General features: G+C 44.4%; 2 protein-coding genes across 2 annotated transcripts in view; both read right to left on the reverse strand.

The window, feature by feature from the left end:
• The window catches only part of pdik1l (PDLIM1 interacting kinase 1 like), a 28,835-nt gene extending 19,453 nt beyond the window's left edge, over positions 1–9,382 (reverse strand). The window contains exons 1-3 of the mRNA XM_083775059.1: positions 9,227–9,382; positions 5,381–5,439; positions 4,318–4,563 (exon numbers count right to left, since the gene is read on the reverse strand). Coding sequence (XP_083631185.1) covers positions 4,318–4,563; positions 5,381–5,428 — 294 coding nt within the window. The 5' untranslated portion in view covers positions 5,429–5,439; positions 9,227–9,382. The remainder of the gene's footprint in view (positions 1–4,317; positions 4,564–5,380; positions 5,440–9,226) is intronic.
• Positions 9,383–16,451: 7,069 nt separating this feature from the next.
• sf3a3 (splicing factor 3a, subunit 3) lies at positions 16,452–44,801 on the reverse strand. The gene is made up of 17 exons (XM_083775018.1): positions 44,552–44,801; positions 42,702–42,749; positions 42,084–42,136; positions 40,775–40,880; positions 40,147–40,219; positions 39,434–39,525; positions 37,283–37,365; positions 36,977–37,115; positions 35,720–35,788; positions 34,769–34,836; positions 34,320–34,427; positions 33,952–34,021; positions 33,433–33,597; positions 24,535–24,645; positions 23,763–23,853; positions 22,056–22,111; positions 16,452–17,162 (listed from the first exon to the last, which is right to left on the reverse strand). Exons 1-17 carry the CDS (start codon positions 44,645–44,647, stop codon positions 17,085–17,087), a joined length of 1,506 nt encoding a protein of 501 aa, XP_083631144.1. The 5' UTR covers positions 44,648–44,801; the 3' UTR covers positions 16,452–17,084.
• Between the last annotated feature and the right edge of the window lie 27,288 nt (positions 44,802–72,089).

The raw sequence follows: 72,089 nt of genomic DNA on the forward strand, positions 1-72,089 counted from the left end.
ATATACACCCCACACACTGTGCTATAATAAACTGTATCAGTGTTTTAATTAATGTCACATAATATACACCCCACACACTGTACTATAATATACTGTATCAGTGTTTTAATGTCACATAATATACGCCCCACACACTGTACTATAATAAACTGTATCAGTGTTTTAATGTCACATAATATACACCCCACACACTGTGCTATAATAAACTGTATCAGTGTTTTAATTAATGTCACATAATATACACCCCACACACTGTACTATAATATACTGTATCAGTGTGTTAATGTCACATAATATACGCCCCACACACTGTACTATAATATACTGTATCAGTGTTTTAATGTCACATAATATACACCCCACACACTGTGCTATAATAAACTGTATCAGTGTTTTAATTAATGTCACATAATATACACCCCACACACTGTACTATAATATACTGTATCAGTGTTTTAATGTCACATAATATACGCCCCACACACTGTACTATAATAAACTGTATCAGTGTTTTAATGTCACATAATATACACCCCACACACTGTGCTATAATAAACTGTATCAGTGTTTTAATTAATGTCACATAATATACACCCCACACACTGTACTATAATATACTGTATCAGTGTGTTAATGTCACATAATATACGCCCCACACACTGTACTATAATATACTGTATCAGTGTTTTAATGTCACATAATATACACCCCACACACTGTGCTATAATAAACTGTATCAGTGTTTTAATTAATGTCACATAATATACACCCCACACACTGTACTATAATATACTGTATCAGTGTTTTAATGTCACATAATATACGCCCCACACACTGTACTATAATAAACTGTATCAGTGTTTTAATGTCACATAATATACGCCCCACACACTGTACTATAATATACTGTATCAGTGTTTTAATGTCACATAATATACGCCCCACACACTGTACTATAATATACTGTATCAGTGTTTTAATGTCACATAATATACGCCCCACACACTGTACTATAATAAACTGTATCAGTGTTTTAATTAATGTCACATAATATACACCCCACACACTGTACTATAATATACTGTATCAGTGTTTTAATGTCACATAATATACGCCCCACACACTGTGCTATAATAAACTGTATCAGTGTTTTAATTAATGTCACATAATATACGCCCCACACACTGTACTATAATAAACTGTATCAGTGTGTTAATGTCACATAATATACACCCCACACACTGTACTATAATAAACTGTATCAGTGTTTTAATGTCACATAATATACGCCCCACACACTGTACTATAATATACTGTATCAGTGTTTTAATGTCACATAATATACGCCCCACACACTGTACTATAATATACTGTATCAGTGTTTTAATGTCACATAATATACACCCCACACACTGTGCTATAATAAACTGTATCAGTGTTTTAATGTCACATAATATGCACCCCACACACTGTACTATAATAAACTGTATCAGTGTTTTAATGTCACATAATATACGCCCCACACACTGTACTATAATAAACTGTATCAGTGTTTTAATGTCACATAATATACACCCCACACACTGTACTATAATATACTGTATCAGTGTATTAATGTCACATAATATACACCCCACACACTGTACTATAATATACTGTATCAGTGTTTTAATTAATGTCACATAATATACGCCCCACACACTGTACTATAATAAACTGTATCAGTGTTTTAATGTCACATAATATACGCCCCACACACTGTACTATAATAAACTGTATCAGTGTTTTAATTAATGTCACATAATATACACCCCACACACTGTACTATAATATACTGTATCAGTGTTTTAATTAATGTCACATAATATACGCCCCACACACTGTACTATAATAAACTGTATCAGTGTTTTAATTAATGTCACATAATATACACCCCACACACTGTACTATAATAAACTGTATCAGTGTGTTAATGTCACATAATATACGCCCCACACACTGTACTATAATATACTGTATCAGTGTTTTAATGTCACATAATATACGCCCCACACACTGTACTATAATAAACTGTATCAGTGTTTTAATTAATGTCACATAATATACACCCCACACACTGTACTATAATAAACTGTATCAGTGTGTTAATGTCACATAATATACGCCCCACACACTGTACTATAATATACTGTATCAGTGTTTTAATGTCACATAATATACGCCCCACACACTGTACTATAATATACTGTATCAGTGTTTTAATGTCACATAATATACGCCCCACACACTGTGCTATAATATACTGTATCAGTGTTTTAATGTCACATAATATACGCCCCACACACTGTACTATAATATACTGTATCAGTGTTTTAATGTCACATAATATACACCCCACACACTGTGCTATAATAAACTGTATCAGTGTTTTAATTAATGTCACATAATATACACCCCACACACTGTACTATAATATACTGTATCAGTGTTTTAATTAATGTCACATAATATACACCCCACACACTGTACTATAATATACTGTATCAGTGTTTTAATTAATGTCACATAATATACACCCCACACACTGTACTATAATATACTGTATCAGTGTTTTAATGTCACATAATATACGCCCCACACACTGTACTATAATATACTGTATCAGTGTTTTAATGTCACATAATATACGCCCCACACACTGTACTATAATATACTGTATCAGTGTTTTAATGTCACATAATATACGCCCCACACACTGTGCTATAATATACTGTATCAGTGTTTTAATGTCACATAATATACGCCCCACACACTGTACTATAATATACTGTATCAGTGTTTTAATTAATGTCACATAATATACACCCCACACACTGTACTATAATATACTGTATCAGTGTTTTAATTAATGTCACATAATATACACCCCACACACTGTACTATAATATACTGTATCAGTGTTGTATTGTCACATACCTGCTATAATATACTCCATCAGTTTGTGAAGTGCTAGCGTTGTACATCTCAAGTCAAAGTGGTCTCACGGTGTGTATATATATATATACGTCACGGTCCCATCCCTTGAGGTTTTCAACACCCAGATATATCTGTTGTTTCGATTTATGTATTTGTGGAAGATTGATACAAACAAAACAGCATCTTGCAAGACTAGTTATTAATACTAACCTGGAGAATTCACTATGTCAGGATATGTGATAATGTCACTCCTCCATTTAGCTGGGTTAGAATCTCCCCAGATAATGGGTTAGGGGTCTTACCTCTCCAGGACTGACCCTAACCCGGGTGGTTAGGGTCTCTTTCTAGGGTTAGAGGTCATGGTTAATTGACTAGGGGGTAGGGTTAGGGGGGGGGGTGTCTTACCTCTACGTAAAGGGTGTTAGACCACTTCTGGGCCAGACCAGTGGCAGCGGTGGCCGAACGGTTTGCGGAGAGGTCTTGATACCGGAAGGTCGCCAGTTCGAATCAGCGGTCCGACACGTTAAAAATGACCACCGCTGAAGTGCCCTTGAACAAGGCATTCATCTACCATGAAATGTTCTATGAAATAAGCAGGGCCTGGCTGTAAACAAGTATCTGATGCTTAGTCCAGTTACCCTGGGTAAACATATAGTACCTTTCCTTTCCTTAGTCCAGTTACCCTGCAGGGTAAACATAGTACCTTTCCTTTCCTTAGTCCAGTTACCCTGCAGGGTAAACATAGTACCTTTCCTTTCCTTAGTCCAGTTACCCTGGGTAAACATAGTACCTTTCCTTTCCTTAGTCCAGTTACCCTGGGTAAACATAGTACCTTTCCTTTCCTTAGTCCAGTTACCCTGGGTAAACATAGTACCTTTCCTTTCCTTAGTCCAGTTACCCTGGGTAAACATAGTACCTTTCCTTTCCTTAGTCCAGTTACCCTGGGTAAACATAGTACCTTTCCTTTCCTTAGTCCAGTTACCCTGGGTAAACATAGTATCTTTCCTTTCCTTAGTCCAGTTACCCTGGGTAAACATAGTACCTTTCCTTTCCTTAGTCCAGTTACCCTGGGTAAACATAGTACCTTTCCTTTCCTTAGTCCAGTTACCCTGGGTAAACATAGTATCTTTCCTTTCCTTAGTCCAGTTACCCTGGGTAAACATAGTACCTTTCCTTTCCTTAGTCCAGTTACCCTGGGTAAACATAGTACCTTTCCTTAGTCCAGTTACCCTGGGTAAACATAGTACCTTTCCTTTTTTTTTACCGTCGCTCTGTAGAACACACTCCTCCAGGGTTAGGGGATAGGGGGTAGGTTTAGGGGTTAGGGTTTAGGCGTCTTACCTCCAGGTAAAGCGTGGAGGTGTTAGACCACCTCTGAGCCAGCCCGTCCCTCTGCAGGACACACTCCTCCAGGCGGATGACGTTGGGGTGGTTGTTGACCCTTTGGATGCTGCTCAGAGCCCAGAACTCTCTCAGCGCCAGCTCCACGTTCTCGGGGGAGTGGCAGCGGATCTTCTTGACGGCCACGCGCGCGCCGGTCCGCTTCACCAGAGCCTCGTAGACCACGCCGTAGCTGCCCCGCCCCACCTGGTCAACGTTAACATAAAACAATCACACCCATGCTTCACCAGAGCCTCGTAGACCACGCCGTAGCTGCCCCGCCCCACCTGGTCACACCCATGTGAAGTGAGGGGCGCTCTTATCGTCATACATCACATTATTACCAGTAAGAAGCCTTAACCGATTTTAGACGGGAACCCCTTTTCGTGTTAGCATTATTACGTAATGCTTTAGCTATTGAAAAATAGCAGATCTACAAGCTCATAGCGCGCCACCGAGTGGCACGCTATGAGCTTGTAGGTCTGCTATTTTTTGACGACTGACATAGAAACATAGCTTTATCAGAAAACTGTCAGGATGTGGAAGACATTTTTAGAATCTGATCTCAGGTCAGAATGGGTTAATATAGGATATAGGGCTCATGATGTCAGGTGGTTCCTCATTGGCTGTTGACGGTGACGTAACTAAGGTACGTTTCGAGGTAGGTATAATAAGGTCAATAACTATTATTATTATTATTATTATTATTATAATAAGGTCAATAACGGGTCTAAAGGATTTAGAACGGCAGTTGTAATAGACATTAGTTAGTAGCAGTACTAGTTGTTGTAATAGACATTAGTTAGTAGCATTACTAGTTGTTGTAATAGACATTAGTTAGTAGCAGTACTCGGGCGCTCTGCTTGCACACAAGTAGGCCATGAATGGCCTAGTTGTGTGCAAGACGCAAGTCTGCATTTCTAGTTATTATTATTATTATTATTATTATTATTATTATATATTATTATTACCTCCTGGAGCAGTTCATACTTAGGGTTAGGGTTATATAATATATTATTATTACCTCCTGGAGCAGTTCATACTTGGGCTGGCTGCTCAGCCGCTGGCTCATCCTCTTCCTCTCTGTGGGGAACAAAGACATTAACATTAGCAATTTCAAAAATCTAAAATCACTCTCATGCATGAAGGAAGCATGAGTTCAAGTCCGTTGCTCTCCCCAGGTTGGCGGAGGGTGTGTAGAGCCCAATTGACACAGGGGTGAAAAATGGGTTACAAAATCGTGGGATAAAAAAAAATATTAAGAGAAAAATCTCAAATCACACTTGCGTGAAGTGAGGGGCGCTCTTATCATCATACATCATTAGCATATCTTATCTTATCGTCATACATCCTTAGCCGCAATTTGCAACACTAGATGTTTTTATAATGGATGAATCTAGAGTGGCAATACCCTCCATTGACTGCATTTCCGATCTGCTTAAACGTTAAACTCACCAACATTTCAGCTGTAGGGAAAGCTTTAATTATCCTCTTTCAATCTGTAGAGCTTTTGTTTCATAAAAATCCACCGTAGAGTGTAGACATGTTATGAGCTACTTCCTGTCAAAATATTCTGTGCAGTCATTATTTTTAAGTGTTGGAGTTCGGAAGCGCTCGTCGAAGTCACTGAACGGCCCTGCGTACCACCTGTTTAGAACTTGCACATAATGCAGGAGGCAGCAGCGCGACCCCTTAATAAAAACGAGTGCTTCCAAACTCCAACACTTAGGAAAAAAAATCACGGCACGGAATTACTTTACAGAAAATTGCTCATAACTTGAACAGGGTGGATTTTGGAGCCCCTCCTATATACAGCTTTTTGTCATAACTCGTATCACATTTGCCATAACTTCCATTGACAATGAAAGGAACGCATGCAACGTCATGATGATGTACGATGATAAGAGCACCGCTCACTTCACACGGGTGTGATTTTTATGAAACAAACGCTTGGCAGATTGAAAGAGGATAATTAAAGCTTTCCTACAGCTGTGATGTTGGTGAGTTTAATGTCGTTTAATACGAGCAGATCAAGCATTATAAAAGTAAAGAACTAGAGTTGCAAATTGCGGCTACATCATGACATCATCACATTCCGGCCCATCCCTTTTGGCGTCCTCACTTCTTAAGCCCTCAGCCAATCAAATCATCGCTATGGGGAGCCCTCAGCCAATCAAATCATCGCTATGGGGAGCCCTCAGCCAATCAAATCATCGCTATGGGGAGCCCTCCGCCAATCAAATCATCGCTATGGGGAGCCCTCCGCCAATCAAATCATCGCTATGGGGGAGTCATGTAAAGGCCTTTTCCAACGAACTGCAGCGAACTGGGCAATGAGGCGCTAGCCCCTCCCCTCCCCTAGCCCCACCCCTCCCCCAGTCCCTAGCCCCAGCCCCACCCCCGGCCCCTAGCCCCTCCCCTCCCCTAGCCCCACCCCTCCCCCAGTCCCTAGCCCCAGCCCCACCCCCGGCCCCTAGCCCCTCCCCTCCCCTAGCCCCACCCCTCCCCCAGCCCCTAGCCCCTCCCCTCCCCCAGCCCCTCCCCTCCCCTAGCCCCACCCCTCCCCCAGCCCCTAGCCCCTCCCCCAGCCCCTAGCCCCACCCCTCCCCTCCCCTAGCCCCTCCCCTCCCCCAGCCCCTCCCCTCCCCTAGCCCCACCCCTCCCCCAGCCCCTAGCCCCACCCCTCCCCTCCCCCAGCCCCTCCCCTCCCCTAGCCCCACCCCTCCCCCAGCCCCTAGCCCCTCCCCCAGCCCCTAGCCCCACCCCTCCCCTCCCCTAGCCCCACCCCTCCCCCAGCCCCTAGCCCCACCCAGCCCCTACCCCCAGCCCCTAGCCCCTCCCCCAGCCCCTAGCCCCACCCCTCCCCTCCCCTAGCCCCACCCCACCCCTCCCCCAGCCCCTAGCCCCTCCCCCAGCCCCTAGCCCCACCCCTCCCCTCCCCTAGCCCCTCCCCTCCCCCAGCCCCTCCCCTCCCCTAGCCCCACCCCTCCCCCAGCCCCTAGCCCCACCCCTCCCCTCCCCCAGCCCCTCCCCTCCCCTAGCCCCACCCCTCCCCCAGCCCCTAGCCCCTCCCCCAGCCCCTAGCCCCACCCCTCCCCCAGCCCCTAGCCCCACCCAGCCCCTACCCCCAGCCCCTAGCCCCTCCCCCAGCCCCTAGCCCCACCCCTCCCCTCCCCTAGCCCCTCCCCTCCCCCAGCCCCTCCCCTCCCCTAGCCCCACCCCTCCCCCAGCCCCTAGCCCCACCCCTCCCCTCCCCCAGCCCCTCCCCTCCCCTAGCCCCACCCCTCCCCCAGCCCCTAGCCCCTCCCCCAGCCCCTAGCCCCACCCCTCCCCTCCCCTAGCCCCACCCCTCCCCCAGCCCCTAGCCCCACCCAGCCCCTACCCCCAGCCCCTAGCCCCTCCCCCAGCCCCTAGCCCCACCCCTCCCCTCCCCTAGCCCCACCCCTCCCCCAGCCCCTAGCCCCTCCCCCAGCCCCTAGCCCCACCCCTCCCCTCCCCTAGCCCCACCCCTCCCCCAGCCCCTAGCCCCACCCAGCCCCTACCCCCAGCCCCTAGCCCCTCCCCCAGCCCCTAGCCCCACCCCTCCCCTCCCCTAGCCCCACCCCTCCCCTCCCCTAGCCCCTCCCCTCCCCCAGCCCCTCCCCTCCCCTAGCCCCACCCCTCCCCCAGCCCCTAGCCCCACCCCTCCCCTCCCCCAGCCCCTCCCCTCCCCTAGCCCCACCCCTCCCCCAGCCCCTAGCCCCTCCCCCAGCCCCTAGCCCCACCCCTCCCCTCCCCTAGCCCCACCCCTCCCCCAGCCCCTAGCCCCACCCAGCCCCTACCCCCAGCCCCACCCCCTACCCCCAGCCCCCAGCCCCTAGCCCCTCCTATACACAGGTTTAATGTTTGTTTTTAGTTCAATGTTTGGTTAGTAAAACGCTGTTGAACAATGAAGGGAACATTTAGGTCATATTGTCTCTTTATTAAGTTTAATGTTTGTGTTTGTTTTACATCACACAATCTGCTAATCAACATGAGTTACTATATTAGCGCCCCTCACTTCACATGGGTGTGATTTTTTAAATATCTATGGTACAAACACACACACACACACACACACACACACACACACACAGCTGGGCATAGGAGGGAACAGTGCCTATCATCACTTTGTAAACAAAGAGTTTGTAAACCAATAGTTTGTAAACAGTCTGTCAGCAGAGTGGTCACGTGGACAGTTCCATGGCAGAGTGGTCACATGGTCAGCTTGAGCGTCAACAAACACTACAAGCTGAAACATTGTAACTAGACAGCGTGTGTGGACGACATTATAACAGCACACACACACACACACACACACACACACACACACACACACACACACACACACACACACACACACACACACACACACACACACACACACACACACACACACACACAAACGACTGACTGACAGGCCTTTTTAAACGTGACGTCACAGGCAGTATTGTGTTATTGGTTAGCATGTTAGCCAATGAGCTAACAAAGAACACACTGTAATTAACACTAATTAATGTCCAATTAACAAACCATGTGTACGTGTGTGTCTGTCAGTCTGTGTGTGTGTGTGTGTGTGTGTGTGTGTGTGTGTGTGTGTGTGTGTGTGTGTGTGTGTGTGTGTGTGTGTGTGTGTGTGTGTGTGTGTGACTGTGTGTGTCCATATGGAGACACTGTTATTGTGCTCCCTGTCATGCACGCACACTGCACGTGTGTGTGTGTGCGTGCGTGCACGTGCCATACCAGTCCATTCCCCACACACACACACACACAGTCACATACTAGTGTTGTTAGCATCAGGCTAGGCTAACATCAGGACAATAGCAGCAGATGTTATTGTTTTATGTCTCACCTGTCTGTCTGTCCGTCTGTCTCACCCTCCTCCCAGCATGGCGGCCATTAGCCCCGCACGGCACCACGCACGCAGCCACACACACATGCACTGTGTGAGACAGTGTGACTCACGCACACACACACACATACACAATGAGGTGACAGACTGCCTGCCTCCTCCTGGTGCGCGTGCACAGGACACGGCCGCGGGTAACCGACCGGCCGTGCGTGGGCGAGCCCGCTGCATAGCGCGTACGCACGCTTTGCGTTTCTTATAAAGTCAAGTCAAGTTTCTCTTTAATCTGTGGTGAAATGCTGCCCCCTACTGTCCACCGTCTGTCATTACAGCTCTGCTGTCAACAATGTCCAGTTCATTGATTGATTGATTGATTGATTGATTGAGCCCAGGCATATTAGTAATACTACAGACTACAATACTGTACATTACTACAGTAATACTGTACATTACTGCAGTAATACTGGGTACATTACTAACTACTAACCCATTCTATAAATGGAAGGGAATATGGGCTGGAAGCTCTGAATAATTAACATTTAGGCATGTATCAGACGCTCTTAATCCAGAGCGATTTACATATATAATATATTTAGGCAATAACAAAAAGAAGGGCATACATCACATACATAAAAAGTAGTTATCATGAAACATGCGTAAGCTAAGAACGTAACAGTGTAATATCTATATAATGAAACTATATACAACTATACATACTAAACATATTTACTATAAAGTGGTATGACTACACAAAATCATGCAATTCTAGTGCTGTCTACGTAACATGCTATAAGTCTGTATGAAATGCAATCTTAAGGGCAGTCCATACTTTCTCCGACCACCGAACTTTTCGTCGGAAAGATCAGACTTTAATTTTTTCACCCTGATGTTGTGACTCTACTTCAGAGAGTCACAACATCTGGGAGTTCAGCTTTCAGAACTAAAATTCGGAAGAATGCGCTTCAGAAGTTGCGAGTGACGTCATGTTGTAGTTGTACCGGAGCTTTCCGACGAAAGGTTCGGTGGTCGGAGAGAGTATATGGACTGCCCTTAAGTCTAAAGTGCTATCTAAGGGGGTGGGGTAAGTGCTACGGGCCATGATGGAGTCTGAAGAGGTGGGTTTTCAGACTACGGTGGATGATTGGGAGTGAGGCTGCAGTTCTGACTGCAACGGGAAGTTCATTCCATAGTTTAGATTGGGAGTGAGTCTGTAGTTCTGACTGCAACGGGAAGTTCATTCCATAGTTTAGATTGGGAGTGAGTCTGTAGTTCTGACTGCAATGGGAAGTTCATTCCATAGTTTAGATTGGGAGTGAGTCTGTAGTTCTGACTGCAATGGGAAGTTCATTCCATAGTTTAGATTGGGAGTGAGTCTGTAGTTCTGACTGCAATGGGAAGTTCATTCCATAGTTTAGATTGGGAGTGAGTCTGTAGTTCTGACTGCAATGGGAAGTTCATCCCATAGTTTAGATTGGGAGTGAGTCTGTAGTTCTGACTGCAATGGGAAGTTCATTCCATAGTTTAGATTGGGAGTGAGTCTGTAGTTCTGACTGCAATGGGAAGTTCATTCCATAGTTTAGATTGGGAGTGAGTCTGTAGTTCTGACTGCAATGGGAAGTTCATCCCATAGTTTAGATTGGGAGTGAGTCTGTAGTTCTGACTGCAATGGGAAGTTCATCCCATAGTTTAGATTGGGAGTGAGTCTGTAGTTCTGACTGCAATGGGAAGTTCATTCCATAGTTTAGATTGGGAGTGAGTCTGTAGTTCTGACTGCAATGGGAAGTTTGGAGCCAGTTTCAGTTTCCTTTTCTCTCAAATGAATCGGCACTGGTTGCCAGTTCGGACACGCCCCCGTCCCTGTAGGTCTTCTTCTACCTGGGGACCACCACCCTGACTAAAGAATCAACCTGGGGACCACCACCCTGACTATAGAATCAACCTGGGGACCACCACCCTGACTATAGAATCAACCTGGGGACCACCACCCTGACTATAGAATCAACCTGGGGACCACCACCCTGACTATAGAATCAACCTGGGGACCACCACCCTGACTATAGAATCAACCTGGGGACCACCACCCTGACTATAGAATCAACCTGGGGACCACCACCCTGACTATAGAATCAACCTGGGGACCACCACCCTGACTATAGAATCAACCTGGGGACCACCCCCCTGACTATATAATCAACCTGGGGACCACCACCCTGACTATAGAATCAACCTGGGGACCACCACCCTGACTAAAGAATCAACCTGGGGACCACCCCCCTGACTATAGAATCAACCTGGGGACCACCACCCTGACTATAGAATCAACCTGGGGACCACTGTACATATGTTTCTCAATACCCACATGATTTTGGAGGGAGGGGCCCCTAGATCACTGATTACCAAACCTTTTCATGTCAAGGACCCCCAAACCGACACTAATTAGCCCCACAGACCCCCATAAGAGAGGATTTTCAGTGATTCTCAACCCAGTACATTTTGTAGGATCCCCAGTTTGACGTGCATTAGGCTACAGAGTACAGACCCCCATTTAATGGCATTTCTATCTATGATGCCCCAATTTATATCGTAAAATCAATGTTATTTTAACTCTGATAGGGCACAATTGGAACCAAATGGACCCACTATGGTCAGAGTTAGGGTTACAGACTATGCATGTACCTCCTGGTACCACAGCACCTCAAAGGCCCTTAAAACAAGGCTCCAGACTTCCCAAAACAAATTGGTCAGGCTACTACGTGGCGTCACTCCCCAAACCCACCTCACCCCTGCCCACTTTGACAGGCTGGAATGGCTTAGGGTTGACAACAGAGGCCTGTAGATCTATAGAACCATATAGATCTGTAAAACATATGGATGGACCAATAGATCTGTAAAACATATGGATGGACCTTTAGATCTGTAAAACATATGGATGGACCTTTAGAATATGGATGGACCTTTAGATCTGTAAAATATGTTGACTGACCAATTAGATCTGTAAAACATGTGGATGGACCAATTAGATCTGTAAAACATGTGGATGGACCAATTAGATCTGTAAAACAGGTGGATGGACCAATTAGATCTGTAAAACATGTGGATGGACCAATTAGATCTGTAAAACATGTGGATTGACCAATTAGATCTGTAAAACATGTGGACGGACCAATTAGATCTGTAAAACATGTGGATGGACCAATTAGATCTGTAAAACATGTGGATTGACCAATTAGATCTGTAAAACATGTGGATGGACCAATTAGATCTGTAAAACATGTGGATGGACCAATTAGATCTGTAAAACATGTGGATTGACCAATTAGATCTGTAAAACATGTGGATGGACCAATTAGATCTGTAAAACATGTGGATGGACCAATTAGATCTGTAAAACATGTGTATGGACCAATTAGATCTGTAAAACACGTGGATTGACCAATTAGATCTGTAAAACATGTGGACGGACCTATTAGATCTGTAAAAGATGTGGATAGAACAATTAGATCTGTAAAACATGTGGATTGACCAATTAGATCTGTAAAACATGTGGATGGACCAATTAGATCTGTAAAACACGTGGATGGACCAATTAGATCTGTAAAACATGTGGACTGACCAATTAGATCTGTAAAACATGTGGATGGACCAATTAGATCTGTAAAACATGTGGATTGACCTATTAGATCTGTAAAACATGTGGATGGACCAATTAGATCTGTAAAACATGTGGATGGACCAATTAGATCTGTAAAACACGTGGATTGACCAATTAGATCTGTAAAACATGTGGACGGACCTATTAGATCTGTAAAAGATGTGGATAGAACAATTAGATCTGTAAAACATGTGGATTGACCAATTAGATCTGTAAAACACGTGGATTGACCAATTAGATCTGTAAAACATGTGGATTGACCAATTAGATCTGTAAAACATGTGGATGGACCAATTAGATCTGTAAAACATGTGGATGGACCAATTAGATCTGTAAAACACGTGGATGGACGAATTAGATCTGTAAAACACTTGGATTGACCAATTAGATCTGTAAAACATGTGGACGGACCTATTAGATCTGTAAATGATGTGGATAGAACAATTAGATCTGTAAAACATGTGGATGGACCAATTACATCTGTAAAACATGTGGATTGACCAATTAGATCTGTAAAACATGTGGATGGACCAATTAGATCTGTAAAACATGTGGATTGACCAATTGGATCTGTAAAACATGTGGATGGACCAATTAGATCTGTAAAACATGTGGATGGACCAATTAGATCTGTAAAACACGTGGACCTATGGGACGGCATCCTGCACCCCTCCGCCAATGGGATGGCGTCCTGCACCCCTCCGGCAATGGGATGGCATCCTGCACCCCTCCGGCAATGGGATGGCATCCTGCACCCCTCCGGCAATGGGATGGCATCCTGCACCCCTCCGGCAATGGGATGGCATCCTGCACCCCTCCGGCAATGGGATGGCATCCTGCACCCCTCCGGCAATGGGATGGCGTCCGGCACCCCTCCCGCCAATGGGATGGCGTCCGGCACCCCTCCCGCCAATGGGATGGCGTCCGGCACCCCTCCCCCCAATGGGATGGCATCCTGCACCCCTCCGGCAATGGGATGGCATCCTGTACCCCTCCCGCCAATGGGATGGCGTCCGGCACCCCTCCCGCCAATGGGATGGCGTCCGGCACCCCTCCCCCCAATGGGATGGCATCCTGCACCCCTGCCGCCAATGGGATGGCATCCGGCACCCCTCCCGCCAATGGGATGGCATCCTGCAGCCCTGCCGCCAATGGGATGGCGTCCGGCACCCCTCCCGCCAATGGGATGGCGTCCGGCACCCCTCCCCCCAATGGGATGGCATCCTGCACCCCTGCCGCCAATGGGATGGCATCCGGCACCCCTCCCGCCAATGGGATGGCATCCTGCAGCCCTGCCGCCAATGGGATGGCGTCCGGCACCCCTCCCGCCAATGGGATGGCATCCTGCACCCCTCCGGCAATGGGATGGCATCCTGCACCCCTCCGGCAATGGGATGGCGTCCGGCACCCCTCCCGCCAATGGGATGGCGTCCGGCACCCCTCCCCCCAATGGGATGGCATCCTGCACCCCTGCCGCCAATGGGATGGCATCCGGCACCCCTCCCGCCAATGGGATGGCGTCCGGCACCCCTCCCGCCAATGGGATGGCGTCCGGCAGCCCTCCCGCCAATGGGATGGCGTCCTGCACCCCTCCCGCCACACCATATGTGGGTGGATGGAAGAACTACATTTCCCATATGAATACCAATAGATCTGTAAAACATGTGGATTGACCAATTAGATCTGTAAAACATGTGGATGGACCATAGAACTACATTCAAACACTACATTTCCCATACACCATATGTGGGTGGATGGAAGAACTACATTTCAGGACTACATTTCCCATATGAATACCAATAGATCTGTAAAACATGTGGATTGACCAATTAGATCTGTAAAACATGTGGATGGACCATAGAACTACATTCAAACACTACATTTCCCATACACCATATGTGGGTGGATGGAAGAACTACATTTCAGGACTACATTTCCCATATGAAACATGTGGATGGACCATAGAACTACATTCAAACACTACATTTCCCATACACCATATGTGGGTGGATGGAAGAACTACATTTCAGGACTACATTTCCCATATGAATACCAATAGATCTGTAAAACATGTGGATTGACCAATTAGATCTGTAAAACATGTGGATGGACCATAGAACTACATTCAAACACTACATTTCCCATACACCATATGTGGGTGGATGGAAGAACTACATTTCAGGACTACATTTCCCATATGAATACCAATAGATCTGTACGCTGCATTGTTGTAAAACACTGTTGGACGGAAGAAGTATAACTGTAGCTCTGTCAGTATAATTCAACCACCAGATGGCGTTAATACCCACTTTTCAATGCTTTTGGCATCACAGAGCAGCTCAGCAGGTTCTCTACGCAAGCTACGCTAGGGAGCTATGCTCTATAGCTAGCTACGCTACGCTGCATTGTTGTAAAACACTGTTGGACGGAAGAAGTATAACTGTAGCTCTGTCAGTATAATTCAACCACTAGATGGCGTTAATACCCACTTTTCAATGCTTTTGGCATCACAGAGCAGCTCAGCAGGTTCTCTACGCAAGCTACTCTAGCTACAATAGCTACGCAAGCTACGTTAGACTAAATTAAATCCAGCCCTGATAACAGGACTAAATTAAATCCAACCCTGATAACAGCAGGACTAAATTAAATCCAACCCTGATAACAGGACTAAATGACTAAATTAAATCCAACCCTGATAACAGTAGGACTAAATTAAATCCAACCCTGATAACAGGACTAAATTAAATCCAACCCTGATAACAGCAGGACAAAATGACTAAATTAAATCCAACCCTGATAACAGGACTAAATGACTAAATGAAACCCAGCCCTGATAACAGGACTAAATTAAATCCAACCCTGATAACAGCAGGACTAAATTAAATCCAACCCTGATAACAGCAGGACTAAATTAAATCCAACCCTGATAACAGGACTAAATGACTAAATTAAATCCAACCCTGGTAACAGGACTAAATTAAATCCAACCCTGGTAACAACAGGACTAAATTAAATCCAACTCTGATAACAGGACTAAATGAAATCCAACCCCGATAACAGGACTAAATTAAATCCAACCCTGATAACAGGACTAAATTAAATCCAACCCTGATAACAGCAGGACTAAATTAAATCCAACCCTGATAACAGGACTAAATTAAATCCAACCCTGATAACAGGACTAAATTAAATCCAACCCCGATAACAGCAGGACTAAATTAAATCCAACCCTGATAACAGCAGGACTAAATTAAATCCAACCCTGATAACAGGACTAAATGACTAAATTAAATCCAACCCTGATAACAGCAGGAGTAAATTAAATCCAACCCTGATAACAGGACTAAATTAAATCCAACCCTGATAACAGGACTAAATTAAATCCAACCCTGATAACAGCAGGACTAAATTAAATCCAACCCTGATAACAGGACTAAATTAAATCCAACCCTGATAACAGCAAGACTAAATTAAATCCAACCCTGATAACAGCAGGACTAAATTAAATCCAACCCTGATAACAGCAGGACTAAATTAAATCCAACCCTGATAACAGCAGGACTAAATGACAAAATGAAAGCTTGACAAAAAGTATTCCTGGTTTTATTATAATCATAAATCAATGAAAGACACATTTTACCAAATATATCAAAAACAAGCAGGTTGAGATGCCATCATTCACTGACAAATAAAAAGGGAAATAAAAACTAAACATGAATGAATGAATAAACGTTTTAAGTGACATCTTTACAGAACAAACAGCTTGTCTAATATTTACATCAGTGGAACATCTTCTGTTGTTTTAATCATCACTGTCACCAGACTCACCAGAACTCATCATTAGAGATCTGTTGTTTTAATCATCGATGCCACCAGACTCACCATTAGAGATCTCTCTGTCGAGTAAAGACAATGGGAGAGAAAGGCCTTTTTGGTCCTCACTACGCTCATTATAATATTACATTATATCTTATCTTCAGATAATTGGTCTTCACTAATTAATGAAATGGTACTGTATTATCATGAGCATTAGTGAGGATCAATTATATGAAGATTGGTTGAAGTCGACCTTTATGTTTTAGCCAATTAGTTGACCCAGATCAACAGGTTGAGACCCAGTGATCTACACAAGGCCTTGTCTGTTCAGATCATCATAAATCACAGATCTACACAAGGCCTTGTCTGTTCAGATCATCATAAAGCACAGATCTACAAAAGGCCTTGTCTCTTCAGATCTTCATAGGTCTTCTTGTTCACAACGTTTCCAATGGAGTCTTCATACTCCTCCTAGTGGAGACACAGCACATTACATACATTAGTATTATTCTTGGCTTGTTCACTTTTTGAGGCCCTTCAGAAGTACATTTCCATTCACTTGTCCAGAGCACGAGCACACAAATGCATTTTAAATTAAATAAAATTCAGGTGAATACATCAGATGCAGTTCAAGCCATTTTGGGCGGGAAACCCTTTTGGTGTTAGCATTATGTTATGCTTTAGCTATTGAAAAATAGCAGATCATCTACAAGTTCATAGCGCGCCACCGAATGTGCGAAAATGCGACAGTTTTCGCTCTTTATTTGTTCACTCTGGTGTCGAATTTTGCAGACATTCGCAGGCGAACTGCAACACCTCTGACCAATCAGAATGCAGCCCAAACTGTGTGTGTGTGTGTGTGTGTGTTCATGGCACATGGGTGTGCCAACAGCAGTGAGCAACGGGCTCCGCCAAACTCTGGTCTGTATGTAGGCTGTAGGGTTTCATTCAGATCAAACTTTGGTCTGTATGTAGGCTGTGGGGTTTAATTCAGATCAAACTTTGGTCTGTATGTAGGCTGTGGGGTTTAATTCAGATCAAACTTTGGTCTGTATGTAGGCTGTAGGGTTTCATTCAGATCAAACTTTGGTCTGTATGTAGGCTGTAGGGTTTAATTCAGATCAAACTTTGGTCTGTATGTAGGCTGTAGGGTTTAATTCAGATCAAACTTTGGTCTGTATGTAGGCTGTAGGGTTTAATTCAGATCAAACTTTGGTCTGTATGTAGGCTGTAGGGTTTAATTCAGATCAAACTTTGGTCTGTATGTAGGCTGTGGGGTTTAATTCAGATCAAACTTTGGTCTGTATGTAGGCTGTAGGGTTTAATTCAGATCAAACTTTGGTCTGTATGTAGGCTGTAGGGTTTAATTCAGATCAAACTTTGGTCTGTATGTAGGCTGTAGGGTTTAATTCAGATCAAACTTTGGTCTGTATGTAGGCTGTGGGGTTTAATTCAGATCAAACCTTGGTCTGTATGTAGGCTGTAGGGTTTAATTCAGATCAAACTTTGGTCTGTATGTAGGCTGTAGGGTTTAATTCAGATCAAACTTTGGTCTGTATGTAGGCTGTAGGGTTTAATTCAGATCAAACTTTGGTCTGTATGTAGGCTGTAGGGTTTAATTCAGATCAAACTTTGGTCTGTATGTAGGCTGTAGGGTTTAATTCAGATCAAACTTTGGTCTGTATGTAGGCTGTAGGGTTTCATTCAGATCAAACTTTGGTCTGTATGTAGGCTGTAGGGTTTAATTCAGATCAAACTTTGGTCTGTATGTAGGCTGTAGGGTTTCATTCTAATCAAACTTTGGTCTGTATGTAGGCTGTAGGGTTTAATTCAGATCAAACTTTGGTCTGTATGTAGGCTGTGGGGTTTCATTCAGATCAAACTTTGGTCTGTATGTAGGCTGTAGGGTTTAATTCAGATCAAACTTTGGTCTGTATGTAGGCTGTAGGGTTTCATTCTAATCAAACTTTGGTCTGTATGTAGGCTGTAGGGTTTAATTCAGATCAAACTTTGGTCTGTATGTAGGCTGTGGGGTTTCATTCAGATCAAACTTTGGTCTGTATGTAGGCTGTGGGGTTTAATTCAGATCAAACTTTGGTCTGTATGTAGGCTGTAGGGTTTAATTCAGATCAAACTTTGGTCTGTATGTAGGCTGTAGGGTTTAATTCAGATCAAACTTTGGTCTGTATGTAGGCTGTGGGGTTTAATTCAGATCAAACTTTGGTCTGTATGTAGGCTGTAGGGTTTAATTCAGATCAAACTTTGGTCTGTATGTAGGCTGTAGGGTTTCATTCAGATCAAACTTTGGTCTGTATGTAGGCTGTAGGGTTTAATTCAGATCAAACTTTGGTCTGTATGTAGGCTGTAGGGTTTAATTCAGATCAAACTTTGGTCTGTATGTAGGCTGTGGGGTTTAATTCAGATCAAACTTTGGTCTGTATGTAGGCTGTAGGGTTTAATTCAGATCAAACTTTGGTCTGTATGTAGGCTGTGGGGTTTAATTCAGATCAAACTTTGGTCTGTATGTAGGCTGTGGGGTTTAATTCAGATCAAACTTTGGTCTGTATGTAGGCTGTGGGGTTTAATTCAGATCAAACTTTGGTCTGTATGTAGGCTGTAGGGTTTAATTCAAATCAAACTTTGGTCTGTATGTAGGCTGTAGGGTTTAATTCAGATCAAACTTTGGTCTGTATGTAGGCTGTAGGGTTTAATTCAGATCAAACTTTGGTCTGTATGTAGGCTGTAGGGTTTAATTCAGATCAAACTTTGGTCTGTATGTAGGCTGTGGGGTTTAATTCAGATCAAACTTTGGTCTGTATGTAGGCTGTAGGGTTTAATTCAGATCAAACTTTGGTCTGTATGTAGGCTGTAGGGTTTAATTCAGATCAAACTTTGGTCTGTATGTAGGCTGTGGGGTTTAATTCAGATCAAACTTTGGTCTGTATGTAGGCTGTGGGGTTTAATTCAGATCAAACTTTGGTCTGTATGTAGGCTGTGGGGTTTAATTCAGATCAAACTTTGGTCTGTATGTAGGCTGTGGGGTTTAATTCAGATCAAACTTTGGTCTGTATGTAGGCTGTAGGGTTTAATTCAGATCAAACTTTGGTCTGTATGTAGGCTGTGGGGTTTAATTCAGATCAAACTTTGGTCTGTATGTAGGCTGTAGGGTTTCATTCAGATCAAACTTTGGTCTGTATGTAGGCTGTAGGGTTTAATTCAGATCAAACTTTGGTCTGTATGTAGGCTGTAGGGTTTAATTCAGATCAAACTTTGGTCTGTATGTAGGCTGTAGGGTTTAATTCTAATCGGCTGACATCACCCTATTTATCATTTTATTTTATCGACTGCACGTGTGAGCAGCCGACCGGCCGTCGATCCCAAAGGACTCTGGATACCAATACAAACAAAAGAGGTATTAACCCATGACCTGAGATCAGATTAAAAAAAATGTCTTCTACATCCTGACAGTTTTCATTCTGACCTGAGATCAGATTCTAAAAAATGTCTTCTACATCCTGACAGTTTTCCATTCTGACCTGAGATCAGATTCTAAAAAATGTCTTCTACATCCTGACAGTTTTCCATTCTGACCTGAGATCAGATTCTAAAAATGTCTTCTATGTCAGTCGCTCTTCGATTTAAAAAAAATAGCAGACCTACAAGCTCATAGCGCGCCAAGCATGACGTAATGCTAACACCAAAAGGGGTTCCCGTCTAAAATGGGTTAATTCAAATCGGCCCATTTATAATTTTATTTTATCGACTCTGGACTCCACATCACGGCAGTGAAGAAGACAAGAAGTGGTGGAAAGGATAGTAGGATATACCAATACAAACAAAAGAGGTATTAATTAGCGCACGCTCTCGATTCAAGATACTATTTAAGCATATCCTTTTGGCTAAATACAGTGCATCGTAGAATGATTTGTATATGTGATATATATTATAGAATATAATATGTGGTATGTAATATATAGTATATATGATGTAACATATTTGACCTATGAAAATGATTGGTATTTAATTTATAGGGATCCACTTATAAATAATGATAGTGATCCACCATAGAGATCCTGGTGGATCTCTATGGTGACACGGGGGTGGGGTGGAGTATGAAGAAGAAGAAGAAGAAGAAGAAATGCGTTCTGGTAAATCAAGTTTACCAAGGGTAACTGGACTAAGCATCAGATACTTGTTTACAGCCAGGCCCACATGGAGCATTTCATGGTAGTGGTTCAATGCCTTGTCCAAGGGCACTTCAACGGTGGTAATTTTTAACGTGTCGGACCGCTGATTCGAACTGGCGACCTTCCGGTATCTAGCCCGCTCCGCAATCCACTCGGCCACCGCTGCCACTATATCGGGTTGGCTCTCGCCATTTGGTGTGAACCACCTTGATGGTGGTATTAAATTGTTTGGATTGTTTATTGTAAATTGAATTTTGATGTTTGTAGGATAGGCATTTAACCCATTCTGACCTGAGATCAGATTCTAAAAATGTCTATTACATCCTGACAGTTTTTGTTTTCAAAAATAGCAGACCTACAAGCTCGTATCGCGCCACTCGGTGGCGCGATACGAGCTTGTAGATCTGCTATTTTTCAATAGCTAAAGCATAACATGATGCCAACACCAAAATGGGTGCCCGGTCAGAATGGGTTAACAGCTTTCAGTTTCAGCCTATTCCTTTTGATCACCTCCAGTTCCTTTTTGTTATGTAACCGTGTGTTAAGAACTAAGCTGTTTTGTAACTGAAGATGATCAAATAAACTAAACTAAACTAAAAAAAGAAGACTAACCTAAACTAAACCGATATGGAGGATGTGCTGACCACGGGACGGGAGACAAACTTGTAAAGGAAGGAGAGGTTGCACAGCTCGTAGTCACGAATCACGATACAAAAAAAAGACCAACGTTTCGGCACCTGAGTGCCTTCTCTTCAGGGTATGAAAGAAAGGATACCAATTATGACATAACGCAGGAGAAGAGGAGTGGAGAGGAGGAGAGGAGGAGGAGACCGCAGGAGAAGAGGAGTGGAGTGGAGGAGGAGAGGAGGAGGAGACTGGAGTGGAAGGGTGGCGAATATAATCGCACAATAAGCGTCGCATTTATGTGTGTACAGACGCGACTAAATTCGCCGGGCAAATATTTCGCATTTTTTCGGATCGCTTATTCGCATCGCGTCGCTAATTCGCCAGAGACGTTTTGGGGACTATATCGATTGTATTCATTTTAAAGTTCTGGCAGAAAACTTCAACGAGTACGTGGTCAGTCTGCTAACGTTAATAATTAATATTACCTCTGTGTCAGGCTGCCATCTCTCTGATTAATAATCTATTTTAATCTATAATCTATTAATATTACCTCGGTGTCAGGCTGCCATCTCTCTGATGCCTTCTGAGACTTCAGTTTAGCCCAAACTGAAACAAAACAGTAAAATCAACAGAATTATTACAAACACAAAAAACTAGAGAATGTAGAAGAATTGTTATTTTGATCAACGTTTGCCTGTTATCTCCTAATGGTACCAACATCATGTTATCTCTCCTAATGGTACCAACATCATGTTATCTCTCCTAATGGTACCAACATCATGTTATCTCTCCTAATGGTACCAACACCATGTTATCTCTCCTAATGGTACCAACACCATGTTATCTCTCCTAATGGTACCAACATCATGTTATCTCTCCTATAATGGTACCAACATCATGTTATCTCTCCTAATGGTACCAACATCATGTTATCTCTCCTAATGGTACCAACATCATGTTATCTCTCCTAATGGTACCAACACCATGTTATCTCTCCTAATGGTACCAACATCATGTTATCTCTCCTAATGGTACCAACATCATGTTATCTCTCCTAATGGTACCAACACCATGTTATCTCTCCTAATGGTACCAACATCATGTTATCTCTCCTAATGGTACCAACATCATGTTATCTCTCCTAATGGTACCAACATCATGTTATCTCTCATAATGGTACCAACAACATTTTATCTCTCCTAATGGTACCAACACCATGTTATCTCTATCTTATCCAACGATAACAAAATATTCTAAGTCAGGGGTGGGCCACTTTGGCGATGGAGAGGGCCACAAAATGTCCACACTCACTCCAGAGGGCCACATTGCATATTACTGTCGTAGCAAAAATAGAGGATCTACAAGCTCGAAACGCATCGCAGTGAGACACATTTTGAGCTTGTAGATCAGCTATTTTGGCTAATATTTGAATTGAAATCACATGGTGGTCCGTGGCTCAGATGGGTCTGAGAGGCTAAATGTCATCAGATGGTGGTTCTGTGGCTCAGATGGGTCTGAGAGGCTAAATGTCATCAGATGGTGGTCCGTGGCTCAGATGGGTCTGAGAGGCTAAATGTCATCAGATGGTGGTCCGTGGCTCAGATGGGTCTGAGAGGCTAAATGTCATCAGATGGTGGTCCGTGGCTCAGATGGGTCTGAGAGGCTAAATGTCATCAGATGGTGGTCCGTGGCTCAGATGGGTCTGAGAGGCTAAATGTCATCAAATGGTGGTTCCGTGGCTCAGATGGGTCTGAGAGGCTAAATGTCATCAGATGGTGGTTCCGTGGCTCAGATGGGTCTGAGAGGCTAAATGTCATCAGATGGTGGTCCGTGGCTCAGATGGGTCTGAGAGGCTAAATGTCATCAGATGGTGGTCCGTGGCTCAGATGAGTCTGAGAGGCTAAATGTCATCAGATGGTGGTCCGTGGCTCAGATGGGTCTGAGAGGCTAAATGTCATCAGATGGTGGTCCGTGGCTCAGATGGGTCTGAGAGGCTAAATGTCATCAGATGGTGGTCCGTGGCTCAGATGGGTCTGAGAGGCTAAATGTCTGATGTACTGATGTTTTATAAGTGATGTCTTATAAGTGATGTTTTATAAGTGATGTTTTATAAGTGATGTTTTATAAGTGATGTTTTATAAGTGATGTTTTATAAGTGATGTTTTATAAGTGATGTTTTATAAGTGATGTTTTATAAGTGATGTTTTATAAGACGGATGTACTGATTTTATGTGTTTTATGTGATTAAAATACTTACGAGAAACGGCGTCCTCGATCTGCGTGACGTTGGCGAAGTGGGCGGTGTTGGGAATGCCCAGGCAGCGCATGCCGTGGGCATGGCGCCACTCCTGGTGACACGGAGAATTACATCATTATTATCATTACACAGAACACCACAGAAACATATGGCAGTGTAACAGTCACACAGAACTATAGAGAAACATATGGCAGTGTAACAGTCACACACAACTATAGAGAAACATATGGCAGTGTAACAGTCACACAGAACTATAGAGAAACATATGGCAGTGTAACAGTCACACACAACTATAGAGAAACATATGGCAGTGTAACAGTCACACAGAACTATAGAGAAACATATTTCAGTGTAACAGTCACACAGAACTATAGAGAAACATATTTCAGTGTAACAGTCACACAGAACTATAGAGAAACATATTTCAGTGTGACAGTCACACAGAACTATAGAGAAACATATTTCAGTGTAACAGTCACACAGAACTATAGAGAAACATATTTCAGTGTGACAGTCACACAGAACTATAGAGAAACATATTTCAGTGTAACAGTCACACAGAACTATAGAGAAACATATGTCAGTGTAACAGTCACACAGAACTATAGAGAAACATATTTCAGTGTAACAGTCACACAGAACTATAGAGAAACATATGGCAGTGTGACACCCTCCAAAGTCACACAACCACACGGAAACCAATGTCAGTGTAACACCATCAGTAATTATTATTATATGATTATGATTATAAACGGGCATAATAAAGACGTACTGCAAAGTGTCTCTGGAAGGCCTTGGGTCCTCGGTACGTGTAGTTTCCACAGATCTCACAGTTGTAGTTGATGTTCAGACCATGTAGTTTATACAGCCAGTACGGAATGGGCTGGAAACAGACAGGAAAGAGTTAACAGTTAATGAACCTGGCCCAGACAGCGTGCTTTCTGGTCTAGAGGGGCAGGTAGCCTGGCCCAGACAGCGTGCTTTCTGGTCTAGAGGGGCGGGTAGCCTGGCCCAGCCAGCGTGCTTTCTGGTCTAGAGGGGCGGGTAGCCTGGCCCAGACAGCATGCTTTCTGGTCTAGAGGGGCGGGTAGCCTGGCCCAGACAGCGTGCTTTCTGGTCTAGAGGGGCGGGTAGCCTGGCCCAGCCAGCGTGCTTTCTGGTCTAGAGGGGCGGGTAGCCTGGCCCAGACAGCGTGCTTTCTGGTCTAGAGGGGCGGGTAGCCTGGCCCAGACAGCGTGCTTTCTGGTCTAGAGGGGCGGGTAGCCTGGCCCAGACAGCGTGCTTTCTGGTCTAGAGGGGCGGGTAGCCTGGCCCAGACAGCGTGCTTTCTGGTCTAGAGGGGCGGGTAGCCAGTGATGTAACTAGTAGGGGTGCAACAGTTTTCGGTTTAAAACCGAACCGTTCGGTACAGCATACACGGTTCGATGCGCTCTAATGAACCGCGCTATTTCGGTTTGCATTAATTCATTTCTTACAGCTGCGAAGAATGTATTTCTCGGTCACACACCGTCCTACTTAGAAGTCTAGCACTCTTTCGGTCACAGAAGTGTAGCACTCTGTCCCCCCCCCCCCCACACACACACACACACACACACACACAGAGAGACGGCATGATGAGGAGAATCAATCCAGCCCTCGTCTTTTAACGTCGTTCTTGGAATAATTATTGATCGTCATACACAGAGACACACACAGCGGAGTAACCTCGCGCCAACAGGCTTCTAAGCGCGGTCTGAGTTTGTTCAGATCTGATTCTGCATCTGCACTCTGTTTGAGTGCTAATTAAGAGGGAGAGTGAGAGCAAAAACAACCCGCAGCAGGACATTAATTCAGTCAGAAAAATCCCAACAAAATACTCCATGTCCAATCCATGACTGTAGATAGAAGCCCTTCTTCTAATAATATAAGCATAATATCCTTAAATCCTCATGTAGACTTATTGTAAACTTTTGTATTTGTCTGTGCGACACGACGCATTCACTGTGTGAATCACTCCCCTCCCCGGAGGCACTCTCCTCTCCTCTTCCCTGCATGTGCTCACTGCTTACTGCCTCGTGTGAGCGCATAGGTGCAGTGATGTAAATAGGTTTTCAATGTAATGGGTCCCGGGATGCACAGGTGGTCATTCAAATGAGTCCCAAAAACATCTTATGAGTCCCAAGAAGAATCAGTGGTGCAACTCCGTGTGGGGGTTTGCGGGGTGGGGGGGAGCCACTTGGTCTTTAGTGTGGTCAGCTTTTTGAGGGCTTACAAGGCCAAGTGCCAGGGCATGAAGGCCATCGATTAAAGGTTAAGGATGATTACATTTTTTTTTATTTAAAGGCGAACATTGGTTCAGAATAGTGCTTCTTAAATAAATAATCACAGCTTTAAATAACAAAATATAAGTAGCTACTGTTGTAAAATATTGTAAACATGTCTGTAACATGGGGTCCCAGTGCAGAGATGAAAATCACAATGAAAAGGCCTATAGGACCCTGTCACCCATAGGCCAATTCATATACATTTAATTTGGGGGTCCTTGAAATTAATAGGGGATTCACACTGAGACGGACTGAATCCGTTTCATTGGAACCATTTCCGAATACGGTTGCCTGGTCCCCGATGGCCATGATTCACATTGCCCGAGATTCAACAGCGCACCCGGGTACACTTGCATAACACACTTTAATCCTCCAGACGGCGGTTTGTTTGATGGCTGGCGCGCACGGACACTGACCATCAACTGTGCGACATTGTCTCAAATAAATCCAGACACACTGAATTGCATTGCCTCTTTGGCTTTTTGCCGTTATACTACTTCACTGTCAGCCTGCCTGCTGTTCACTGTGTCAGTCAGTTCTGTGCTCCAGTGTATTATAGTTTGCTATGGATTCTACTTTAGCATTATTATTATTTTGTTTTACTTTGGAAACTGTGCCAAGCAAAGCCCAAGAGCCACGTGTAGTCCGCAGAATAAGATCAGCGCGGTGCTGCGCGTATAAGCAGATTCAACAGGAGAAGGGCAGCGTTGAGAAATGCGCTGGTGTTACGCATCGTGCAGCGGCTGTGTTTTTTTTTTGTTGACGCTTTGGCTCGTCGACTAGAGATAATGTCACGTTCTTTAAAAAAAACAGTCCACTTCCTTCTTTAGGTACACATGCATTCACATTGGAACGATCCGTATCTGAATACACTTCAACGGTCCAGAGACCCACCCCCCATGCGGTCCCGGGGACGGTTGGGCGATCCGCTCCCGGGAACGGTACGCATCATTCACATTCTGCCAAGTGGTCCCGAGTGCGCACCCGGGACCATAGTGTGAATCCCCTATCAAATGGCTGAGGATCACTGGATTAAACTGTGAGTTAATTCACAGAAAATACAATGACAGACAGCCTACATTCATTTGTATAGCCCTATGTTTCTGTTCTGCCTTGTTTGTTTTTGTTCCGATATTGTCACAACTGTGATATGTTCCTTGTTTTAAAATTTCTTCTATTGTTTATACTGTGCAAATTGTTCAGCACCTTCTAACTTTGTTTTGAAAGGTGCTTTATAAATAACATTTATTTTTACTCACTTACATAACTTTTGAATGAGGGCTTGGTTTAGAAAAGCCTATATTTTGTGCTAAAGTAATATATTGAATAACATAAATGTAGATGTTAAGGCTAGACTGGCATAGCCTATGGCATGGTGGGGCTGCAGGACTGAGGACTCTGGAGATAAGTCAAGTGTAAAAAGCATTTTGTACAATTGTGTGTCAACATTTACCACGTTATGTCCGCATTGATACAGAAATGAATGATTATTAAGCGAGCGACGCGTGGTGTAGAGTGAGCGCGCTCTGAATGCTTGGCTACTAGCATTTGGCTAGCAATATTGGCCACGGCTAATACGGACAATTTACTCTGTCAACTAACGTAGCAGACGATAGCGTGGTAAATGGTGGAGGAGTCCTGCAGTCTATGCTGTTGCGTGGTGTTGTTTCGTGGGTTTATATCCATGAAGACAAGTCACGTTGGTCTTAACACACGGGCTCTGTGTGATAATAATCCTGAATCACCGCGCCAGCCGGGCCGAGTGTCAGTGAGTGAGGGCTGTCAGTGCGTGCATGCGTGCATGGAGCGGAGGAGGAGGGAGGAGGCAAAATAATCAAACCATGGCAAATGGCAACACAACTACAATACAGACAATACAAGTCTGAGCGAGACGTTTGGGGAAGGTTACCGTAATGACTGGAAAATTGTGCAGAGGAAAAACGGTAAAATGAACTGCTGTGGGCCGCGCTGGTCAGAGTACAGTAGTGCATCCCATGGACGCCGAGGTTGATGGTGTAATGCATCCCAAAACTATAAAGTGCGTTTTGGGACGCAAAACGCACCCTAGTTACATCACTGTAGGTGCATTTTATTCCCCTTGAAAATAATGATGAGGCACATTAAAATAGCAATATAAGGGTTTTTTTCCCCTTTAAAATAATGAAAAGGCAGAAATGCCTAATAAAATAATATATGCTAAAAAAAGAAAGAAGAAAAGAAAATGCTATAAATAAACTTTTTTGAGTGGTGCAAGCCACTGCCTGACTGGCTGGCTGGCTATGAGCATGAAAACAGCATGGTTGTTTTTCACCACCTAACGACACACACAAACACACACGCACATTATTAACTGTATATGATGATGATTTTGTGTGTGCCAGTACAGTGACAGTACAGTACAGTACAGTACAGTAGAGGGTACAGTAGAGGGACCGGCACACGGTAACTCTGTCATTTCTCAACCGTTTTGGACACGGGGCGTCTCGCCGGAACCGGCCCGGCCCCCTGGGCGCGTTCCTGGGGGTCACTTCACACGGGTGTAATTTTTTTTACTGTACCGAAACCGAACCGAAACCGTGGCCCCCATACAGAGGTTCGAACCGAACCGTGGTCTAACTGAACCGTTGCACCCCTAGTAACTAGGGTGCGTTTTGCGTCCCAAAGCGCACTTTAAAGTTTTGGGACCCATTACCACAACAACCTGTGCGTCCATGGGATGCACTACTGTACTCAGCATACACAGTAATAATAATACACGTGAAAAAGAAATTTGCGGGAAAAAGAATGCGGTAAAACAATAATCTACGGACACGATCATTTTGCATGCCCGCATCCGACCTCATCCTACGTTATAAAAAATAAAATCCACGTAGGAATCGTTGTTGAACAACACTGTCAACACAGCGTGCTGTGCGCCGCCATGTTGCTCAGCTCTGACCGCGGAGCGCAGCGTCTAGACTAGAGCTGTTTAGAGACAGAGTGAGGACAGCCTCTAGACTAGAGCTGTTTAGAGACAGAGTGAGGACAGCCTCTAGACTAGAGCTGTTTAGAGACAGAGAGGACAGCCTCTAGACTAGAGCTGTTTAGAGACAGAGTGAGGACAGCCTCTAGACTAGAGCTGTTTAGAGACAGAGTGAGGACAGCCTCTAGACTAGAGCTGTTTAGAGACAGAGTGAGGACAGCCTCTAGACTAGAGCTGTTTAGAGACAGAGTGAGGACAGCCTCTAGACTAGAGCTGTTTAGAGACAGTGAGGACAGCCTCTAGACTAGAGCTGTTTAGAGACAGAGTGAGGACAGCCTCTAGACTAGAGCTGTTTAGAGACAGAGTGAGGACAGCCTCTAGACTAGAGCTGTTTAGAGACAGAGTGAGGACAGCCTCTAGACTAGAGCTGTTTAGAGACAGAGTGAGGACAGCCTCTAGACTAGAGCTGTTTAGAGACAGAGTGAGGACAATGGAGTGATCAGTGACGCACGCAGCCCCACGGATAAGCAGTGAACGGAGATGTCGCAACTCTCTCAACTAAACCGCGCTGCCTCCGACAGAAATATTTAGGGGAACATGTTTTAGCGTGACAAGCAGACCCGGTTCAATGGGAAACACACATTGAATAACACACGCCGATATTGTTGCGTTTCTGTTGCGCGTGTGTTGTGGTGCCACTGCCACCACACATTAAAATGCCACCAAATAAATTGCCAAAGCCAACTGCAGGACAGCAGAAAATATCAGCAACCCTATTTTCTAAACCTGCTGCCTCTACTCCGGGTATGTCACTGTGTAATGAAAACAATGTAAAGTTGTATTAACCATTAAAACTGCCAGTTATTTCACATATAGCCAAAATATGAAATATGTAGAGCATTTGTTTTCTAGTTTATTTTGCTATCTTTATTTATAATAATTTCTTTCTTCATACAGTATCTTCTGCTCCTACATCTACCTTTGCTGCTGCCCACAGCCTGTGCACAGCCTAACTCCATAACCTGTGCTACTTCATCTCAAGGTTATTATAATGGAAGGATACAGAATGAAGTATAACACCTAGAACAAGTGCTACAGAGACTTTTTCTTCTTCCAACAATGGAGTCCCAAATGCACTGTCAACAAACCATTTATTTTGGACTAATGAGTCACTTTAACCCATTCTGACCTGAGATCAGATTAAAAAAATGTCTATTACATCCATTCCTGACAGTTTCATTATTAACACATTCTGACCTGAGATCAGATTCATACGAGGTTTCCGCCTGACACACACTGGTCTGATGAACCCATTCTGACCTGAGATCAGATTCTAAAAATGTCAGTCGCTCTTCGATTTTTCAAAAATAGCAGACCTACAAGCTCGATATGAGCTTGTAGATCTGCTATTTTTAAATAGCTAAAGCATAACATGATGCTGACACCAAAATGGGTGCCCGGTCAGAATGGGTTAATTGAGCTGTGCTGCAGTGCATTATAAATGCACCATACTTTAGCTCACTGATTGCACCACAAAGTAATTAACTTATTTTACATTATTTTGGTGCCATTATATTTACTGTTCTACATACTTTGCACTGTTGTTCTGTTTGCATACTTTGCACTGTTGTTGCAAAAAATCTTTGCAAATATTAAAGTTTTCAGATTTGGAATTGTGTTGACTTCTTTCATACATTTCTACATGAATATAACCACATTATAACCATCAAAAATGAAATGAGCGTTTAATGCTGCAATTTGTAAAATACAAAATGTGACTCTTAACGTCGCTGAAGTGGGACTCACCAAATGTCCCTGAGACTCATTTCTAAAAGACCATCCCTGCATCCTGGGACTCATTTCTAAAAGACCATCCCTGCATCCTGGGACTCATTTCTAAAAGACCATCCCTGCATCCTGGGACTCATTTCTAAAAGACCATCCCTGCATCCTGGGACTCATTTCTAAAAGACCATCCCTGCATCCTGGGACTCATTTCTAAAAGACCATCCCTGCATCCTGGGACTCATTTCTAAAAGACCATCCCTGCATCCTGGGACTCATTTCTAAAAGACCATCCCTGCATCCTGGGACTCATTTCTAAAAGACCATCCCTGCATCCTGGGACTCATTTCTAAAAGACCATCCCTGCATCCTGGGACTCATTTCTAAAAGACCATCCCTGCATCCTGGGACTCATTTCTAAAAGACCATCCATGTTCTGTTTGCATACTTTGCACTGTTGTTGCAAAAAGTTTTCAGATTTGGAATTGTGTTGACTTCTTTCATACATTTCTACATGAATATAACCACATTATAACCATCAAAAATGAAATGAGCGTTTAATGCTGCAATTTGTAAAATACAAAATGTGACTCTTAACGTTGCTGAAGTGGGACTCACCAAATGTCCCTGAGACTCATTTCTAAAAGACCATCCCTGCATCCTGGGACTCATTTCTAAAAGACCATCCCTGCATCCTGGGACTCATTTCTAAAAGACCATCCCTGCATCCTGGGACTCATTTCTAAAAGACCATCCCTGCATCCTGGGACTCATTTCTAAAAGACCATCCCTGCATCCTGGGACTCATTTCTAAAAGACCATCCCTGCATCCTGGGACTCATTTCTAAAAGACCATCCCTGCATCCTGGGACTCATTTCTAAAAGACCATCCCTGCATCCTGGGACTCATTTCTAAAAGACCATCCCTGCATCCTGGGACTCATTTCTAAAAGACCATCCCTGCATCCTGGGACTCATTTCTAAAAGACCATCCCTGCATCCTGGGACTCATTTCTAAAAGACCATCCCTGCATCCTGGGACTCATTTCTAAAAGACCATCCCTGCATCCTGGGACTCATTTCTAAAAGACCATCCCTGCATCCTGGGACTCATTTCTAAAAGACCATCCCTGCATCCTGGGACTCATTTCTAAAAGACCATCCCTGCATCCTGGGACTCATTTCTAAAAGACCATCCCTGCATCCTGGGACTCATTTCTAAAAGACCATCCCTGCATCCTGGGACTCATTAGATTGAAAACCTATTTACATCACTGGGTAGCTCAACCCTGTTTTTTTGAGGGGGGGGGGGGGGGGGGGGGGTTATTAACTCTTACCCATAGACTGTAAAAACAATATGGACAAAGCGTTTGCCGGGTCTGATATGGACGTAAAATGAAGCCATTGTAAATCGCCATCTTTCTAGATCCGTTTTGGCCCAGCTGGCCCATTGGCTGGCCCAGACAACGAGGCGGGACTTCCCCCCTTCTTCTCCGTTGGTTTGTGAGTGGGAGGGGACTCCCGATCATAGACTGTAACGGTAGCCACGCCCCTCAGGACATACGCAACTTTATGGTAGTTTTTTTAATAAATGGGACCATAATTTTCCAAAAATAATATTATGACATTAGAAATGAGACTTTAAACTAGTGACTGGAAGCAGAAAGTATTCATGACCATGTTTATTAAGGTAATACAGTCTAGGTGAAGTTGGGCCCAAATACATGGACCTCTATGGAGCTATGGGTTTTTTTGGGCCCAATGACAGACAGCGCCACAACAGGCCATTATATGAACTTTCAGGATGTCCCGATTTCCTTGGTGGCTTCACAAAATATCTGTCTGACTGCCCCCCTGGTTAGATATCTGTCTGACTGCCCCCCTGGTTAAATATCTGTCTGACTGCCCCCCTGGTTAAACATCTGTCTGACTGCCCCCCTGGTTAGATATCTGTCTGACTGCCCCCCTGGTTAAATATCTGTCTGACTGCCCCCCTGGTTAAATATCTGTCTGACTGCCCCCCTGGTTAAACATCTGTCTGACTGCCCCCCTGGTTAGATATCTGTCTGACTGCCCCCCTGGTTAAATATCTGTCTGACTGCCCCCCTGGTTAAACATCTGTCTGACTGCCCCCCTGGTTAAATATCTGTCTGACTGCCCCCCTGGTTAAATATCTGTCTGACTGCCCCCCTGGTTAAACATCTGTCTGACTGCCCCCCTGGTTAAATATCTGTCTGACTGCCCCCCTGGTTAAATATCTGTCTGACTGCCCCCCTGGTTAAATATCTGTCTGACTGCCCCCCTGGTTAAATATCTGTCTGACTGCCCCCCTGGTTAAATATCTGTCTGACTGCCCCCCTGGTTAAATATCTGTCTGACTGCCCCCCTGGTTAAATATCTGTCTGACTGCCCCCCTGGTTAAACATCTGTCTGACTGCCCCCCTGGTTAAATATCTGTCTGACTGCCCCCCTGGTTAAATATCTGTCTGACTGCCCCCCTGGTTAAATATCTGTCTGACTGCCCCCCTGGTTAAACATCTGTCTGACTGCCCCCCTGGTTAAATATCTGTCTGACTGCCCCCCTGGTTAAATATCTGTCTGACTGCCCCCCTGCTCTTACCTTGCCGTCCCAGCCCAGAGGGAGGTTCTTGGGGTTGTAAATGATCTCGTTATCTTCGTCTTCACTCTCACTCTCACTGATCTGCTCCTCCTCTTCCTCCTCTCTCTCCTCGCCCGTCCGCGCCTGTTTCCTCTGGACGTTCTCATGGGTCAGCTGTCTCTGCTCCTATAGGTCAAAGTTCAGAGGTCATAAAGGTTGTACTCGGTGGTGAGTGACCATGTGAATGTGTCTGTGATGTGATGTGTATGTCCAGGAATTTTAAGTTATCAACTATGTCGACGGATGACACCTGGATGGAAATGGGGGTGGGGATACCTTTGGACTTCCTAAAGTCTTCAATGATTTATTTGGTCTTATTGGTGTTTTATTTGGTCTTATTGGTGTTAAGTGTGAGGTTGTTGTTGTAATGCTGAATAAATAAATAATGGACCTTGACATGAAAAGGCTTGAAAACCTCTGTCATAGAGAAGGGTGTGTGCGTGCGTGCGTGTGTTGTGTGTGTGTGCGTGCGTAACTCACCCCCAGTATCTCCACATACTCGTAAACCTGAGCTTCCAGGAAAGCCACTTCCTTGTTGCGCTCAGTGTCCCTAAAGAATGATGTCATGACAGGAAACAGTTAACAGTGTCCCTAAAGAATGATGTCATGACAGGAAACGGTTTACTGTTGCGCTGCAGAAATGTAATTAAAGATAAATAGTCTTAGGGTTCATGTAATTAAAGATAAGTACATACTTCTTAGGGCCTTTAGATTTAGGGTTCATGTCATTAAAGATAAGTACATACTTCTTAGGGCCTTTAGATTTAGGGTTCATGTCATTAAAGATGAGTACATACTTCTTAGGGTCTTTAGATTTAGGGTTCATGTCATTAAAGATGAGTACATACTTCTTAGGGCCTTTAGATTTAGGGTTCTTGGCGAACAGAGAAGGATCCAGAGATTCTAGAGATTTTCCTTTAGTGCTGAACAGCCTCTGAGCTCTCTCCTCTAGAGTTCTGAAACACAAGGATGTACACATTAGTACAGGTACACAATATAGTACACATTAGTACAGGTACACAATATAGTACACATTAGTACAGGTACACAATATAGTACACATTGGTACAGGTACACAATATAGTACACATTAGTACAGGTACACAATATAGTACACATTAGTACAGGTACACAATATAGTACACATTGGTACAGTAGTACAGGTACACAATATAGTACACATTAGTACATGTATAATACACAATATAGTACACATTAGTACATGTATAATACACAATATAGTACACATTAGTACAGGTACAAACACACAGTATAAGTGAAGTTAAGTAATAGTTACCCTCCACATTTCAGACCCAGAGCCATCAGGGCAGACTTCAGTCTGTCAAGACCTAAAGACGCCAGTTCCTTTAAGAGAGAAAACATAGGAGGTATTAAACTCTAGCGCCACCTAGAGGCCACTTCCTTTAACCCATTCTGACCGGGCACCCATTTTGGTGTTGGCATCATGTTATGCTTTAGCTATTGAAAAATAGCAGATCTACAAGCTCATATCGCGCCACCGAGTGGCGCGATACGAGCTTGTAGGTCTGCTATTTTTGAAAAATCGAAGACACTTTTAGAATCTGATCTCAGGTCAGAATGGGTTAATAATGAAACTGTCAGGATGTAATAGACATTTTTAGAATCTGATCTCAGGTCAGAATGGGTTAAGAGAGAAAACATAGGAGGTATTAAACTCCATACTGTTGTTTTAATGAGTCCGAGTTAGGAGGTTAGGAGTTTAGGAGTTAGGAGGTTAGGAGGGTCTTAGATTCATAGTGTTGTTTTAATGAGTCCGAGTTAGGAGGTTACTGTAGGAGTTAGGAGGTTAGGAGGGTCTTAGATTCATAGTGTTGTTTTACAGGCAGAACGAAGTCGGTTCTGGAAAGATGCTATAGAGCACCAAAGTCCGACGTCAATATCGGTAGAGGGCGCAAATCTACAGGTTGGTGTACTTTTTATTTGCATTATAATCCCCATATAAGGAACTGTGTTTGAAAAATAAACATGTCACCCCGGCCGCTTCACTCATATGGATATTAAGAATCAACTGACTGAGATAAAACGCTAATGTTACTGCTTCTGAATGAGTTACATGTTGGCTAGAAGCAGACTGTATCCTAATATGATACAGTCTGCTTCTGTTGCAGACGATACAGAGACACCTCCGAGACAGCTTGTTTATTTTTGGACCACAACACTTATATGAAACGATTTTAACCCCTTACCTCCCAGAGTTAACCCTTACCTCCCAGGATGAGAAGGCGGACAGGTCCAGATGGGCTCCGGCGTGCGTCAGCGCGCTGCTCGTCTCTTTCTAGAATACGGAGATAAAAAGAAGATAATTCAACGAGACACCAAAACCCTAAACCCTAACCTAACCCACCAAAACCCTAAACCCTAACCTAACCCACCAAAACCCTAAACCCTAACCTAACCCACCAAAACCCTAAACCCTAACCTAACCCACCAAAACCCTAAACCCTAACCTAACCCACCAAAACCCTAAACCCTAACCTAACCCACCAAAACCCTAAACCCTAACCTAACCCACCAAAACCCTAAACCCTAACCTAACCCACCAAAACCCTAAACCCTAACCTAACCCACCAAAACCCTAAACCCTAACCTAACCCACCAAAACCCTAAACCCTAACCTAACCCACCAAAACCCTAACCTAACCCACCAAAACCCTAACCTAACCCACCAAAACCCTAAACCCTAACCTAACCCACCGAGTTTCCGTCGACTAAAACTATCAAGGATAGAAATGACTAAGACTGACTAAGACTAATTAAGCATTTTTCCAAATGACTAAGAGTGACTAAAACTAATAAGCATTAGACTCAGCAAGACTGACTAAGTCTAAAAAATGCCTGCCAAAAACAACACTGACTGGGAGGTTGGGGTTCAATCCCCGGCCGGGTCATACCAAAGACCCAGTGCTCGACACTCAGCATCAAGGGTTGGATTGGGGTTAATCCCAGAAACCTAAACCCCAACCCTGATGAAACCACACTGATGAAACCCTGATGAAACCCTGATGAAACCCTGATGAAACCCTGATGAAACCCTGATGAAACCCTGATGAAACCACACTGAAACCCTGATGAAACCCTGATGAAACCACACTGAAACACTGATGAAACCCTGATGAAACCACACTGAAACACAGAGGTGACTCACAGGAAGGTCCTGTTAAACCCCAACCCTGATGAAACCACACTGAAGCACAGAGGTGACTCACAGGAAGGTCCTGTTAAACCCCAACCCTGATGAAACCACACTGAAGCACAGAGGTGACTCACAGGAAGGTCCTGTTAAACCCCAACCCTGATGAAACCACACTGGAGCACAGAGGTGACTCACAGGAAGGTCCTGTTAAACCCCAACCCTGATGAAACCACACTGGAGCACAGAGGTGACTCACAGGAAGGTCCTGTTGGATAGATAATAACTTACGGGCCAGCCAGGAAAGGTCCTGTTGGATAGATAATAACTTACGGGCCAGCCAGGAAAGGTCCCGTTGTCCCACTTCTTCTCAAAGTCCAGCAGAACTTTCCCGTAGAGCTCGTTCTGGTCCAGCAGAGGCTTCACCCGGTCCGTGTAGTCCTGGAGATACTCCAACAGCATCTCCAAGTACCTGAACGCACACACACACACAGTCACACACACACACAGTCACACACACACACACACACACACACACAGTCACACACACACACACCACAGTGAGCCATGCATCGAAACTCTGGCGACTTGGATGGTGTGTTAGGGTGGATGAGGCTGCTGAGTAAACCTGATACTTACTTCTTGTATTCTGCGTTCTTCCTGTCCTTAGAGATGTCAAACAACTGGTCGAACGACGACAGGTACGAGATGTACTCCAGTTTCTGTCAGGAATACATTTAAAAAAACGCCTGCAGTCAGTTTACAACAATTAAAACATTACAAAAGGTACACAAATGCATTAAAATACTGTATAAAATGCATTCCCATAACACAGTGATTAAACATTTTCTGAGCCGCGTTGGTAAGAGACTCACCGCTCAGCGCTCACCCAATCACATCTGTTTTTACTAAAACTACAACATGACATCACTGAGCCGCGGTGGTAAGAGACTCACCCAATCACATCTCTGTTTTTACTAAAACTACAACATGACATCACTGAGCCGCGGTGGTAAGAGACTCACCCAATCACATCTCTCTGTTTTTACTAAAACTACAACATGACATCACTGAGCCGCGGTGGTAAGAGACTCACCCAATCACATCTCTCTGTTTTTACTAAAACTACAACATGACATCACTGAGCCGCGGTGGTAAGAGACTCTTACTAAGCACCGTTTCGGTGGTCACCTCTTCACCAAAAAGTGGACTATGAACAGGGCTGCACATAAGTGGTGCGCCAGTGCACATGCGTTGTCAAAATTAAAAATGCGCTGTCAATCAAGCGCCGGGAAGCGCTTCTGCGTACCAACAGCTGGGGCCGCACAGAATTATTATCATGGCCAGAATACTAGCACATTCTGTGGCGAGAGCATTTCCCACAACCTGCCACTCAAAGTGGATACTGGCCAATCACAGCACGTCTTGCGAGAGTGCACTGGCCATTGTGGCCAATCACAGCGCGTCCTTACTCAAACGAGGGAGGATTCCAAATCCATGCATGCTGTTCTTGCTACTGGGAGGAGGACAGGAGTTTACTACGGACTCGGAGAAAAAGTTACCCGACACATTATTCTTACAGTATTACAGCCAAACTCTCAAAGTCAAAATGTCCAAGAAGCAAGCGCCATTAAGTAACTATTTTGGTGTTCCAGCACCACCACCTCCGAAGAGACACCAAACGGAACCACCACCTGAACCGCACAGAAAACGTGTGTTTGCGGAAAAGTGGTTGGATGATGTCGGCTGGCTCCAAACTAATGCTGAGCGCAGCGAGATGTGGTGCAAAATATGTCGTGAGCATCCCAATCTGGCCGATAAAAACTGCACCTTTTATACAGGGACAAATAATTTCAGTCACCCAGCTTTTATCGTAAAGTCGGGTATTGTACATTATTTATTTTGCACCGAGGAGCCATGCGTGTCTGTCTGTCTGACTGTGTACATCGCCTCGGCTAAAAGGGAAGCCTGACGTATGCTTCGCCGTACGACGTGTCGTATGTTAAACAAATAGTTGATCAGCAAGCTCACAACGTGTCGCGGCTCCGCAACACGTTGTGAGCTAGTAGATCGGCTTTAAATAAAAAATAAAAAAAGTATCTAAATATTGCTTTGATGCTCATATTATCCTTAGGATAATATGAGTTTGTGCTTGAAATGTACTGTAATTCTGCAAACTGTTAATAAATATTTCAATCAATCAAAGGAAGAAGTTTGTATTAGAATATGCATATAGAGCTGGAATACACATGGACCTATAGCTGCAATTTGCAACTCTGGATTTTTTTTAAATAATGGGATGAATCTAGAGTTGCAATACCCTCCATTGACTCCCCACTTATCCAATAAATATCGTTTTGCTATAAGTTATTCATCCCTCTTTTATCCATCCGGCGAGACGGGTCGCCGCATTTTAGGAGCACCAAGAAACTCCTCCAGGTGCTCCTCTGAGTACTAGACCAAAAACGTTGTGTGCAGCCCTGACTATGAATAGGCCTTAACCCATTTTGGGCGGGAACTGCTTTTGGTGTTAGCATTATGTCATGCTTTAGCTATTCAAAAATAGCAGATCTACAAGCTCATAGCGCGCCACTCGGTGGCGCGCTATGAGCTTGTAGATCTTTTTGAAAAATCTAAGAACGACGTACATAGAAACATAGCTTTTTCAGAAAACTCTCAGGATGTAGAAGACATTTTTAGAATCTGATCTCAGGTCAGAATGAAAACGGTCAGGATGTAGACGACATTTTTAGAATCTGATCTCAGGTCAGAATGGGTTAAATGACTCACCTCTGCCCCCTTCAGGTTGGTGAACTTCAGGTAACAGTCATGGAGGTCCAGGTATCGACCGTAGCCTTCCTCATCACTGAACTCTACCAGATCTGCACACACAGACACACACACACACACACACACACACACACACACACACACACACTTAAGTACAAGCTAATCCTAGCAAGCTTCTCCAGTGGTTTCCAACTTTGTCTCAATCGACGCCAAACTAAAATCCACGGTTTTAGTGTGGCACCTCCATAAATACATCTATACAGTAACATATCCCCCAGTACAGTTATCATAACATTACCATATCATTATCATATCATTATCATATCATTATCATACTAGATCAGACTATGGTTTTAGTGTCGCTCGCTCCGATCGATCGTGCTTGGAGATCAGACTAGAGGTGATCTCTCTATGGAGGCTTTCTACACTAATGTGCATTTTCCCAGCAGCTATCACTGCGTGAAAAGAGGAGTTAACAGGCAATTATGAGCACTAGATTTGTCCGTAAACCTCAAGTTTAGCAGCATATACAGTTAATATACAGGCGTGATGGTACAATTCGGGAGTTTACTGGAGTTTGTTGGAAAGTTTAACGGGAGGTTACTGTAATATACACATTCGTATTCCATGCTTTTTGCACAGTGTATGTAGCATCAGCAGGTCTTCATTGATAATCAGTAACTAGTAATCAGTAACTAGTAATCAGTACTTACTCTGAGCCTCTTCACTAGGGTTGTCTCTAGCCTTCACCAGCTCTTCAAACTCCACCGACATCGGAACACAGATCTACAAAAAACATGTGAAAACACGATCAACGTAGGACTAAGGGCCGATTCATACTCCTATTTTAGAGCCGAATAAAAGTCGGTTCGGCGCTGTAGAGCCTACAATTTGACGTCATTTGAGGTTCGGGGGGGGGGGGGGGGGGGGGGTACCGTCCTAAAGTCGGCTCTTCGGTGCTACTGAAAATTTCTGACGAGCCGAAATCATTTCGGCACTACAGCGCCGAAACAGTTTATTTGGTATTCACACAGCCAGCAATGGGTTCAACGCTCCCAAAAAGAAAGTAGTCTCTCTGACACCTCTAGGGGGCGCAATCTGCTTTAAAAAATGAGGAATAATGCTTTTTTTTTTTTTAAGGACAGTGAAAAACCACTGTAGCAAATATAATACACCTTCAGTTGAATATAACATGGAGACAATATATACCTCGTTGGGGCGTTTACTTCCTGGTTGTGGAACTATTTAAATACCTCGTTGGGGTGTTTACTTCCTGGTTGTGGAACTATTTAAATACCTCGTTGGGGTGTTTACTTCCTGGTTGTGGAACTATTTAAATACCTCGTTGGGGTGTTTCCTGTGGAACTCTTTGATCTGTTTCAGTCGGTTGTAGAACTCTGCGAACTCGTTGGGTCCAGAGATGGCGTTCAGTTCCTCCTTCCTCATACTGGTTCAAAGGTCAAGTCACGGGAAGAGTCAAACAAATCAAAATTAGATTGTGTGTGCGTGCCTGCGAGATTTGAGGCATTAAGGTTTTTATGACATTTCTGAGACCATTCATGTTTCTGGAAGATGCTTCTAAACTTGTATTCTATTGCTACTCGTTTTTAAATCACTGCAAATACTATGAAAATAACTAATGACGAAAATAGCTACAATCTCTCAACACGTCGCGCTGCAACGTGTTGAGAGATTGTATTTTCGGCGTGCAGAAACGCTGGCTTTTATGGAATCCAAATGAATGAAATCAGTCCTGTGTGTGTGTGTGTGTGTGTGTGTGAATATGTAGTTCAGTCATTGTAATGTAATAATGATAAGAATGATGTAATGTGATGGTCACAGCGCTGACCAGGAGAGCTCAGTTGTAGAACAGAATGTAATGGTCAGTGTCCTGAGTGACCAGGAGAGATCAGTTCGTTCAGTCTCTTACCAGTCTTTGTCTTCATTTGTCTTCGTAGGAAGGGTCATGGTACTGTACTGTACTGTACTGTACTGTACTGTACTGTACTGTACTGTACTGTACTGTACTGTACTGTACTGTACTGTACTGTACTGTACTGTACTGTACTGTACTAAATATCTTATTTCTTCCTCTCTGTAGATTACATGCTTTACTTTGATGTGTTATATTTTCTTTTGTGTGTTTGTTGTTGTATTGTTTATTTCCCTTTTTTGTGCAGTATGTGTTTTTCATTTCATTTTTCACCCCTGTGTCAATCATCTAATGTGATCCTGGGCTCTACACACCCTCCACCAACCTAGTCCCCATATATGGGGGACAAGGGGAGACCAACCTAGTCCCCATATATGGGGGACAAGGGGAGACCAACCTAGTCCCCATATATGGGGGACAAGGGGAGACCAACCTAGTCCCCATATATGGGGGACAAGGGGAGAGAAAACTAGTCCCCATATATGGGGGACAAGGGGAGACCAACCTAGTCCCCATATATGGGGGACAAGGGGAGAGCAACGGACTTGAACTCATGCTTCCTTCATGCCCGAGTGTCAAAGTTGCTCCTTTACACCTGACAGGGGGGAGTTTCCCTGGTTGGACGTAGCGCGTTGAAGGAACACGTTATTCCAACCAGTTCCTATCCCCTCTGTACTGTACTGTACTGTACTGTACTGTACGGGTTCAGTCTCTTACCCGTCTTTGTCTTCGTAGGAATCCCTGAGACTGGAGCTCACCTCCATGTATCTCTGTACAGAATGGAAACATTTATGATTAATGACAGTTTTCTGAAAAACCATGTTTGTATGTCAGCCGTTCTCCACATTCATTTTCATGTCAAGGACGCCCAAAAATATATGTAATTGGCCACCGACCCCCATCTGAAAATATGTTGTTCCAGGGACCCCCCCCAGAGTTAAAAACGTTCCCTCTGGGCCGTGGCTCAGCGGTCCAGGCACCTTGGCCGGTATTCGGAGCCTGGCAGTGTGCCGCGGGTTCGACTCCCAATCCCAACGGCCTTTACTGCATGTCACCCCCCACCATCTCTCCCCCCCATTTCCTGTCAGCCTACGGTCTGTCCCTCTATAAAATAAAATAAAAAACATTCCCTCTGAAAGAATATATATATATATTCAAAGACATCAACCACATTTTCTTGATTTTTTTTCTAAAATAGCAGATCTACAAGCTCAGTGTGTGATATTAACTGAGCTCAATTCTGCATTAATTCCATATTAAATAATAGATATTTTGCTGCTTACATCCAACATATGAATTAATAGACAATTAATTAATAGATATTTTGCTGCTTACATCCAACATGGCTCTGGTTCGATGGTCTGAGTTGATCTGTTCTCTGAGCTGAAAATAATGGAAATATGTTTTATTAGTTCAATGTTTATCTCACACACACACACACACACACACACACGTAACGGATTTATAACCCCACACACTGTCGTAAAGGTTGTAAGCGGTCTCCAAATGGACCCTTACGGGTCTGTACCTCTGAGGCCCCTTTTCCACCGGGGTTGAACCGGTTCGGTTCTTTCTTCCCGCTAAATATTGAACCAGTTCAGAGTGTTTCCACTGAAAACTAGTTGGTTCCGAACTTCCGAACCATAAACGTTCGTTCCCAATGTGAACCACAAAACGGTGGTTCAGCTTTGTAATTGCACGCAGCGCTTTGTGAACCGAGACGATATAAGTGGGTGTGTCAGTAGGTTGGAACTTGTCAGTAGGTTGGAACTTGTCAGTGGGTTGGAACTTGGGAGGTCGCAGACACAGTGACACACGCAACAGATCCAAACGATACGAATGCATCGCGATCCAGAATCCAGCTGAGACTTGCGGGGCGTTATAATAACTTGTAACCTTGACATCACAACCTCGTGGATACTGTTTACATCGGTTTGTGTTGTGCAACGCCCTCGGGGCGTCTGCGTGTATGACGGATCCTCCTCCTTTTCAACATTTTGTGTTAACCCATTCTGACCTGAGATCAGATTCATACGAGGTTTCCACTGGACACACACTGGTCTGATTAACCCATTCTGACCTGAGATCAGATTCTAAAAATGTCAGTCGCTCTTCGATTTTTCAAAAAATAGCAGACCTACAAGCTCGTATCGCGCCACTCGGTGGCGCGATATGAGCTTGTAGATCTGCTATTTTTAAATAGCTAAAGCATAACATGATGCTGTCACCAAAATGGGTGCCCGGTCAGAATGGGTTAACCAAATGAACCGGCCGTCAATCTGGTGGAAATGCAGCCGGTTCGCGACCGGTTCGCAAAAAGCACCAAGGTTCGGAACGGCACTGGTTCTGAACCGAAGTTATTTTGGTGGAAAAGGGGCCTGAGAGTATAACGAATGGAACCTTACAGGTCTGTAACTGAGACTGTGAACATGGAACCAAATGGACCCTTACAGGTCTGTAACTCTGAGAGTGTAATACATGGAACCAAATGGACCCTTACAGGTCTGTAACTCTGAGAGAGTAACACATGTGGAACCAAATGGACCCTTATGGGTCTGTAACTCTGAGAGTGTAATACATGGAACCAAATGGACCCTTATGGGTCTGTAACTCTGAGAGTAACACATGTGGAACCAAATGGACCCTTATGGGTCTGTAACTCTGAGAGTGTAATACATGGAACCAAATGGACCCTTATGGGTCTGTAACTCTGAGTGTACAAATAGAACCAAATGGACCCTTATGGGTCTGTAACTCTGAGTGTAACACATGTGGAACCAAATGGACCCTTATGGGTCTGTAACTCTGAGTGTAACACATGTGGAACCAAATGGACCCTTATGGGTCTGTAACTCTGAGAGTGTACAAATAGAACCAAATGGACCCTTATGGGTCTGTGACTCTTTGTGTACAAATGGAACCACATTCCATTTGGTTCCATTTCTCTCTCAAAATAAACACACATGTGTAATAAGTGACATTATGGCATAATAATATTAAGATGATAATAATAATGATAAAACTGGTGTGTGTGTGTGTGTGTGTGTGTGTGTGTGTGTGTGTGTGTGTGTGTGTGTGTGTGTGTGTGTGTGTGTGTGTGTGTGTGTGTGTGTGTGTGTGTGTGTGTGTGTGTGTGTGTGTGTGTGTGTAACAGTATAAACATTAGCATGTAGCATGTAGCATACCGTGCTCTTCTTGTGTAGCATCTCTTTAGCTTTAGCATCCATTAGCCTCTCTTTCTCCTCGTGGTAGCGACGCTGCTGCTCCAGAATGGTCTCCATGTTTATTCTGAGTAATTTATATTAAATGTAACTTCCTACCGCAGTTAGAGTTTAAAGTTGAAATGAAGTGAATTAAAGCGTCAGTCTGTTGGTTTCGCCGCTAAACGGTCAGCTAGCGTTCCTTCCACCGTTTGTTTTCACTGCTGCAACGTTGCTGCTGACGCCCCCATAGCCCGGAGGGGTCAGCCCACACTGGGATTGGCTGCTTGGTTTCTAGGCAACAGCGCGTTCATTAAACTCAAGATAGATGTATCGATATACATATAAAATCACATCTATTTATTATATTACATATAAACGTATTTATATTAGTTTAAAACAAACCGTCATCTGTCTATGGACAATATGTCTATAATATGATCAATATTAACTAACCAAGTGACTAACCAATCACAGCGCGACCATCCCTTCGGGCAATAGGATCTTGGAACGGAAGTCCGTCTTTTGAGCTAATTTAGAACTTCCTGTCTGAGAGCTAGCTAATTTAAGACATCCGGTTGCCTTCAGAATAAAATAAGGTTATTTAATTAATAATTATTACATTACATTATTAGTATTATTATTACATTACAGTTATTGTAAAGACACACATTATGTTTCTGTGTAAAAATAAGTAATTAAATAACATCAAAAAGTTATCTAAATGGATAAATGCTATTCACTGGAGTGAATATTCTATTATATTCTAAAAACGACTTATAAATCCTAAAGCCTTGTCTATACTTCACTGTGCAACGGTCCTATGCTGGACAATAGCAGATATGCAAACTCACAGCACATCTCATTCAAGACACTGAACTTGCAGATCTGCCATTTTTGAACACACTATAAAGTTAACCATTTATCATGCTGCTCTACGTGGCACTGCATTCTGTGACATTAAACCAAATGGCATTTTCCACTCTATGACAATATACTGTTCTACATTTTTGTCTAATAAAATAGGCTATTAATTGAATCAATCAAACTGCATTAACTAACAGAGATACTACTAACCAAGCTATCCATGTCAACATGCTCTATAGGAGTCTCAATAACAGGTATAAGTAACGTTTAATGTTTAGTAATTTTAATGTAGCAGAAGAGGCCATTCATTGAACAGAGTTTTGCACAATTTTAACATCCCAGATCGATTGAAATATGAATCTACTGTGCTGTGCTACACCATGATATATTAAGAGTACAATAACATTCCATTGTGAATAAAAACGTATTAACCACAGTGTAATGCTAAAGGTTTCATCACAGGGCTGTCTGCTTCATGTAATATCATTAAAGGTGTTGTTGGTGACAGTTATATGAGTTGGAAGCATTAAGACCCATTTTAACCCTCAATGGCTTCCTTTCTGACAAATAACGTTATTGTAAAAAAAAAAAAAAGATTCACGCGTTCATATGTAGTTATTTTAGAAGCGGATGGGACCAAGGGACCCGGATGTAACGTAGGGGCAATATGACTACAATATGACTACAATCAATTCCCGGTTAAATCTCGCGGGCGTGGCCTCACACCGGAAGGAAGTGCCGCCGCCCTCAAATACGGAAGAGACGCGTGGAGGTAGGTTTGGTCAGTGTTTGTTTGGAAGTGCCACGTCACCATCGGTCTTCGGAGCAAGTAAGTGATAAATGTTATTTAATACTTAACGCTGTTGTTGTTTGTGTGTTCAAACGTCTATCACTTGAAGTTACTTGTTATGATGTTTATATATGATGTTTGTACGAAACTGTAAAACAGTGTTTCAGTAGCCGAATGGTTAGTGTCGAAGGTTTATAAACAACTATGCCCGGCCTCAATGTTTACTAACCGTCGACAGTACCCACTCGACTACCGAAACACGGCTTTAAAGAGTAGTATTTACATATCTAAACACAACAAGTAACTTCAAAAGTGATAACATGTTTGAGCCACGGACCACCATTTCACATTAATAGACTCTCACAATGGTGGTCAGTGGCTCAAATGGGTCTGAGAGACTAGATGGCCTCAAATGTTGGTCCGTGGCTCAAACGCTGAATAAATAATCGACTAGAGGTGAGAAGAGTATTGTCTGGTAGGTAAAAGGACAAACATTCTGTGAAAATTGGCACGAAGCAACAAACATTCTTTGAAATTGGTGGGAAACGATCCCGGGCACTCATGTTAACAAAGCTCAGTCACTAACCACTATCGCTATGCTACAATCAGCATTATAAAATCCAAGGATCAAAAGTAGCAATCTTCTACATTCTCTAATTGTGTAGTTTTTTGGAAATTAAGCAGATGCTTAACAACAATTGAACTATTGAGAGTGTAAAGATCTACTATTGGGGTCAATTTGGTTACCTAAATTAAATTGCTCTGTATTGTGACAGTAATCATTGCTATAGAGTGTGTTCAGTAACAGTGTTAAATAGCTCTATAGTGTGACAGTAATCATTGCTATAGTGTGTGTTCAGTAACAGTGTTAAATAGCTCTATAGTGTGACAGTAATCATTGCTATAGTGTGTGTTCAGTAACAGTGTTAAATAGCTCTATAGTGTGACAGTAATCATTGCTATAGTGTGTGTTCAGTAACAGTGTTAAATAGCTCTATAGTGTGACAGTAATCATTGCTATAGTGTGTGTTCAGTAACAGTGTTAAATAGCTCTATAGTGTGACAGTAATCATTGCTATAGTGTGTGTTCAGTAACAGTGTTAAATAGCTCTATATTGTGACAAAATCATTGCTATAGTGTTTGTTCAGTAACAGAGGTCTCCCGGTCTCTCCAGTTTTTTGTTAAACACAGTCCCATAGTAACGGTACCTCTCATTCAGTCCCATTCACTCCCATTCACTTTTATTCACTCCCATTCAGTCACATAGTAACAGTACACCCCATTCAGTCCCATTCACTCTCATCGTATCAGTCCCATAGTAACAGTACCTCCCATTCACTCCCATTCACTCAAATAGTATCAGTCCCATAGTAACAATACCTCCCATTCACTCCCATCCACTCCCATGCACTCCCATAGTATCAGTCCCATAGTAACAGTACCTCCCTTTCACTCCCATTCACTCCCATAGTATCAGTAACTCCCATTATCTTGCAACACAGCAGCCAAGTATATGCAGAACACATATACACGCATTTGACACAAACAACAAGACAATTTACATACATAAAGACATGAAGACAAGAGCAATATCCACCGCTTAGATTATCCTGTGGCTACTACAACTCCTGATTAAACCCTTTTCTATTTATTAAAGAGCTGGAGAGACAGGAATATTCCTGTTACTGAACACACACTATAGCAATTATTACTGTCACAATAACTTTGTACTTTTGCTACTGATGTTTGTGTGCAACATTTGAGCTGGTGTCAAGTCACCTTAATTCAAGTGATAGATTATATACAGGGGCATGCCATATGGTCTACCTGCACAGCCTTTGTGATTACTGGTAGATCACGATGTACCTTTTGGGCACCCCTGCAATACAGGATTCCTGTCCAGAATTGTTTTTTATTAAATATAGAGGGTTTAAGTGTAGGGTTTGTCATGTTGGTGTTCTCTATAACTTTTCGTCCTGGGCATGACGTTAAACTGTCCAGTGTAACTCCAAGTTACATGGGGTGGGTATGGTTTGAGAGTTTGTGATGCTCAGTTCTTTTTTTGCGTCTCGGTTCCTCAGGTGGAAGCTGCATAGTTGGGTTTTTGATGGGTTGGGTTTCAAGTGGCTGGTCGTTTGTTTAGATATTGAAAAGGAGGGGGGCGAGCGCGCTACCTTGTGGGAGGCCGTTCTTTTCGGCTTTCCATTTACTCCTCTGGTCATTTAACTGAACATAGAAGCGCCTGTTGTTGAGGAGGCTTTTCCTGACCATTGTGCGGTGTTGGACAGTGTCGTAGGCAGCAGAGAGATCTCTGAATGCTGCTCCAGTTATTTGTTTCCCCTCAAACCCATCCTCAATGTGTTGGGTGAGGTTGAGCTCTGTCCAGCACAGGAGCGGCTGGGACGGAAACCAGCTTGGTCTTTAGTCAGCTTGGTATCTATGAGTGGCAACAAGGCGTTGGAGTAGCAGCTTCTCATATAGCCTTGTAGGTGATGCAGAGGGAAATGGGTCGGTAGCTCTTTGTGGATAATGGGTCTATGCCAGGTTTAGGGATTGCAACCACGTTGGCCTTTTCCCAGACAGAAGGGATGGTTTTCTGTGCTATGCATGTGTTCAGCATCCCCACAAGCCAGGTCTTTGCGTTGGGTCCCAGGTGCTGTAACATTTCTGCCAGTAGGTCATCAATCCCTGCTGCTTTTCCGGGTTTCAACTTTCCCATTGCAGTTTCAAGTTCTTCTAGGTCGAAGGGTTTGGTTTGAGGGCTGGCTGATTGTGGTTGGTCTGATACCACTGTGCGATGGTATTCTCCTGTGGGTCGGTGGCGGTCTTGGTCACAACTGGTGGCCAACAGTTGTAACCAACACCGCCACCGACCCACATAGAATACCATCGCACAGTGGTATCAGACCAACCACAATCAGCCAGCCCTCAAACCAAACCCTTCGACTTAGAAGAACGTGAAACTGCAATGGGAAAGTTGAAACCCGGAAAAGCAGCAGGGATTGATGGCATACTGGCAGAAATGATACAGCACCTGGGACCTATCGCAAGGACCTGGCTTGTGGGGATGCTGAACACATGCATAGCACAGAAAACCATCCCTTCTGTTTGGAAAAAGGCTGGAGTAGTTGCAATCCCTAAACCTGGCAAAGACCCATTATCCCCGAAGAGCTACCGACCCATTTCCCTCCTCTGCATCACCTACAAGCTCTATGAGAGGCACTACAATTTCTGAACAGACTATATTTACATCAATATGTCTGGGTCCCCACCTACTCACTCAGGGTTGACGTGTCACACCTGCAGTGATGGGAGGGGCACCAAAATGTGGTATTTTGATTGTTTAATGGGGGCACTCCCTTAGTATAAAAGTGTATGTTTTGTGTACACATGACCTGATGAAGATCAAATGGATCGAAACGCTGTCAGTATTTCAACAAAGAACGTCTTTCTTATACCTGTGGTGTGCGGGCTCCATCCAATACCTACACCAGTTGTGATGCAACAGAGTTTGCTGTGACCGTTGTGAATTATGGGTGGTGTGGTTTTTGCCAAGACGGTGGATTGTGGCCCATGCCTTCCTGCTGTTATTTGACATGTTGGTGTTCTCTATATCTTTTCGTCCTGGGCATGACGTTAAACTGTTCCGTTCGAGAGGACCAGCGACCCTCGAATGTAAACGGCCACGAAAGGAAATTATGTGTGTGTGAGGTGTTCTCTATAGGTTGGGTTTCAGGTGGTTGTATTGTAGTAGCTTGACATTTCTTGGAGGGCACTTTCAAGGACAGACTCAATCTTCTGGAAGTCTGCTTGTTGGGTCGTAATGCAGAGGTTGTCGGCGTAGATGAAACGCTGGCATTAGGCATTGGGTAGTGGCTGGTCGTTTGTGTAGATATTGAAAAGGAGGGGGGCGAGCACGCTACCTTGTTGGAGGCCGTTCTTTTGGGCTTTCCATTTACTCCTCTGGTCATTTAACTGGACATAGAAGCGGCTGTTGTTGAGGAGGCTTTTCCTGACCATTGTGCGGTGTTGGACAGTGTCGTAGGCAGCAGAGAGATCTCTGAATACTGCTCCAGTTATTTGTTTCCCCTCAAACCCATCCTCAATGTGTTGGGTGAGGTTGAGCTCTGTCCAGCACAGGAGCGGCTGGGACGGAAACCAGCTTGGTCTTTAGTCAGCTTGGTATCTATGAGTGGCAACAAGGCGTTGGAGTAGCAGCTTCTCATATAGCCTTGTAGGTGATGCAGAGGGAAATGGGTCGGTAGCTCTTTGTGGATAATGGGTCTTTGCCAGGTTTAGGGATTGCAACCACTTTGGCCTTTTCCCAGACAGAAGGGATGGTTTTCTGTGCTATGCATGTGTTCAGCATCCCCACAAGCCAGGTCTTTGCGTTGGGTCCCAGGTGCTGTAACATTTCTGCCAGTAGGTCATCAATCCCTGCTGCTTTTCCGGGTTTCAACTTTCCCATTGCAGTTTCAAGTTCTTCTAGGTCGAAGGGTTTGGTTTGAGGGCTGGCTGATTGTGGTTGGTCTGATACCACTGTGCGATGGTATTCTCCTGTGGGTCGGTGGCGGTCTTGGTCACAACTGGTGGCCAACAGTTGTAACCAACACCGCCACCGACCCACATAGAATACCATCGCACAGTGGTATCAGACCAACCACAATCAGCCAGCCCTCAAACCAAACCCTTCGACTTAGAAGAACGTGAAACTGCAATGGGAAAGTTGAAACCCGGAAAAGCAGCAGGGATTGATGGCATACTGGCAGAAATGATACAGCACCTGGGACCTATCGCAAGGACCTGGCTTGTGGGGATGCTGAACACATGCATAGCACAGAAAACCATCCCTTCTGTTTGGAAAAAGGCTGGAGTAGTTGCAATCCCTAAACCTGGCAAAGACCCATTATCCCCGAAGAGCTACCGACCCATTTCCCTCCTCTGCATCACCTACAAGCTCTATGAGAGGCACTACAATTTCTGAACAGACTATATTTACATCAATATGTCTGGGTCCCCACCTACTCACTCAGGGTTGACGTGTCACACCTGCAGTGATGGGAGGGGCACCAAAATGTGGTATTTTGATTGTTTAATGGGGGCACTCCCTTAGTATAAAAGTGTATGTTTTGTGTACACATGACCTGATGAAGATCAAATGGATCGAAACGCTGTCAGTATTTCAACAAAGAACGTCTTTCTTATACCTGTGGTGTGCGGGCTCCATCCAATACCTACACCAGTTGTGATGCAACAGAGTTTGCTGTGACCGTTGTGAATTATGGGTGGTGTGGTTTTTGCCAAGACGGTGGATTGTGGCCCATGCCTTCCTGCTGTTATTTGACATGTTGGTGTTCTCTATATCTTTTCGTCCTGGGCATGACGTTAAACTGTTCCGTTCGAGAGGACCAGCGACCCTCGAATGTAAACGGCCACGAAAGGAAATTATGTGTGTGTGAGGTGTTCTCTATAGGTTGGGTTTCAGGTGGTTGTATTGTAGTAGCTTGACATTTCTTGGAGGGCATTTTCAAGGACAGACTCAATCTTCTGGAAGTCTGCTTGTTGGGTCGTAATGCAGAGGTTGTCGGCGTAAATGAAACGCTGGCATTAGGCATTGGGTAGTGGCTGGTCGTTTGTGTAGATATTGAAAAGGAGGGGGGCGAGCACGCTACCTTGTTGGAGGCCGTTCTTTTGGGCTTTCCATTTACTCCTCTGGTCATTTAACTGGACATAGAAGCGCCTGTTGTTGAGGAGGCTTTTCCTGACCATTGTGCGGTGTTGGACAGTGTCGTAGGCAGCAGAGAGATCTCTGAATGCTGCTCCAGTTATTTGTTTCCCCTCAAACCCATCCTCAATGTGTTGGGTGAGGTTGAGCTCTGTCCAGCACAGGAGCGGCTGGGACGGAAACCAGCTTGGTCTTTAGTCAGCTTGGTATCTATGAGTGGCAACAAGGCGTTGGAGTAGCAGCTTCTCATATAGCCTTGTAGGTGATGCAGAGGGAAATGGGTCGGTAGCTCTTTGTGGATAATGGGTCTTTGCCAGGTTTAGGGATTGCAACCACTTTGGCCTTTTCCCAGACAGAAGGGATGGTTTTCTGTGCTATGCATGTGTTCAGCATCCCCACAAGCCAGGTCTTTGCGTTGGGTCCCAGGTGCTGTAACATTTCTGCCAGTAGGTCATCAATCCCTGCTGCTTTTCCGGGTTTCAACTTTCCCATTGCAGTTTCAAGTTCTTCTAGGTCGAAGGGTTTGGTTTGAGGGCTGGCTGATTGTGGTTGGTCTGATACCACTGTGCGATGGTATTCTCCTGTGGGTCGGTGGCGGTCTTGGTCACAACTGGTGGCCAACAGTTGTAACCAACACCGCCACCGACCCACATAGAATACCATCGCACAGTGGTATCAGACCAACCACAATCAGCCAGCCCTCAAACCAAACCCTTCGACTTAGAAGAACGTGAAACTGCAATGGGAAAGTTGAAACCCGGAAAAGCAGCAGGGATTGATGGCATACTGGCAGAAATGATACAGCACCTGGGACCTATCGCAAGGACCTGGCTTGTGGGGATGCTGAACACATGCATAGCACAGAAAACCATCCCTTCTGTTTGGAAAAAGGCTGGAGTAGTTGCAATCCCTAAACCTGGCAAAGACCCATTATCCCCGAAGAGCTACCGACCCATTTCCCTCCTCTGCATCACCTACAAGCTCTATGAGAGGCACTACAATTTCTGAACAGACTATATTTACATCAATATGTCTGGGTCCCCACCTACTCACTCAGGGTTGACGTGTCACACCTGCAGTGATGGGAGGGGCACCAAAATGTGGTATTTTGATTGTTTAATGGGGGCACTCCCTTAGTATAAAAGTGTATGTTTTGTGTACACATGACCTGATGAAGATCAAATGGATCGAAACGCTGTCAGTATTTCAACAAAGAACGTCTTTCTTATACCTGTGGTGTGCGGGCTCCATCCAATACCTACACCAGTTGTGATGCAACAGAGTTTGCTGTGACCGTTGTGAATTATGGGTGGTGTGGTTTTTGCCAAGACGGTGGATTGTGGCCCATGCCTTCCTGCTGTTATTTGACATGTTGGTGTTCTCTATATCTTTTCGTCCTGGGCATGACGTTAAACTGTTCCGTTCGAGAGGACCAGCGACCCTCGAATGTAAACGGCCACGAAAGGAAATTATGTGTGTGTGAGGTGTTCTCTATAGGTTGGGTTTCAGGTGGTTGTATTGTAGTAGCTTGACATTTCTTGGAGGGCATTTTCAAGGACAGACTCAATCTTCTGGAAGTCTGCTTGTTGGGTCGTAATGCAGAGGTTGTCGGCGTAGATGAAACGCTGGCATTAGGCATTGGGTAGTGGCTGGTCGTTTGTGTAGATATTGAAAAGGAGGGGGGCGAGCACGCTACCTTGTTGGAGGCCGTTCTTTTGGGCTTTCCATTTACTCCTCTGGTCATTTAACTGGACATAGAAGCGCCTGTTGTTGAGGAGGCTTTTCCTGACCATTGTGCGGTGTTGGACAGTGTCGTAGGCAGCAGAGAGATCTCTGAATGCTGCTCCAGTTATTTGTTTCCCCTCAAACCCATCCTCAATGTGTTGGGTGAGGTTGAGCTCTGTCCAGCACAGGAGCGGCTGGGACGGAAACCAGCTTGGTCTTTAGTCAGCTTGGTATCTATGAGTGGCAACAAGGCGTTGGAGTAGCAGCTTCTCATATAGCCTTGTAGGTGATGCAGAGGGAAATGGGTCGGTAGCTCTTTGTGGATAATGGGTCTTTGCCAGGTTTAGGGATTGCAACCACTTTGGCCTTTTCCCAGACAGAAGGGATGGTTTTCTGTGCTATGCATGTGTTCAGCATCCCCACAAGCCAGGTCTTTGCGTTGGGTCCCAGGTGCTGTAACATTTCTGCCAGTAGGTCATCAATCCCTGCTGCTTTTCCGGGTTTCAACTTTCCCATTGCAGTTTCAAGTTCTTCTAGGTCGAAGGGTTTGGTTTGAGGGCTGGCTGATTGTGGTTGGTCTGATACCACTGTGCGATGGTATTCTCCTGTGGGTCGGTGGCGGTCTTGGTCACAACTGGTGGCCAACAGTTGTAACCAACACCGCCACCGACCCACATAGAATACCTGTGGTGTGCGGGCTCCATCCAATACCTACACCAGTTGTGATGCAACAGAGTTTGCTGTGACCGTTGTGAATTATGGGTGGTGGACGGTGGATTGTGGCCCATGCCTTCCTGCTGTTATTTGTCATTATGGTGTTCTCTATATCTTTTCGTCCTGGGCATGACGTTAAACTGTTCCGTTCGAGAGGACCGGCGACCCTCGAATGTAAACGGCCACGAAAGGAAACTGTGTGTGTGAGGTGTTCTCTATCATTTCATTCCAGACTTCACTGTCTATCTCCTGTGTTTTCCATTCATCTTGAGCGTTACACAGTCGTCTGATGTGCGGGGGGAGGTGCCGGCTAGCGCATAAAGGCACGGACGGGACAGGTGTTGTCTTGACCCATCCCGTGATGATGCGACAGGTGTCATTTAGGGCTGTGTCGACCAATTTGGTGTGACGTGATCGGCTCCAGCTTGAGCAGGCATACTCTGCTGTAGAGAAAGACAGGGCCATGGCAGTTGCACGGATTGTTTGTGGGTCTGCGCCCCACTTGGGAGTTCACTAGTTTTCACAGGATGTTATTGTGGGTGTTGACCGTGGCTTTTGTGTTCTCCAGGTGTTTTTTTGAAGAAGAGTGTCCTGTCCAGTGTAACTCCAAGATACATGGGGGGGGTATGGTTGCAGAGTTTGTGACCATCCCAAGTGACGCTCAGTTCTTTTCTCGCGTCTCGGTTCCTCAGGTGGAAGCTGCATAGTTGGGTTTGTGTGTCTTTCTTTTTCTGTCTTTCTTTCTTAGGACGGAGATCAAGGTAGACGCCATAGGAAGGCTCAACACTAGCCGATGCCCCTAGAGATCCATCCCAAAGCTTCCCTCAGGGAGCACAGCAAGCCAGCTAGCCAGCAAGCCTGCCCAGTCAGCCAACGCAGCCAGTCAGCTCCGCCAGTCAGCCAGTGTAGAAAGTCAGGCTGCCAAGCCAGAGCATATCAGCCCTTGCAGTCAGCCATTGCAGCCATACCAGCCTTGCTCAGTCAGCTCAGCCAGGCCTCTCTTGAGGCCTGGCTCTCTGTCTGCCTGGCCCGGTCTGCCCTGCCCTGCCTTGCAGCAACAGAACCAGCCTTTCTGGAAAGCCAGCCAGCTCAGAATGCGAGCTGAGCAAGCCAGTGCAGCAGCAAGCCCAGACTAGGTTACCGCAGCCTTACTGTGCAGCCACAGCCACTCAGTCTAGACCAGCAGGAGCTGGCCAGGCTCCAACCCTTGCAGCGCAGCCTTAGGCCGGACAGTCCCCCTGCCTGCACTTTGTTGCCTTCCTGGCCTGTCTGCCTGCCTAGGCGCCTCGGTCTTCCTGTCTGTCTGCCTTGGCCTGCCAGTCTGAAACTGGTTTAGACTAACTGCGTGCTTGCCAGCTGCGCTGGCTTGCTGAGCTCGTATTCTGAGCTGGCTGGCTTGCCAGCAAGGCTGGTTCTGTTGCTGCAAGGCAGGGCGGGGCAGACCGGGCCAGGCAGACAGAGAGCCAGGCCTCGAGAGAGGCCTGGCTGAGCTGACTGAGCAAGGCTGGTATGGCTACAATGGTTGACTGCAAGGGCTGATGTGCGCTGGCTTGGCAGCCTGACTTTCTACACTGGCTGACTGGCGGAGCTGGCTGGCTGCGTTGGCTGACTGGGCGGGCTTGCTGGCTAGCTGGCTTGCTGGACTCCCTGAGGGAAGCTTTGGGATGGATCTCTAGGGGCATCGGCTTGTGTTGAGCCTTCCAACGGCGTCTACCTTGATCTTCGTCCTAAGAAAGAAAGACAGAAAAAGAAACACACACACAAACTCAACTATGCAGCTTCCACATGAGGAAGGCAGGCAGGCACGCAGGCAGGCACAAGCTGCCTGCGTGCTTGCTTCGCCCTCCAGTTGCTGCTCCAGTTATTTGTTTTCCCTCAAACCCATCCTCAATGTGTTGGGTGAGGTTGAGCTCTGTCCAGCACAGGACGGGACGGAAACCAGCTTGGTCTTTAGTCAGCTTGGTGTCTATGAGTGGTATGAGGCGTTGGAGTAGCAGCCTCTCTTGTAGGTGATGCAGAGGAGGGAAATGGGTCGGTAGCTCTTTGAGGATGATGGGTCTTTGCCAGGTTTGGGGATTGCAACCACTTTGGCTTTTCTCCAGACAGAAGGGATGGTTTTCTGTGCCATGCATGTGTTCAGCATCCCCACGAGCCAGGTCTTTGCGTTAGGTTCCAGGTGCTGTATAATTTCTGCCAGTATGTCATCAATCCCTGCTGCTTTTCCGGGTTTCAACTTTCCCATTGCAGTTTTGAGTTCTTCTAGGTCGAAGGGTTTGGTTTGAGGGCTGGCTGATTGTGGTTGGTCTGATACCACTGTGCGATGGTATTCTCCTGTGGGTCGTGGCGGTGTTGGTTACGACTGTTGGCCACCAGTTGTGATGCAACAGAGTTCGCTGTGACTGTTGTGAATTATGGGTGGCTCCCTGAGGTCCTTGATCGCCATTGGGTCCAACAGTGGTCATTGAAGCGTGCACACACATGCACACATGCACCTACACCCACAGGGGCACATGCGTATGCACACCTGGACCTTTAAATGAACAACAACACAAAAACTAAGGCACTGGTGTCGGACTTCTGGTTTACCGGAACGGGGTTCAACTCCCTGCAGTGCCCTGCTCAATGTGTTGTATTTCATTAATTGGTCCATGGTCTCAGGTCATTGAGCGGCGCGCTATAGTGTGCGATTCTTCATCATTGTTGAGGATTTTTTAAAGGTGAAAATCAAGGAAAAGCAAAAGGCTATAGTCCATGGTCACGGACCGCATACTGGTCAAGGTCATTTATACTGGTGAAGATCATTTACTAGTCTTCTAAAGGTCATTTATACTGGTGAAGATCATTTACTAGTCTTCTAAAGGTCATTTATACTGTTCAAGGTCAATTACTAGTCTCATGAAGGTAATTTATACTGGTCACAGTCATATACTGGTCACGGTCATTTCTACTGGTGAAGGTCATTTATACTGGTCAAGGTCATTTGTACTTGTCAAGGTCATTTATACTGGTCAAGGTCATTTACTAGTCTTATTGAAGGTAATTTATACTGCTCAAGGTCATTGATATTGGTCAAGGTCATTAAGTGGCACGCTATAGTGCGCGATTCTTCATCATTGTTGAGGATTTGAAAAAAGGTTAAATTGCAGAAAAGCGAAAGGCTAAAGTCCATGGTCACGGAGGGCATACTATAGTATGTTGTTTTTCTTTTTTTTGGTGGTGTGCGGGCTCCATCCAATAACTACACCAGTTGTGATGCAATAGAGTTTGCTGTGACCGTTGTGAATTATGGGTGGTGTGGTCTTTGCCAAGACGGTGGATTATGGCCCATGCCTTCCTGCTGTTATTTATCATGTTGGTGTTCTCTATATCTTTTCGTCCTGGGCATGACGTTAAACTGTTCCGTTCGAGAGGACCGGCGACCCTCGAATGTAAACAGGTGTTGGGACAGGGTCAGGTGTTGTCTTGATGCATCCTATGATGATGCCACAGGTGTCATTTAGGGCTGTGTCGACCAATTTGGTGTGACGGGATAGGCTTGTAGGTGATGCAGAGGAGGGAAATGGGTCGGTAGCTCTTTGGGGATAATGGGTCTTTGCCAGGTTTAGGGATTGCAACCACTTTGGCCTTTTTCCAGACAGAAGGGATGGTTTTCTGTGCTATGCATGTGTTCAGCATCCCCACAAGCCAGGTCTTTCCGTTAGGTCCCAGGTGCTGTATCATTTCTGCTAGTAGGTCATCAATCCCTGCTGCTTTTCCGGGTTTCAACTTTCCCATTGCAGTTTCACGTTCTTCTAGGTCGAAGGGTTTGGTTTGAAGGCTGGCTGATTGTGGTTGGTCTGATACCACTGTGCGATGGTATTCTCCTGTGGGTTGGTGGCGGTCTTGGTCACAACTGGTGGCCAACAGTTGTAACCAACACCGCCACCGACCCACATAGAATACCATCGCACAGTGGTATCAGACCAACCATAATCAGCCATCACTCAAACCAAACCCTTCGACCTAGAAGAACTTGAAACTGCAATGGGAAAGTTGAAACCCGGAAAAGCAGCAGGGATTGATGACCTACTGGCAGAAATGATACAGCACCTGGGACCTAACTCAAGGCCCTGGCTTGTGGGGATGCTGAACACATGCACAGCACAGAAAACCACCCCTTCTGTCTGGAAAAAGGCCAAAGTGGTTGCAATCCCTAAACCTGGCAAAGACCCATTATCCCCGAAGAGCTACCGACCCATTTCCCTCCTCTGCATCACGTCTTTCTTATACCTGTGGTGTGCGGGCTCCATCCAATACCTACACTAGTTGTGATGCAACAGAATTTGCTGTGACCGTTGTGAATTATGGGTGGTGTGGTCTTTGCCAAGACGGTGGATTGTGGCCCATGCCTTCCTGCTGTTATTTGTCATTTGTCATTATGGTGTTCTCTATATCTTTTCGTCCTGGGCATGACGTTAAACTGTTCCGTTTGAGAGGACCGGCGACCCTCGAATGTAAACAGCCACGAAAGGAAACTGTGTGTGTGAGGTGTTCTCTATCATTTCATTCCAGACTTCACTGTCTATCTCCTGTGTTTTCCATTCATCTTGAGCGTTACACAGTCGTCTGATGTGCGGGGGGAGGTGCCGGCTAGCGCATAAAGGCACGGACGGGACAGGTGTTTTCTTGACCCATCCCGTGATGATGCGACAGGTGTCATTTAGGGCTGTGTCGACCAATTTGGTGTGACGTGATCGGCTCCAGCTTGAGCAGGAATACTCTGCTGTAGAGAAAGACAGGGCCATGGCAGTTGCACGGATTGTTTGTGGGTCTGCGCCCCACTTGGGAGTTCACTAGTTTTCACAGGATGTTATTGTGGGTGTTGACCGTGGCTTTTGTGTTCTCCAGGTGTTTTTTTGAAGAAGAGTGTCCTGTCCAGTGTAACTCCAAGATACATGGGGTGGGTATGGTTGGAGAGTTTGTGACCATCCCAAGTGACGCTCAGTTCTTTTCTTGCGTCTCGGTTCCTCAGGTGGAAGCTGCATAGTTGGGTTTGTGTGTGTCTTTCTTTTTCTGTCTTTCTTTCTTAGGACGGAGATCAAGGTAGACGCCATAGGAAGGCTCAACACTAGCCGATGCCCCTAGAGATCCATCCCAAAGCTTCCCTCAGGGAGCACAGCAAGCCAGCTAGCCAGCAAGCCTGCCCAGTCAGCCAACGCAGCCAGTCAGCTCCGCCAGTCAGCCAGTGTAGAAAGTCAGGCTGCCAAGCCAGAGCATATCAGCCCTTGCAGTCAGCCATTGCAGCCCTTGCTCAGTAAGCTCAGCCAGTCCTCTCTTGAGGCCTGGCTCTCTGTCTGCCTGGCCCGGTCTGCCCTGCCCTGCCTTGCAGCAACAGAACCAGCCTTTCTGGAAAGCCAGCCAGCTCAGAATGCGAGCTGAGCAAGCCAGTGCAGCAGCAAGCCCAGACTAGGTTACCGCAGCCTTACTGTGCAGCCACAGCCACTCAGTCTAGACCAGCAGGAGCTGGCCAGGCTCCAACCCTTGCAGCGCAGCCGTAGGCCGGATAGTCCCCCTGCCTGCACTTTGTTGCCTTCCTGGCCTGTCTGCCTGCCTAGGCGCCTCGGTCTTCCTGTCTGTCTGCCTTGGCCTGCCAGTCTGAAACTGGTTTAGACTAACTGCGTGCTTGCCAGCTGCGCTGGCTTGCTGAGCTCGTATTCTGAGCTGGCTGGCTTGCCAGCAAGGCTGGTTCTGTTGCTGCAAGGCAGGGCGGGGCAGACCGGGCCAGGCAGACAGAGAGCCAGGCCTCGAGAGAGGCCTGGCTGAGCTGACTGAGCAAGGCTGGTATGGCTACAATGGTTGACTGCAAGGGCTGATGTGCGCTGGCTTGGCAGCCTGACTTTCTACACTGGCTGACTGGCGGAGCTGGCTGGCTGCGTTGGCTGACTGGGCGGGCTTGCTGGCTAGCTGGCTTGCTGGACTCCCTGAGGGAAGCTTTGGGATGGATCTCTAGGGGCATCGGCTTGTGTTGAGCCTTCCAACGGCGTCTACCTTGATCTTCGTCCTAAGAAAGAAAGACAGAAAAAGAAAGACACACACAAACTCAACTACGCAGCTTCCACATGAGGAAGGCAGGCAGGCACGCACGCAGGCAGGCAGGCACAAGCTGCCTGCGTGCTTGCTTCGCCCTCCAGTTGCTGCTCCAGTTATTTGTTTTCCCTCAAACCCATCCTCAATGTGTTGGGTGAGGTTGAGCTCTGTCCAGCACAGGAGCGGCCGGGACGGAAACCAGCTTGGTCTTTAGTCAGTTTGGTGTCTATGAGTGGCATGAGGCGTTGGAGTAGCAGCCTCTCTTGTAGGTGATGCAGAGGAGGGAAATGGGTCGGTAGCTCTTTGGGGATGATGGGTCTTTGCCAGGTTTAGGGATTGCAACCACTTTGGCCGTTCTCCAGACAGAAGGGATGGTTTTCTGTGCCATGCATGTATTCAGCATCCCTACGAGCCAGGTCTTTGCGTTAGGTTCCAGGTGCTGTATAATTTCTGCCAGTATGTCATCAATCCCTGCTGCTTTTCCGGGTTTCAACTTTCCCATTGCAGTTTCGAGTTCTTCTAGGTCGAAGGGTTTGGTTTGAGGGCTGGCTGATTGTGGTTGGTCTGATACCACTGTGCGATGGTATTCTCCTGTGGGTCGGTGGCGGTGTTGGTTACGACTGTTGGCCACCAGTTGTGATGCAACAGAGTTCGCTGTGACCGTTGTGAATTATGGGTGGCTCCCTGAGGTCCTTGATCCCCATGGGGTCCAACAGTGGTCATTGAAGCGTGCACAGACATGCACAAATGCACCTACACACGCACAGGCGCACATGCGTATGCACACCTGGACCTGTAAATGAACAACAACACAAAAACTAAGGCACTGGTGTCGGACTTCTGGTTTACCGGAACGGGGTTCAACTCCCTGCAGTGCCCTGCTCAATGTGTTATATTTACATGGTTCATTGGTCCATGGTCTCAGGTCATTGAGCGGCGCGCTATTGTGTGCGATTCTTCATCATTGTTGAGGATTTAAAAAAAAGGTGAAAATCAAGGAAAAGCGAAAGGCTATAGTCCATGGTCACGGACCGCATACTGGTCAAGGTAATTCATACTGGTGAAGATCATTTACTAGTCTTATGAAGGTCATTTATACTGGTCAAGGTCATTTACTAGTCTCATGAAGGTAATTTATACTGGTCAGTCATATACTGGTCACGGTCATTTATACTGGTCAAGGTCATTTGTACTTGTCAAGGTCATTTATACTGGTCAAGGTCATTTACTAGTCTTATTGAAGGTCATTTATACTGCTCAAGGTTATTGATCAATATCAATGACCTTGATGACCCCAAGGTCATTAAGTGGCATGCTATAGTGCGCGATTCTTCATCATTGTTCACGATTTGAAAAAAGGTTAAATCGCGGAAAAGCGAAAGGCTATAGTCCATAGTCTCGGAGGGCATACAAAAATGTGTGGTGCTATACAGGCCGTTCTGGAAAATTTGGGACAGAGGTTCATCGTTGGCATCCAGGGAGTGTGTGTGCAAAATTTGGCATCGACCGGGTTAATGGTGCTGGAGATTAGCTGTTAACAAACTGACGGACACACACACACACACACACACACACACACACACACACACACACACACACACACACACTCTATCCCCATGGCTTTGGCCTGGTGCCATACCGTTATTAATTATTGCCTACAATGTCAATTGTGAAATTACTTTACCGTTGCAATGCAAAATTTACATTTCAACGAATGGACCTCGTAAAACAAAACAAAAACCAAGGCACTGGTTGTGGTACTTCTGGTTTACCGGAATGGGGTTCAACTCCCTGCAGTGCTCTGCTCAATTTGTTGTATTTACATGGTTCATTTTTTTTTTTTTTGCTCATTGTGTTGCCTTTTCATAGATGATAACCCCCAGGTTCTTTAATGTGTTTGCACTCCCTACAGTTAGGACAGATATTTGGCTCCGTCTTATGAGCTAATTTAGAATTTCCTGTCTGAGAGCTAGCTAATTTAAGACATCCGGTTGCCTTCAGAATAAAATAAGGTTATTTAATTCGTTAATTAAATAATTGTCAATGCCCCAAGGCACAGCACTTTTTTGAGCGTTGACCTCAGTAGAAGGTCTGCTGCCGTGAATTTTACACCTCTCCCACTTAGCGGAGAGTGGAGTGTGGTACAGGACATCTCCCCGAACGCGTGGGTATACTGCATCTACAAGTAGTACAAGATAAATTGAAACCATTGACACCTACTTCGATGGTTCAGTTGTCATCTATGCCGGGGAATTTAGCAGCTCTCATTCAAGCGTTTTTTCAAAATCCAGGTCACACATTTGATTGCAAAACAATCTGTGGTGTCACTCAACAACTAGTGAATAGCATCTTACTTGGCCTTAGGAATGCACAATGACCCATTAGATTTTATACACAAACTAGTAGTTTGGTTGAGTATGTGTGGTGTCCACACAGTTGTTCAAGCAAAACATACAGACATCTGTACATTCTGTGCCTGGACAGTTGAAAGCAATTAACAGAACAATAACGGAGGACAATTTGGAAGAAGATGATGATGATGTGGTTTTATGCAATGAAAGTCTAAATGACAATATGTGTGAAGCTATACCATTACCAATTCTAACATTTCTACAACAGACATCTGCTATCAAAAAATGTCACACACGGCTTGAAGAAGCAGCAGCGCAGGACTCATTTAGACGGAAATTCAATCTAGCCAACACATCAGTGTCATTAGTGTCTCAGAAATGTTCTAGGACAGAAGAATGCACCATATTAAACAGCTTTGTAGAATACACACTTCGGTCTCCTTTCCTTGGAGATGACCTGCTTTGCCTGAAAAGTCTTAGTCTGTATAGTTGTACTCAATGTGGTGACAAGGCCTTACCATCTACAAAGAACATGTCACAATTCATAGTGCAGCCACTTGACGTGTCACAAAAAGGCATCTTAGACACTATTGCACAAATATTACCTGCTCAATCTGAACAATGTGAAACATGTCAGCAGGAAAAGAGCTTATCAACATATGAAGTAATTAACAGCCCACAGACCTTACTTCTCCTGTTAAGAGCTGGCACAAAAATTCCAAAAACGTTCAATTTATCCTGTCTGTACCACCAAAATGAGTATGCTTTGACCAGTATGTGTGTATTTTTCGACAGGCCACCATATGCGTCATTGTACATCCTTAAAGATCATAAATGGCATATCTGGACAAATGAATCGAATGACACAGCAGGCTATACCTTTGATGCAAAGAACATCCGCTCGACAGCACACAAAGACAGTAGTCACAAGTAGTTTCTATGTCGTGTCATACGAGAAAATAAACAGTCGAGAAATAATCAAGTTTCGTCAGGACAAACAAATGCATAAATGCACAGACAGATGCAATCAACGCACACAAGTGACACCCATTCCAAAGCTAGAGGTAACTCCTTGACCTGACTTAGCTTGCGTAGAGAAAGTGATTTCATGTCAATGCCCCAAGGCACAGCACTTTTTTGAGCGTTGACCCCAGTAGAAGGTCTGCTGCTGTGAATTTTACACCTCTCCCGCTTAGCGGAGAGTGTGGTGTGGTAGAGGACATCTCCCCGAACGCGTGGGTATGTCCAGATAGTTGCCTCGCGGAGGCCTCTTTGTCCAGTGTCCATTCTGGGTCCGGAAACGGTACTTTTTTCAGCGTTGACCACAGTAGAAGGTCTGCTGCTGTGAATTTTACACCTCTCCCGCTTAGCGGAGAGTGGGGTGTGGTACAGGACATCTCCCCGAACGCGTGGGTATGTCCAGATAGTTGCCTCGCGGAGCCGTCTTTTGTCCAGTGTCCATTCTGGGTCCGGAAACGGTACTTTTTGTCAGCCTTGACCCCAGTAGAAGGTCTGCTGCTGTGAATTTTACACCTCTCCCGCTTAGCGGAGAGTGTGGTGTGGTAGAGGACATCTCCCCGAACGTGTGGGTATGTCCAGATAGTTGCCTCGCGGAGGCCTCTTTGTCCAGTGTCCATTCTGGGTCCGGAAACGGTACTTTTTGTCAGCATTGACCCCAGTAGAAGGTCTGCTGCTGTGAATTTTACACCTCTCCCGCTTAGCGGAGAGTGTGGTGTGGTATAGGACATCTCCCCGAACGTGTGGGTATGTCCAGATAGTTGCCTCGCGGAGGCCTCTTTGTCCAGTGTCCATTCTGGGTCCGGAAATGGTACTTTTTTCAGCGTTGACCACAGTAGAAGGTCTGCTGCTGTGAATTTTACACCTCTCCCGCTTAGCGGAGAGTGGGGTGTGGTAGAGGACATCTCCCCGAACGCGTGGGTATGTCCAGATAGTTGCCTCGCGGAGCCGTCTTTTGTCCAGTGTCCATTCTGGGTCCGGAAACGGTACTTTTTGTCAGCCTTGACCCCAGTAGAAGGTCTGCTGCTGTGAATTTTACACCTCTCCCGCTTAGCGGAGAGTGTGGTGTGGTAGAGGACATCTCCCCGAACGTGTGGGTATGTCCAGATAGTTGCCTCGCGGAGGCCTCTTTGTCCAGTGTCCATTCTGGGTCCGGAAACGGTACTTTTTGTCAGCATTGACCCCAGTAGAAGGTCTGCTGCTGTGAATTTTACACCTCTCCCGCTTAGCGGAGAGTGTGGTGTGGTAGAGGACATCTCCCCGAACGTGTGGGTATGTCCAGATAGTTGCCTCGCGGAGGCCTCTTTGTCCAGTGTCCATTCTGGGTCCGGAAACGGTACTTTTTTCAGCGTTGACCACAGTAGAAGGTCTGCTGCTGTGAATTTTACACCTCTCCCGCTTAGCGGAGAGTGGGGTGTGGTACAGGACATCTCCCCGAACGCGTGGGTATGTCCAGATAGTTGCCTCGCGGAGCCGTCTTTTGTCCAGTGTCCATTCTGGGTCCGGAAACGGTACTTTTTGTCAGCCTTGACCCCAGTAGAAGGTCTGCTGCTGTGAATTTTACACCTCTCCCGCTTAGCGGAGAGTGGGGTGTGGTATAGGACATCTCCCCGAACGCGTGGGTATGTCCAGATAGTTGCCTTGCGGAGCCGTCTTTTGTCCAGTGTCCACTTTATAAAGTCCATGCACTCCAGTGAATAGCATTTATCCATTTAGATAACTTTATTATTATTATTATAAGGATTTAATTACTTATTCTTACACAGAAACATAATGTGTGTCTTATAGCATCATATAGCATCATTTAAATGCTTAATCTTTTCAATACTCTAGAGGGTACTCTTATTTTGAAGAGATCGTCCACCGGAAGTCTTAAATTAGCTCACTAGATTAGCTCAGTAGACGCTGCCCTTCAACTGGGAGGAACATCAAGCCCTCAATGTTTGGTTCCGGTCTTGGAAAAAAGGAACTTTAATAATAACGATTGATTGATTGATTGATTGATTGATTGATTGACATACTGTGAAATATAATGAAATGTACCTGTTCTACATACTGTGAAATATAATTAAATGTACCCATTCTAAATACTGTGAAATATAATGAAATGTACCCATTCTACATACTGTGAAATATAATGAAATGTACCCATTCTACATACTGTGAAATATAATGAAATGTACCCATTCTACATACTGTGAAATATAATTAAATGTACCCATTCTACATACTGTGAAATATAATGAAATGTACCCATTCTACATACTGTGAAATATAATAAAATGTACCCATTCTACATACTGTGAAATATAATGAAATGTACCCATTCTACATACTGTGAAATACAATGAAATGTACCCATTCTACATACTGTGAAATATAATGAAATGTACCCATTCTACATACTGTGAAATATAATGAAATGTACCCATTCTACATACTGTGAAATATAATGAAATGTACCCATTCTACATACTGTGAAATATAATGAAATGTACCCATTCTACATACTGTGAAATACAATGAAATGTACCCATTCTACATACTGTGAAATATAATGAAATGTACCCATTCTACATACTGTGAAATATAATGAAATGTACCCATTCTACATACTGTCAAATATAATGAAATGTACCCATTCTACATGCTGTGAAATATAATGAAATGTACCATTCTACATATTGTGAAATATAATGAAATGTACCCATTCTACATACTGTGAAATATCATGCTCAACACATCAATCAATCAAAAAGTTAAGGGGAAAGGAACTGGTTGGAATAACGTGTTCCTTCCACGCGCTACGTCCGGCCAGGGAAACTCCCCCCTGTCAGGTGAAAAGAAGCAGCTTGGACTCCTCATGCATAGATGGAAGCATGAGGTCAGTCCGCTGCCCTCCCCAGGTTGGCAGAGGAAGTGTAGCGCCCAGGATAATCGACACTGGGTGAAAAAATGGGTTGCAAAATTGTGGGATAAAAAAAAAAGGGTTAGGGTTGCTGTACAGCATGTTATGATTTGTATTGTGATGTTTTTGCCTGGACCCCAAGAAGAATAGTCTCTACTACACTGTAGTAGACTAATGGAAGAATAGTCTCCACTATGGTGTTTGTAGACTAATGAGGATCCTTAATAAACTAAACTAAACTAGAAAAAGTGCCCTTCTGGGCACAGGTCTCCACCAGGAGGATAGGAGTGTGTGATGTTTTGCAAAATGTTTAGGAGTAATTTAAACATGTTTGTTTGTGTGTGTGTGTGTGTGTGTGTGTGTGTGTGTGTGTGTGTGTGTGTGTGTGTGTGTGTGTGTGTGTGTGTGTGTGTGTGTGTGTGTGTGAGGGTGTGTGTGTGTGTGTGTGTGTGTGTGTGTGTGACGTTTACATTGCCACAGCAAAAGTGGAACAAAACAATGAAAATTAGAGGTAAAAACACTTTTCGGCCAGTTATAGCGCCACCTTGAGGCTGAGTTGAAATTGTTCATGTGGCATTTCTTCCTCGGCCTAGTGGGAATGTGCGTGCACAATTTCACGGAAATCACGCGATGTGTTCATGATTTGCAGCATTTTGTTTGAAACTGAGCACTCCTGTGAACTTTGGAAGCCAATCTTAACCAATCAGGATGGAGTCTGAGAAATCTGAAAGACCTGTTTCGTTGAATGGCTCTAGAGAGACTGTGTACCAATTTGCGCAATGTTTGGACAAAATCTGTAGGTGTACTGTGCAAAAACTTGTTTTGCACAAAGCGGCCTCCTGGTGGCGCTATAACAGGCCGTTCTGGAAATTTTGGGGCAGAGGTTCATCGTTGGCATCCAGGGAGTGTGTGTGCAAAATTTGGCATCGACCGGGTTAACGGTGCGGGAGATTAGCTGCTCACGGACACACACACGGACGGACGGACGGACGGACGGACAGACGGAGTGCAAAACATACTCTCCCCCCATGCCTTCGGCCTGGTGGAGACAATTATACAGACTGCATGCGGGGAATGCAGTCTGCATAATTTAGTTTAGTTTATTGATCAATTAACTCTTAAGTGCAGTCCTAGAGGGATATGGATAGGGAATGCAGTCTGTAAGATTGGAAAAGAAACATGGTCATTATTAATGTCGGCAAAACTTTGAATTCAACTCTTTTTATTAAAATGTGATTACCAGTAAAACAAATTTCACTTAAAACATTGATCCTTTTAAGTGTGAACGATATAAAACAACCAAATAAGATAATAAAAAGCCATCACATGAGCCATCTTGAACAAAAAATAGTTGTGCTTATTGTGTTTTCATGATGTATGCAGTATAGAGTTCGTTTTCTGTACTTTTGTATTTGTTCAAGATAAATAAAGATCAAATCAAAGCTCTGTCTGATCTCCTGGCTCTCCCCACAGAGCTGTTTTTTTCTTTTTTTTTAATATGTTTTTATCCCACGATTTTGTAACCCATTTTTCACCCCTGTGTCAATCATCTAATGTGATCCTGGGCTCTACACACCCTCCACCAACCTAGTCCCCATATATGGGGGACAATACTATAGCTCTGTCTGGATTAGTGGCGGACGGCCCTGGTACCATGGGGTTATACTGACACCTAGTGTCTATCATGAGTCATGACAGGCTGGATTAAGCTACTGGTAGAATGGAACGATGTTTATAAAACTACCCTAAAAATATGATTTATGTTTATTCAAACTACCCTAAATTAAATACTATTATGAATGTCAGAATAATGTGTTCAAAGATATTTTATGTGACCATATTGACGCCTTGTGATGACGAATATGGCACATATTCAAAGTTGTAATATTGTATTATTTATTTATTGACTGGAGAAATGCTCCACTGGTAGTTATTCAAATTAAATATAGGGTAAATGTTTAATGTTACAATATGTAATACTGGGAGTTTATTTTCTAATTATACTGTACACTGTACAGTATATACAGTACCATCAATACAATGATGAAATGTAGTTGCATGCAGTTGCATGCAGATGCATGCAGTTGTTTCATGCTGCCAGTATGGGAAAAGAATGGGAGACATTTCTGATCATTCATAAAATACATCACATTAAAGGTCAGCTTGGTGTACCTGGACTGATTCTTAAAGTATACAAGACATTATATAAAGTATTTTACAGATATATGTTATATATACCAGTCAGTCAGGTGGTACTGATGGTCAGATTGGTGTACCTGGACTTACTTTTTAATTCCATTGTCCTATAATCTATAGAAATGGCAAAAAAACAAGTTGTCTTCATGAACAAAACATTAACATAAGGTCGACATAATTAATGTCTTCCAGAGAGTTTGTTAATACAGGCTGTCAATCAACCACTATGTTTTACATGCTCATATTGTCATGTCAGCTCAAAGAGACAAAGGTTTTACATTAATTGGAAGCTGGATTTCTTGAATTAATAATTATTGGACGTCCAATGAGAAGGAATATATTGTTTCATTTCCTTCTGGTCACACCTTAACACGCTAGTTTAACTTTAAATTATTTTCCATTTGATGTACAATATAATCAAACTGGTAGTTTGAATTGAATGGGAAACCAAACCACAGAAAATATAGTGTACAGGAAAGGCTTTTTCACCATCAGCAGTGTAAGGATTGTGAACTGAAGCTGTTTAAACCATTATAAAGGTCTCTTTGTAGATTCATTCTACTGTATAAACTAAACTTTTAGGACGTATTTATATTCAGAGTATTGTCTTGATATATTTATTCTTGTATGAGCCTGTGTTGTCTTTTAACTAGGAGAAACAATAGTTTTTTTTCCTGCTGCTGCAGTTGGAATGACAGAGAAAGCTTATCTATAAACCAATTCATTGGCAGTTGCTGCTCTTCAGTGAACAGAAAATATATGTACAGGTCTGGACATCTAAACTAATATAACGATTAGCAATGATTACGACTTTTCGCTTGTTAGCCGGATTCTCAAATCATGTAAAAGTCGTGCGTTTTTATAAACTTTGTGTATTTAAATCGACAATTGTTTTAAATAATGTTCTATCATTTAGTTTAACAAATAATAATAAATAATAATAAAACTTTATTTGCTATAGCACCTTTCGTGACATGAAATGCAGCTCAAAGTGCTTTACAGAGCAATGGAGAATAAACATTTAATTTAATTAAACGCATTAAATGCTCTTATAATGTACCGTACTGGAAGGACTGATTGATTGATTGATTGAAATATTTATTAACAGTTTACAGAATTACAGTACATTTCAAGCACAAACTCAATACAAAGACTAGCTGTTAACTGTGAGTGGACGACCCTGCAATTAAGCATTACACTTGTTTACAACAGGGTCCACCTTGTTCAATTCATCAAAACATTTAGAGACGTACAAATAGACACTTCTATATAGTTAAAGAACAGAACAGGAATTCATCATAAAGGAAGCACCACCTGGAACCCCCTCAAGGACCACTCGGGGTCCCCGGACCACTGCTATGGTCTAATGTCTGCCAATACCAATGATTACATAATGAAGTGCCTTAAAGCAGTGTTACCCAAACCTTTTCATGTCAAGGACCCCCAAAATGACACTAATTAGCCCCGCGGACCCCCATTTGAAAAGCTATGCCAGGGACCCCCATGAGAGAAGATTTTTACAGCTCTAGCAGTGATTCTCAACCTGTTTAATTTCAAGGACCCCCAGTTTGACATGCATTAGTTATACGGACCCCCCATTTAATGGCATTTCTATCTCTGGGACCCCCAATTTATATTGTAAAATCAATGTTAATTTAACTCTAAGGGTCCATTTGGTTCCATTTGTACACTCTCAGAGTTACAGACCCATAAGGGTCCATTTGGTTCCATGTGTACATTATCAGAGTTACAGACAAATAAGGTTCTATTTGGTTCCAAGGACACCTGGGGGTCCCCGGACCACCTGGAACTCCCTCAAGGACCCCAGGGGGTCCCCGGACCACCTGGAACTTCCTCGGGGACCCCTGGTTGAGTAATGTGATGTAACATGTACTGTAGGCCTACTATGCATTATATAGTGGTGTAATGAGCACAGTGATTGGTCTGCTCATTCTGCCCCTCTCTTCAAACAACTCAATATTTTACCAATCTTTAATTTAAATACATACCAAACCTGCAACTTTATTTTCAAAGTATTGTTGCAGCCAGTTTCATTTTCTTTGCCATGTAAAGACTTTTTCCAGTTCAACAGTGATGTGATTGTGCACCACTTCAATACGAGACAGGCAAATCATTTACATCTCCCAAAGTTCCGTACTGGTCTGTGTCAGTTCTCCATCAGATACAGCTATGGAACACCTATACAGCAATCTCATCAAATTCTACATAAGTTTAGGACCCACTTAATTGACCAGATCACTTAATTATATTTCTTTGTATCATCTATTCTTTTTTTTCTAATTTTGTAAATAACAAAAAATTCTTATAATCATGTTCTTGTTGTTGTTTTGTTTATGTTTTATATACTGCAATCATGTTTTCTGGATATTCTATATCTCATGTACAATGTTTCATTATAATTTATAATATAATGAAATGTACCCATTCTACATATTGTGAAATATAATGTAATCATGTAATGTACCCATTCTACATATTGTGAAATATCATTACATGTACCCATTCTACATAATGTGGAATCTAATGTAATGTACCCATTCTACATACTGTGAAATATAATGTAATGTACCCATTCTACATACTGTGAAATACAATGAAATGTACCCATTCTACATAATGTGGAATCTAATGTAATGTACCCATTCTACATACTGTGGAATATAATGTAATGTACCCATTCTACATACTGTGAAATACAATGAAATGTACCCATTCTACATACTGTGAAATATAATGAAATGTACCCATTCTACATACTGTGAAATATAATGAAATGTACCCATTCTACATACTGTGAAATATAATGAAATGTACCCATTCTACATACTGTGAAATATAATGAAATGTACCCATTCTACATAGGCTACTGTGAAATATAATGAAATGTACCCATTCTACATAGGCTACTGTGAAATATAATGAAATGTACCCATTCTACAGAAATATAATGAAATGTACCCATTCTACATACTGTGAAATACAATGAAATGTACCCATTCTACATAATGTGAAGGCTTTCACTTAGAACTCCATATATGGGGATAACCTAGTCCCATATATGGAGACAACGGCGATATCCAGCGCTGACATCAGATTAATGTAGAAACCCCAAAAATGGATATACACAGTGACATCGTGACAC

The sequence above is a fragment of the Protomyctophum parallelum genome (genome assembly GCF_964188405.1).
Source record: "Protomyctophum parallelum genome assembly, chromosome: 1".
In the NCBI taxonomy this organism is placed as follows: Eukaryota; Metazoa; Chordata; class Actinopteri; order Myctophiformes; family Myctophidae; genus Protomyctophum; species Protomyctophum parallelum.

Coding starts and splice junctions, on each gene's coding strand:
- sf3a3 (XM_083775018.1), bottom strand. CDS start 44,647: ATGGAGACCATTCTGGAGCAGCAGCGTCGCTACCACGAGGAGAAAGAG. Junction 34,837..35,719: donor CCGCCTTCTCATCCTGGGAG/GTAAGGGTTAAC, acceptor TCTCTCTTAAAG/GAACTGGCGTCTTTAGGTCT. Junction 23,854..24,534: donor CCTTCCAGAGACACTTTGCA/GTACGTCTTTAT, acceptor CCGTGTCACCAG/GAGTGGCGCCATGCCCACGG.